At 40.2% G+C, this 52,238-nt stretch overlaps 1 protein-coding gene across 2 annotated transcripts; it reads left to right on the top strand.

Annotated features, from left to right (window-relative positions):
* Positions 1 to 3,422: 3,422 nt before the first annotated feature.
* Positions 3,423 to 51,391, top strand: GYS2 (glycogen synthase 2). Of its 2 annotated transcripts, XM_063323103.1 has the most exons (16): positions 3,423 to 3,942; positions 12,831 to 13,012; positions 18,314 to 18,505; positions 19,343 to 19,528; positions 30,582 to 30,726; positions 34,579 to 34,696; positions 35,105 to 35,225; positions 37,731 to 37,837; positions 40,817 to 40,876; positions 41,456 to 41,534; positions 42,174 to 42,287; positions 44,402 to 44,528; positions 46,343 to 46,438; positions 47,960 to 48,123; positions 49,305 to 49,385; positions 50,467 to 51,391. In XM_063323103.1, the coding sequence occupies exons 1-16, from the start codon at positions 3,822 to 3,824 to the stop codon at positions 50,686 to 50,688; spliced, it is 2,115 nt and encodes a 704-aa protein (XP_063179173.1). In that variant the 5' UTR covers positions 3,423 to 3,821; the 3' UTR covers positions 50,689 to 51,391. The 2 variants fall into 2 exon arrangements, with proteins under 2 accessions (XP_063179173.1, XP_063179182.1); XM_063323112.1 differs by lacking the exon at positions 50,467 to 51,391 and having other exon boundaries at positions 47,960 to 48,146.
* The last annotated feature ends 847 nt before the right edge of the window (positions 51,392 to 52,238 follow it).

The raw sequence follows: 52,238 nt of genomic DNA, 5'->3' as shown, positions 1-52,238 counted from the left end.
GTAGATCCTTCTCTCTCCTGGATTCAATTCTTTGCCTGTTATTGGTGTCTACTTTTCATAATGTTTAGCAAGAAGAAACAAGATTTTTTTTTTCTATTTTTGATTACCAAAACCCAAGGTTTTTAAGAGACTGGAGTCCCATGGTAATCTTCATAAAACAAGTCAAACTGGGTTATTAATTTCAGCATGATTGTTTCACAAGAGCTTATATACTTGAGGGGGAGGACAGATTTAAAAAAAATACCCCAGGGTTTTATTTCTTAATCGCTTACACTTTTGGAGTAGATATAACCATAAAATAGCCAGCACTTGCTTGGAATGCCTGGAACTGCTCCACCTAAATCTCCAGGGGACAAACAATACCAAAGCCATCTATCTTGTATCACCATGCAGAGGCCTGCAAGTCTTGTTTCATAACAAATGAAGAGACTAAGTTGGAGCAATTTAAAGGCCTTTTCTAGCTCTGCTAAAGTGCTTTGAGTTGTGGGCTAAAGCACTTTCGCAAGCAAGTAGCTTGATGTTTGTAGCTCTTTTTCAAAAGATTGTGCGAGTCCTGTCGTATTGCAAGAGAACTCCTATCCTGTGAGTCACTCAGTACCGTGTAGTTAGTGAAAGATTACGTGTGGCACACTGGTGACAGCATTATTTACTAAGGGTATCCCAGGGAGACCTTGGGAGATGTTTTATTCTCAACTGCAGGCTAAATGTCAGGCTTCTTTACTGATAGGAGAAGGAATGTTATAGTCTGCTTTTGTAACTTGTGGAGATCTTACTGGAAGCCCTTCCACACCTGTGTAGCTTAAGTTCCTGCTAATAGCTGTTCATGATCAGCTTTGCACAGTTCCTTCTTGCCTTTGTTCTTGGTTAGTGGAGTAATTCAAAATTATGTTGTGGGACATCATCTTGCAGGATGCTTGAGACTGATGTGCATGAAGAGGCATCAGTTGTCTTAGAGGACAGGGAGCAGGCCCTTTTCCCCTTTGATAGTGAATCTTGGCTTTTAAAGGTCACTCCACCTACATTGAAACTGGGTTTCTCCCTGATTGCATCAGTGTACATGCCTCACCCACTAAGTGTAGGGTCATACTTTGTTTTGTGGCCAGCAAACTGAGACTCAAAGTAGGTTGGCACATAGAATTATAGAATGATTATAGTTGGAAGGGACCTTAAAGATCACTTATTTCCAACCCTCCCTGCTCTGGGCAGGGACACCTCCCACTAGACCAGGCTGCTCAAAGTCCCATCCAGCCTGGCCTTTGAAAACTTCCAGGGATGGGGCGTCCACAGCTTCTCTAGACAGCCTGTTCCAGTGCCTCACCACCCTCACAGTAAAGAATTTTTTCCTAATATCTAACCTAAATCTACCCTCTTTCCATTTAAAACTGTTACTCCTCGTCCTATCCCTACACTCGTTCTTCCCCATCTTTCCTGTAGGCCCCCTTTAGGTACTGGAAGGCCACCATAAGGTCTCCCTGGAGCCTTCTCTTCTCCCAACTCTCTCAGCCTGTCCTCATTGCAGAGGCGCTCCAGCCCTCTCATCATCTTCGTGGCCCTCCTCTGGACTCTCTCCAACATGTCCATGTCCTTCTTATGTTGAGGGCTCCAGAGCTGGAAATAAAAGCTCATACACACCGTCCTACGCTACAAAGAAACCCGCCGACATTTCTGCCCGTGAAGTCCGACAGCGCCTCCCCCTGCCACCATGCCGGGCGGTGCGAGGGAAGGCCGCGGCCTGACATGGCGGCCGTCCGGCGGCGCCCCCTGGCGGCCGTCGGGCAGCAGAGGGGCCCGGCGGGAGGGTCGGCGGGGCGGGCAGCAGCCCCCCCGCACCGTGAGGCGGATTATGGGCTGCCCGCCACTGCTGTCCCATGTAAAACGCCTACTTTTAGGGTGTATTCGTTGGCACAGGGCTGACGGAAGGCTCTGGGATTGGGGTGGGCTCGTGGGCTGCTTTGTTCTTATCTTCTCCACCTGAGGTGGCCTTAGTGATACTGGCCATCTCCAGGTAGTGAAAGCCACAGGTGCTCCAAAAATAATGATTCTCAGCCTGGCTTTTTTTCATAAAATGGTAAATAGGGCAACTTGAACCATTGAGACAAAAGGACACCCAGCCACTGAAACCCCGAGCCAGGCTGTAACCCTGGGCAGGCTGTAATACCTTCCCGTTAACCGGGAAGGGGAAACCCCTTTCCTCCAACCCACGGCCCAGCTCCGCTGGCTGGGTGGCCAGGGCAGCATTCCCTCTCACCCTTCCCGCCTCTCCCTGTTCCCAGCCGTGCTGCTACATCCTCTCTTGCCAGGCTCTCTGCCGAGGCAGCTCTAGTTCCTAACTCAGCAAAAAAAATTTCTGCATCCTTAGGTTAGTTCAGTGGGCTGTGTCCGTCAGCTCAGGGATGGGGCTGACCACCGTGAGCGCAGAGAGGGCATGGGAAGGGTAAGTGGAAGAGCAAGTTTTTTTGGGGGGGATAGTTAGCTGTTAAAGTAAGCTCAGCTGTATTATATTATGTCCAAGAGACTTTTATGCAGATGGACTGCCTGTATTCTAAACCAATTGCCTTGGACTTGTCTTTTTTTTCAAATGAGCTCAGAGACTTTCCCTCTATGCTCCTATGTAGTCTGTGCCTGCTGGTGCAATGTTATTCTCCGCAGTACTAGAGATGCCCTGGATCTCACCTGGAGATTTGCTCACTGCTGAGCTGCGGATTTTGGGTAGGCTGTGCTCTAAGCTCAGAATCAGATTCAATTTACACAGCTGTCCCAGAAGCACTGGCTTCTCAACCAGATGCGTAAGCACATAAGCATCTTCCAAACTGGCAGCTGCTTTGTGGAGCTTTGAGGATCTTGGGTTGTGAGTTAGGGACCAACATCTCTGCAGATGTGTGTGCACCGCTTGCAGCATCCAAGCTCTGTGCTGGAGCAAGACAGGGGCATACTGTTCCCTGTCTTACTACTCACTAGTTTCCTTGGGCAGAGGACACGGGCCCAGTGGCCAGAAAAGAGCTGTGGCATAGGAACCAGGTGGAAAATCAGGGACCGGGACTGCCAAAGTGTGTGCCAAAGTTGGGATAGAGCCTTTGTAGCTCTGTTTGTAAAGGCTGCAAGGCTGCTCGAGAGCAGAATGAAGCCAAAAGATTGCACAGAGACCTGGCAACACAGCTGGAGTTAATTGTGAAGGAAGGGTTTGAGGTAAACTAGTGCTTACAGACTGATGAACTGAACAAGAATAGGTAATGGCATTTAACCTGGCAAGTAATCTAAGAGACATCGTGTAGAACGAGTCTACTAACCCAACGATAAGTGGCCAGCAGATAGAGAAGGTCCATGGTTGTTAATGGGAGGGTATATCTGAAGGGGAGGACTCAGGGGCCGGACTCAAATCAGGTGGTGAACTCAAAGCGTCCTCCCTGCTGGAGTTTGCTCAGGGCAGTGCTGAATTTACAACCGTCGAGTTTCAGTTGTCCCTGAGGTCGTAGATACTGAATGCTGTGGCTGAGGAGCTCAAAACCATTTTTTACCTCCCTCTAAGAGAAGAAAACCAAAGAGCCCTGGCCCCAAAACAGTCAAGACCTTTCTCAGGTCAGTCTTAAATTCTTACCTCTACCAGCAGCTGCTTCTCAAGCCCTGAGGATTTCACTGAGCCAATTTAATGCCGGTGGTCAGACAGTTTAAACCCATTAGCTCCCAGCTATCTGAATAGTTTTCTCCTCGGAGACCAGCACACCAGCAGATTGCTCAAACCAGAACTGGGGAGAACTGCCACGTTAACTGGACATTTGCTAACTGTTGTGGCCTGCGTGGTGAACATCCAAGGGCTGAAGAAAATGCCACTGGCTAGATCACTGTCCATGACTTCTCTTAACGGGCTTCCTCAGTGGGAGGATGAAGACCTACCAGTGGAGGATTTGTTGCTCTTTGAAGTTTCTTGGGAAGTTACCAACAAAGGTTTGTACAACACACTTAGGAGTTAGTATTGCTGTTTTCATAGGAGTGGAGGGAGGCAGGAAGGGTTTGGACAAGAAAGGCATTAAGGGGAGCTTGGGGAGAAGTGAGCTGCAGAGCTATTGTGTTAGAAAGAGCACACGTAGCATCCGTGTGTAATCGTGCGTGCTGTGTCTGGGCTGCATCTGCCTGTGCTTGTGTGGGATGAGCGTATAGTTAGGATGTCGGAGTGTCTTTACATGTTTAACCACCAGGGACAGGTTGTTTAAACAAACATCTAAGTGTTATGCCTGGGTGCACAGATGTATGGATATATAGATGTTGCTTTGTACATATTTATATTTTTACCTTACATGCAAATTCACTTGGGAATGTAGTGCATGAAAATGAGCTGTAAAATAGACATCAGATTCAGAGCAGTTCAGCTGTCTCCCTCAGCCTTCTATAGCAGTGTAGAGAAGAAGCCAAATTTGAAACAAGTATAAATAAACATAGTTGCATTGAAGCCACGGAACAAAAAACACACGTCAATGACCGGCAGTCTTTATGCCAGCTGAAATCCTTTTGGACTGTTCTTTGCAAACACAGGTGGTGCCAGACAGGGACGTCACGCTTCGTGCATGTGTACAGATTCAAAATCTGTTCACTGCACAGAGCTTGTCAGGCAAAGTGCACGCTGCTTGTTATGCAAAGATCTTTATGCCTCCATTTCTAATTCACTCATTAAATCATCCTCCTTCGCTAGGTGTAGTTCACCAGGGGGGAACAGGCCCCATTTTTGCCACAAAAGTGAGTTACTATGAGTAAATGATTGACCTCATGTGTCTTATTGTTCTGGAAGATAGATTAGTCAGGAGAGGGGATCAGTAATCTGTTAAGATTTTAACTCTAAAGGGGAAACGTGTGAGAGGAACAGACAGTGCTAGGGTTTATCCCCATGGGGAAACTGGAATTACTATTCTGTGATAGCTTCTGGTATTTAATCTGCGCTGCAGCGCAATTTTACGTTGCTCTTTTTAGGGTGGTGAGGAGTACCACTACCCAGAAGTAGTACAGAGTAGCTTTTGCACTTCAGATCCCTGTGGGCTTATTTATCAGTAGCTTCAGTCAAGCTTTTTGAGTTAATTTACTACTATCGCAACTCAGAGCATGCAGCATTTAATTTTGCAGTGTGCATGATAAGTAAAGCACTGGCAAGCAGATGGCAGCAGAAATCTAGCAAATTCAGTTGTTCTTGCTAACATCTCTGAACACCATTTATTTTCTGAGTCATCTGGACCCACTGGTTATAGATATCATACAATATGTTTTAAGAAAAAGTAAAACACAATTAGATTTATCTGTCTTTCTGTCTATGTACAAAGTGCAGTGAATCATTTAATGATCCATATAGCTCTTGTTGACTTTACTGAAGCCAAATCAACTGACACAGCTAAAATTTATTATTCTCACATTTTATGACAGAATTAATATTTATGAGAGTGAATATTTATTCAGTTAGTTTAAAAATAAGGTGCTGTTACTTACACCACTTACCAAACCCATATATTCAGACAGGGCTGACTGAACTGCTCATGGCAAACAATTTCTTCGTTAGAACTGGTTCTCTGTGCAAAGTTTGTGTTAACCAAACTTGTCCGGAAACATTTGTGCAAAAACTCTTTAATAAGCCTATTTCAGCTTATTTTTCTGGTAAATTCTTGATACTGAAGTGTTTTTTCTATGTCTTCCAGGCAATTGAATGTCTAAGTCATGTTATGAGATACTGTTCCCTGGTGACCTAAGTTTTATAACCAGTTCTTGGAAAAAGTTAGGGCACTGTGTTTGTTAGGAGAGAGAGTAGCCAACAAAATATGGGGAGAGAGATCACAGAAGATACATAGGCTTAGGAAATAATAGCTTATACTGTATTTTTCCTGCCTCTTTTATCAGAAGGAAGAACGGTTTATTTGACTAAGTAGGCTGACCCCATATAAATTTAGTACTGCTACGTGTTTAGTGTTTTAGTTTTAATGTTGCTATATGTATTCCTAATATAGAGGGAAAGATAAGCATTAGCTGGGTTTATTGTCTGACAAGCTAACTCTGAGCATTTAACATGAAGGTTTCTTTCTTCCTTTCTGGCAGTGTAAAGGTGTGTCAGCATAGTTCAGAATGAAGCTTCCTTGCACTGCTGAAGTGGTGCAAAGCGGCTGTTGCCTGCAGGAGACAGTTCAAGTCTTTGTGTTAACTTTGTGTGCATTACTAGGTGCTTTGGGTTCATTTTCTCCTTGACCCATGCTCCTTCTCAGTGGTTCCTCCAATTCTCTGTGACAGTGACAATAAAGCTGAATGTCTTCTTCCCTGTGAGGAACATACTACCAGAGCTCACAGATGCCTATCTGTTCCCACAGCTGTAAACAGTGCACTTTGCAGGTGTTGAGCTGTTTTCTGAAACTTTCAAATATATTCTCACTCAGAGATTGAGGATGATGAAGGAGTCCTGCAAATTGGAGCATGTCTGATTATGTATTGTGAGAGGATCTTCATGTTCCAGGCTGCCCACAGGGAGTGTGCGTTTACTGGGATTTCCCTGAGCAGGAGGTAGTGCTGGTTGGTACTGAGGCATGAGATGCAGCTGTAGAGAAGGACAAGTCAGTTGTATGAATGCAGTGCTCAGAGATCTGCAAGTATCCATTATTTCCAGAGTCTCATCACTTCTTTCTCAGTAGCTGACACAGTGGAGGCGTCTCTCTTTTTTTTTTTTTTTTTTTTTTTTTTTAAATCTAGATCATATTAACACATGCTCTAACTAGGCAGAGCTTTCTACTTCTTTTTATATTCTCTGTCCTGGCCACTGCCTGTGCTAAGTGGCAATCTTTGACATATATGTTGGAAAGCACTGGCAGCTCTTCTTTCTCCTTTTCTGTCTCGAGCAAGGAACACAAGGTAGTTGAAGGAAAGAATGAGAAATAAAAAAGGCTTATTTGCCAGTGACACTTTCCCTGTGAAAAGGAACTTGCCTCCTAAACCAAGCACAACATTGAAATCCTCTTGCATTGAAAGTCCCCTGCCAAAGAAACAAGAAAAATGTAGTTAGTTTTGCAAGATTTTCCTCACTTTATTTGACTCTTCACTGATGGGTAAGACATATACTGTGAAGTGGATCTACTGTGTTTCTGTGGCTGAAGGGGGAAAAAGCAGGCAGGCAAGGGTGCCAGTGCACTGCAGTACCACATGGTTTGGTGGTAATCTTGGGGAAGCTCAGTTTTTTTCACCCTTCTGCTTCTCAGCTGGCCGCCGTGCTCCAGTAAAGCCAGGACTGGTCACATCTCTCTGCGTGTCGGAAAGGAAAACTGCTTTTCTTTCACCCATATCATGAAGACTAATAAAAATGTTAAGGACAGGAGCACAAACCAAGTGGCTACAAGCTGTGTAGATCTTGTGTCTGAAGCCCCACAGGTGGAAATTGTCAACAGGGAGCAGCCAAAGGCCATTGTAGGAGTAATAGCAGCAGTCCCTTTTTCCCACTGAAAATTTATATTTAATCTGAGTGTGGAGGAAGTCTAATTCTGTACAGTTAGCTGTAGTTTAGTGTGTTTTCTGATACATTAATGAGAAGGGATGAGAATGTTCAAGATCGGGTCTGTGCTCTATAAAGATGTCTTTAAGATCATTCCAGTAATATTTAGATTAGCATCTCCTGCTGTAATGCTAACAGCTTTTAGATAGCAAATAGAAGAATGCTTGAAAATGCTGGGCAAACAGCCGGTGTGTATCATCATTCAGCTGTGAACAGATTAGCTCAAGAGTCACTGATAGATGAATCCTAAACATTTTTTCCCATCCCTATTGGAATGAAGGCTCTGCTAAAAACAAACCTTGGTTCAGTTCTCCCTGGAGCAGAGCTCTAGGTACAGTTTCTCTGGTGAAAATCTGGACTATTGGAAATTAAATCCTGAATCTACTGAAGTCAGTAGGACCAGCATTTCACCCCCTGTGCATTAAGCATCGTTCCATGATGAAAGTTTCTTGGGAGAAGGTGACACACCTGAACTAACACACTGTGGGGAGTGAGGATGTGCTGGCATAAACTTGGCATAAGCACAGCATCAAAGCCCTGTGCATTTCTAGAGTGGGGTGGTTTGTCAATGTCAAATCAATCTCAAATGCAATCTTGTGCACCGGGAGTGATGCACACAGAAATAGCTTCTGTATTGTGGACATCTGTCATAAATTTCAGTGTTTTGGTATTATTTCAGAACACGTTTGGAATGCCAGAATTTCACAGAATTCAGAGAACGTCTATCTTCTGATGAGTCCTGGCCAGAAACGTAGCCAAAAATACATGAAAAACATCTGCTGGGGCATATGAAGACCCTGGTTTTTTTTTCACCTAATGTGTTTTACAACCTTACTCTAAAAATGATCCCCAGATAGCTCAACAGGCAATCAATAAATAAAATTCCAACTAATCGTTAGGAACAAAAAAAAGTTTAAGCCCAATTTTATGACATCTCTATAGATCAGAAATACATTCTGAGGAGAAGGCGTGAAAGGATAGTTGAAGTAACTAGTAATTGTGGCAGAGAAGTCAACCTGAATCCTGAACCTGGGGTGCCATGGCTTTCTTGGATTCCATGGCAGCTCTGGTCCTCTGGAAAGCTTTAGTGATTTCAGAGTGGCCTTGTCAGGCTATAGCAAAGAAGCTGAAGAGCCTCGGGAGCACTCTGATCCTCTGTCTCTGTGTAGCAAAGGTGCGCGTGGAAGGGATCTCGCACCAATCAGTGACAGTCTACAGTTATCTCTGTCTCACTTGCATAGCCGTGCTTCCTATCACTCTCCTTCATTTTTGGTTTCTGCTGCTCCTTGCCTCTGTCCTTCTGCAATGTGGGCTGGGTGGGAGAGCAAGTAAAATGAAAGGTGGGTATCTCTGTCAGTTTTGAGAAATATGGGCAATTCAAAGCTCAAAGCGTTGCACCTCCAGAAGACATTTTTTGTCAGCCCAATTCCTGTGTAATCTTGGAAGTTGTGGACCCTTTCTCATTGGGTGACAAAAAGCATTGGAAATGCATCTTTCCATATAAGCTTGCAGAAGAAAGAGCACATCTGCATACTAGATCTTGCACAAAGGTCTTCAGTTGCACAGTTAGATCTCCGCTTCTGCCTAATGTTGTCCTCAGTAGTGATATAACATCAGGACACTGTTCTTGACTCACAGACTTTTAATTTATTTAGATAGTTCTGATGTCTATGCTGAAGGGCTCTAATTGCTGCTTGGATTTTAAATGTACAAAAGAAATAATGCACCAGGACCTGAAATAAGGAAAGAAGAAAATGACTGAAGTGATGCAGAGAACTCCTTTAGACAAATTCATAGTAGTGGTAGCATGTATGAAAACATTCAAGCTTTTAAAAATAATTCTATGAAGTTTTCTGAGAAAATATTTTGGTTTCATCTTCTATTTTTTAAAGAGGTCGCTAAAAGAAAAGTCAAACTTATGTTAAATGAACAAAACCGTTCTTTCCCAAACATTTTAGTTTCCCTTTCCAGCTTATTTTTTCCCTGGAAGAAGACGAAGAATGGAAAGGAAATAAAAGGGGGAAAAGACTTGTTGTTGATTTCCTTTTTAACTTGATTTCCTTCATTCCAGTGGAAAAGTGAAAAACACATCTTAAACAGAAATAATAGAAATATTTTTTCATCAAGGATGCTTTAAAATAATTAAAACTTAATGCTTTAATAAAATAATTAATGCTTTAAAATGCTTAAAACATTTTATGGCAATCAGAACACTAAACTAGCCCTGTATCCACATTTTACTGCTAATTCCCCATGTCTGTGATGATCCAAACCAATTCTCTGGATCTGTTCTTTCCTAATTCTGCATCTATTTTTCATTTTGTCTTTTACTGTTTGTTTTAAAACCTGTTTCAAAGTACAAAACTTCAGAGGCTGCATACAGAAACTTGCAACATCATGGGATTTTGGTACACCCCTGTTGTTTGGAAAAGTTTTCTGTTTATAATGTGACCTTAGAACATCATATTAGAGAAGAATAAGGAGGTTTACTAAATTGTTGGAAGTAATATGAGAATTCTGTTAGGCTCTAAGTGAATATATAAACGCTTACTCTGTTAGTCAGTAGGATATATAATGCATTGCTTACTAGCACAGGTATTTCCAGGGAATTCAAAGTAACTGGGCAGATATAAGCTATCTTTTAATATATAATGTGTTCCTTGAATTTGCTCTGGAAAAGTGTCATTTCAAAAGTCAATACATTATTCTAGATGTTGCTCTGTTCTTCTCAAGATGTCTTTTTTTAAGTTATGCCAAACACTTTCCACATACATAGTTTCACTTGCACATTTTCCCTCTCCTGTCAATTAAAGCTTATGCAAAGACATGCTTGGTGAATCATATTTCCATAGTAATGGAGAAGGCAAAAGCAAGTTTGGGGACAAGGTAACCCAGAGCTTTTATCGCAGCTACCTTCTGAAGAGTTTTCACAGTCCGTAAAACATACATTTTTGTTTTTATCCGAAGTACTTAGTTTCATGACTAAGATTTCTACCAAGCCCTTTATTTATCCATGTTGGATTACGGTGCTTTATGCTCGTATGACGCACTTACCACCCCATAAGAACAGACGTGTCATCATTACCGCATCACTTTATGGGTTGTACATTCTGACTTGTCTCATATAATTAAAATTATATGTTTATCTGAATGAAAGCTATTCAAGTAGTCTCTCTCAGCTTGTGAGCAGAGGAACTTGGAGGGAATATGTAGTATCACTTACCTAAGATTTCTCTAAGTCCCTGTCCAGAGCAGCCATGGAAGAATATGGTGACTGTAAGTTAGTTTCTTAGCTTTCTGGTCCTAGTGAAGTGGAGAAGAATAGTCTTGTGCATAGATTTCCGTCTGCAGTTCCATGTCTATATGATGTGAAACTCTTGAACTGTGAGCTTGATTTAGGAACATATACCTGTGAGACTCTTGTCTTCTTAGTCTTGAATTACTATGTAGGGTAATAATTTATTATAATAATTCTATTTAGCAATCTGGGAGATTAGAACAGCATTTGTTTTTCTTTGTAAAATGCCTAGCGTCCTGAGACAACTTGACATAAAAATAGTAGGGTTAGGGACCCTTCAAGCATTCAAAACAAATGGTATATTTCTTAAGAGAAGGATTTCAAGCACGTGGTTTCTTTTCTAGGAGCACAATTAAAAACATAGCTCTGTTGTTCAGTTCCTCGGGTCTGCAAGGTACCAGGCTTGGCAGGAGGCTTTCTGCAACTGTCAGGTGATACAGTTGAATTAATCTGGGAACTAATCTTCCAAAGTGCTGAGCAACATCAGCTGCTGTACAGTAAATAGTGGTCATTTGCTGCAGATTTTTAAGGAGAATCAGGTAATCTCTGAAGATTCTTGCTATGTGCAATTGCATGCAGTGCATTGGCACCTCCGGATGCCCCAGTACCTTTTAAAAAGTAAGTGTGGAGTACCTGCTATCAATCACTGGCAACTTGCAGTACTGACTTCTTATGTAATTTTGATGTCACTGCTGAAAGGCATAGCAGAGTCTTCTTGCCTGCAGCATTACCGAACTTTTTCAAATTCAGTGGAGGATGAAATTTTTAAGTAGGAACACTAATTCCCTTCCTGTTCCTTCCTTTGTTGTTTGCTTGTACCTGTTGAGCTTCATTTATCTTGCCGTGCTTTAAAATCACTGGAGCTATGCTAAACTTGTCTCTGAGGCAGCTACCTAGCTTCTGATTTTCTTTTCCCTTGCCTTCCCTTCCATTTGCTGGATTCATGCATGTTCTGTTGTTCTTCTGAATTTGTGGTGGTGGAATGCCCACTGCCTGGCTCCACAGGTCTCATGGCAAAGGGGGCTTTGCAAGGCTGCCCTGCCAATGCATGAATTATGGGGCTGGCTATGGAAAACTGTGAGGACGAGTAGCCAAGTGAATGTTGCATACCATGCACAAGACTAGCTAGATCTGTACTGACTCATCAGGGGATGTTGTTGTCGCATTCTTTTATACGTTTTATATTGTTTTTATTTTTAAAATGGACAATATTTTGGTGGAAAGTGCTGCAGACATTTATATTGGCAGTGTAGGCTATGTTCCTTCCAACTTTCACTACTCTTTAGAATGGTGATGACACCTTTTGCCTTGAGGATATTGGTTTAAATTTGTTTTTATAGTCAGTAGTCAATATCTCTCAACTTCTCTCAGTGATTTGTGTAAAACAAGCTGGAAGTGCTAGCTCAGTTCTCACCACATGTATTTCCACATCAGAAAAAATATGTTTGAAAATTATATCTGCTGCAATAAAAAAGCAGAAGGCTGTAGTTGGGATGCAGTGGAACCAAGATTAGGCATGGGAGAGGGGAAGCATGAGCCCCAGGATTTGAATCCCACAGTCTGAATGTAAAGATTTAAAGTTCCAAAAAAGTGGGGAATAAAATAATAATTAAATAATGTATTCATTGAACATTTGTGGTGTGACTTTGGCCACCTAAAATAAATTTAAAAAAATCACAGACTAGATAAAAATAAAAGTTAAGGATAGAAAGCATCCATTTGAGATTAGAGGAGAAATTGACGGAAGCCATATGCAGTCACCCGGGAGTAAGCAAAGTGTTAAATTGTCATTCAAGAATTATACATAGTCTACTATCTGTGCATACTCCTAAGTTGTATGGTGAAGCTCTGATCCCATTTATAAGACCGAACTTCTATTTGTTTGATAGACTCTGGGTTTCACTTAAAATCTGAATATGTGAACTCATTTAACTGGAGGTATATCTGATCCACCAGTGTGTTGGACTTATTTCAGATCTTTGTGGCCTGTACCCCTTTCTCCTTCTTGTTCTTTGTGATCTTCTTTTGCAGTGGGAGGCATTTACACTGTGATCCAGACAAAAGCGAAAATTACAGCAGATGAATGGGGTGAAAACTATTTTCTGGTTGGTCCCTATTTTGAGCACAATGTGAAGACTCAGGTGGAAGCATGTGAGCCTCCAAACCCCGCAGTTAAGAAGGCAATGGACACCATGAAAAGCCAAGGGTGTCAGGTAAATAAGATATGCTACTGCTTCCCAGGGCAACAAAGCTGACTCTGAGGAGATTACAGTTTTGGTTAATGCTCTTCCCGTTCCACTTGACACAGCAGTCCTGGTCAATGTCACAATAGGAAAGGCTCAGAACGCACTGTTAGAACAGTAGAGTCAATTCATTAAAGGTTCTTTTTGAGGAAGAACCAGTTTATCCAATTACAGGTTTTAACAGTCATTTACCTGCAAGTCTACTTAATTGGATTACTGACTTATTTATCCAGTCTCTAAATACAGTGAGATTTTAGTAGATATAATGTGACCTTAGTTTGACTAAACCCTTATGTTACATTTGATGTTCTTGTGCTGGAGAGAGAATTTTTCTTATATCGCATTATATTGAGTTGAAAGCCAGAAAGGGACAAACCACAGGTGGAGTCAAGAAAAGCACCCAACTGACAAAGAATCTGCTTCATCGGATCAATGCAACTAGTTGTCTTTTTCCCTAGGAAGAGAGGTTAAACCACAGCACAAGGAATGAGTTCATCTGTGTTTCCTACGCAGTTTTTAACCAGTGTTTTCTGTGTGATCCCAGTCAAACCTCATAGCCTCTCTGTGAATGTTTCTCCAACAATAAACTAGGGAAAGGAATAGAATCTGCTGTGTTGGCGGGCAAGCTACTAAGCTGCAAGCAGCTGCAACCTTGATTTTGATTACCTGAAAATGAGAGGAAAATAACACATGCTAAGTCTGACCTCCTTTCTTGAAAGTCCTCATCAGATATCTAGAACTCACCTTCACTTTGATTCAGCATTGAGTCCCTCAGAGATGCTAGCTGGCAGGAGGAAATAATGTTTGCTTGAGAGGCAGCAGCAAGAAAGCATTCTTACAAGCTTCTGTTGCTGAGGGGCATGACACACTTTAATGTAGATATTCATAAGCTTCGTGGACTGACACTAGCTGTGGCACTGGCAGTGTGTTATCTCCCTTTGTAACATCAGTTCTGCTGTTACTGGGATCCAATGTCCTATTGCATATTATGTAGAAGTGTATTGTTGCAGGTTTATGTGCCACAGTTTGGGAAAGTGTCTGTTGGGGACAATAACATTGTGTGATGCTTGCGTTGTTCAGGTTGATGTTCCAACTAAAAGGTCTAATCTAACTGCCATTTCTTATTTCTAATCAAATTTTCCTAAGTGATTGGTCAAGTTTTCTTGTTGCCTCTGTTGCTTACAAAGAGATGTCTCTGCAAGCTGTGTAACACTCTTTTGTTTGGAAAACAGCTAAAGATTTGTGGGGCAGATTAATTGCAATGCTATATCTATACACTGCTTGCTGTTCCAGCAATACTTTCAATTTAATCAGCCAACCCTGCCAGCCAAACATGTGCATTGTGCTGCTGGAGTATTCACATATAACAGCAAATCTGTCCCAGGTACGTCAAGTATGGCTTTGATCTCTAATAATGACGCTCTAGTTTCCAGGAGCTGTGCTTATCCTATTAACATTTATGTCTGGATTTTGCTTATGCATCACAATGGATCCCTGTAAACCAGGGGACCGAGGAACGCTTCCAGACTTCTCAGGTCAGGTGCATTCCTTGCCACAGCCTGACTTCATATTTAGGTGAAGTCTGGGTTCACACAAATTTCCTGCTATTTAACCTCATTTTCCTGAATAAGAAACCTGGATATCCTGAAATAAGTACATAAGGAACTGACCTCCTTCACACACCGGTCTTTGTTACACCCTGCGTTTTTTGTACAAACAGGTGTAAGAGCTTTCATCTCATTGTTTTCAAGACTTGACCTCTGTTCAGCACATTCTAGCATCAGGGCTGGGTTCAACCCCTGAGGTCCCAGGGGTTGGTGAATGAAAAGAAATTGAACAGTGTCATAAAATATTCTTCTGCATGGGGTATAAACTGCACTAGTCTCCCTGTAGTACCTTGTTCTTCATGGTCACAATGTCTCTGCTGCTTAGAATCACAGAATGGTTTAGGTTGGAAGGGACCTTAAAGATCTTCTAGTTCAAACCCCCTTGCCATGGGCAGGGACACCTCCCACTAGACCAGGCTGCTCAAAGCCCCATCCAGCCTGGCCTTGAACTCTTCCAAGGATGGGGTACCCACAACTTCCCTGGGCAACCTGTTCCAGTGTCTCACCACCCTCATAGTGAAAAATTTCTTCCTGATATCTAATCTAAATCTACCCTCTTCCAGTTTAAAACTGTTACCCCCTGTCGTATCACTACATGCCCTTGTAAAAAGTCCCTCCCCAGCTTTCTTGTAGGCCACCTTTAGGAGCTGGAAGGCCTCTATAAGCTCTCCCCAGAGCCTTCTCTTCTCCAGGCTGAACAACCCCAACTCTCTCAGCCTGTCTTTATAGGAGAGGTGCTCCAGCCCTCGGATCATCTTCATGGCCCTCCTCTGGACCCACTCCAAGAGGTCCATGTCCTTCTTGTCTGAGGGCTCCAAAGCTGGACGCAGTACTGCAGGTGGGGCCTCACCAGAGCAAAATAGAAAGTGAGAATCACCTCTCGCAACCTGCTAGCCACAGTTCTTTTGATGCAGCCCAAGATATGGTTGGCCTTCTGGGCTGCAAGCATGCATTGCTGCGTCATGTTGAGCTTCTTATCAACCAACACCCCCAAGTCCTTCTCCTCAGGGCTGCTCTCAATCCATTCTCTGCCCAACTTGTATTTGTGCTTGGGATTGCTGCCACCCAGGTGCAGGACCTTGCACTTGGCCTGGCTGAACTTCATGAGGATTGCATGGGCCCGCCTCTCAAGCCTGTCCAGGTCCCTCTGGATAGCATTCCTAAGCCTGTCCAGGTCCCTCTGGATAGCATCCCTTACCTCCAGCGTGTCAACTGTGCCACAGAGCTTGGTGTCATCAGCAAACTTGCTGAGGGTGCACTCAGTCTCAGCAATGTTGCCAACAAAGATGTTTAACAGAACCGGTCCCAGTACCAACCCCTGAGGAGCGCCACTTGTCACTGGTTTCCACTTGGACATCGAGCTGTTGACTACAACATTTTGAATGTGGCCACCTAGCCAGTTCCTTATCCACCAAGTGATCCATCCATCAAATCCATGTCTCTCCAATTTAGAGACAAGGATATCATGTGGGGCAGTGTCAAACACTTTGCACAAGTCCAGGTAGATGACATTGCTCTCCCGTTATTCACAAATGCTGTAACCCTGTCATAGAGGGTCATCAAATTTGTCAGGCATGACTTGCCCTTGGTGAAGCTATGTTGGCTGTCATGGATCAGCTCATTTTCCATATGCCTTAGCACCGTTTCCAGGAGCATCTGCTCTGTGATCTTGCCAGGCACAGAGGTGAGACTGACTGGCCTTTAGTTCCCTGGGTCTTCCTTTTTTCTCTTTTTAAAAATGGGGGTTATGTTTCCCCTTTTCCAGTCAGTGGGAACTTCATCAGACTGCCACAATTTCTCAAATATAATGGAATACGGCTTAGCAACTTCATCTGCCAGTTCCTGCAGGACCTGTAGATGGATTTCATCGGGTCACAGGGACTTGTGTACTTTCAGGTTTCTTAGATGGTCTTGTACTCAACTTTCACTTATGGTGAATGGTTCTTCATTCTCACAGCCCCTGCCTTTGCCTTCTGTGACTTGGGTGATGTGGTTAGAACCCTTGCTGGTGAAGACTGAGGCAAAAAAGTCACTGAATACCTCAGCCTTCTCCATATCCTAGATGACCAGGTCTCTTGCTTTCTTCTGGAGAGTGCCTGTATCTTCCTTAGTCCTCCTTTTATCACTGAAATACTTACAGAAGTTTTCCTTGTTGCCCTTGATGTCCCTGGCCAGATTTAATTCTATCTGGGCTTTAGCTTGCCTAACCTGGTCCCTGGCTGCTTGTACAGTTCCTCTGTATTCTTCCCAGGCTGCCTGCCCTTGCTTCCTCTCTCTGTAGGCCTCCTTTTTGCTTTTGAGTGTGTCCAGGAGCTCCTTATTCATCCATACAGGTCTCCTGGCTTTTTTGCCTGACATTCTTTGTTGGGATACATCAGTCCTGAGCTTGGAGGAGGTGATCCTTGAATACTAACCAGCTTTCTTAGCCCCCCCTCCCCTCCATTCCCTTATCCCATGGAACCCTACCAAGCAGATCCCTCAAGAGGCCAAAGTCTGCTCTCCTGAAATCCAGGATAGTGAGATTGCTGTGTACACCCCTTGCTGCCCTAAGGATCTTGAATTCTACCATTTCATGATCATGAAGCTACCCTTGAGCTTGACATTCCACACTAGCCCCTCCTTGTTCGTAAGGACAAGGTCTAGCATAGCTCCTCTCCTTGTTGGCTCCTCTACCACTTGGAGTGATGCATTGCAAGAATTTCCTGGATTGCTTGTGCTCTGCTGTGTTATCCTTCCAACAGATATCAGGGTGGTTGAAGTCCCCCATGAGGACCAGGGCCTGTGAATGCAATACCACTCCTATCTGTGTATAGAGGGCCTCATCCACTCTTTCATCCTGGTCAGGTGGCCTGTAGCAGACCCCCACTGTAATGTCACTTGCCCCTGCATTGCCTTTAATCCTGACCTATAAACTCTCTGTTGACTCTTCATCTGTCCCCAGGTGGAGCTCCATGCACTCCAGCTGTTCATTGACATAGAGGGCAACAGCCCTCCTCATCTCCCCTGCCTGTCCTTCCTAAAAAGCCTGTATCCTTCCATTCCAACACTCCAGTCATAGGAGCCATCCCACCATGTTTGCGTGATGCCTATGAGATCATAACCCTGAAGGCGTGCACACATCTCTAACACCTCTTGTTTGTTCCCCATGGCCTCTGCCAAAGGGCATCAGCTGTGCCGCTTGGAGAGAATGAGGAAATGTCACAGTAAATGCAGTTCCCAAGCACCCGTCCTACATAATCTATCTCCAGTAATCTAGCATAAATAGCGAAAGATTGGTGACAAATCTGACAGAAAGAAAGTAATAATTTTGAAATAAGAACGAAAATGGCACAGGTACTTCAATAAGAACATAAGACCTCATTATTCAACCAAGTATAGTCTTCCTAAGCTTGTTTTCATTAAAAAAAGTTAACATTGCAACAAAAATCTAAAATGAAAGTCTTAAAACCAAAATGTTCTTAAAGATTGGAGTTTCCTTTTACCCCTGCCTTTGGTCCAGTATTACTCCATGTGTTTTGCAAGGATAACCACAGATCTTGGGTATGTAGGACTATGATCACATACTCCTTATGTAAAATACTTAAGATTTGATGGATCAAGATGGTTATGCTAACTGGCCTTTACATTAACATTTCCTGCTTATATCCTTGCCTCTTTCCCATAGGTCTTTTTTGGAAGATGGCTGATAGAGGGCAGTCCATATGTCTTATTGTTTGATATAGGATCAGCAGCTTGGAATCTGGACAAGTGGAAAGGTGAATTTTGGGATGTCAGCAACATAGGCATCCCTTTTCATGACCGAGAAGCCAACGATGCTGTGATTTTTGGATCATTAACAGCATGGTTTTTAAAAGAGGTACAGTTGTTATAAAGATTTTCAAACCTCAGCCTTGTCAGCAGGACAAAAAAGCTTTGGAATGTGGTTCCTATTCTCCAGTTTGAAAACTATGATTTTAAGGATGTTGATACCTGATGTAGATCAAATTTGTATTTAAAACTTAAATCTTAAGTGGTCATTTAACTGTATTTTCTGGGAGAATGTGGGGTGGTGGTGGGATACTGACCTATGTGAAATCTGCTGTATCTTTACTGTCACTTCCCTCTCTCTTTCTTCTCAATTCTCTTGTTTATCACTGGATGCCCTTACAAGTATGATCTCAAACTCCCTTTTTCTCTCCAATGGTAGTGAATTTGTGACACTGACAAACTGTCCTTGAAGCCAGTCAAGCCGTATCTCAGCGATTAGGGTACTACCTTGCACGGGGAATGTAGGCAGACAGCAAGAATTAATGATAGCACTGTGACTTCACATGTCTCTCTACCACGGCCTACCTGAAGAGAGGAAACTTTGTTAAGCTGCAGAATCATTTGTGTCACGGGTGTTTATGGTTTTCTTATCCAAACAAGAGTTTCAACAGCAGAAGGGCAAGTTAAAAGAAACAAGGAGTGACTGTGCTTGCCAGAGCTCCCCAACACTCTAGGAAGGTTACTGTTCTGAGGCACTAGTGTGCTTCTTGTGCTAAGGATTAGGGCTGATGGCAATCAGGATGCATCACCACTTTAAATGCTGTACTGATTTGTCATATGAGAGAAAGCAAGCACACAGAACGAGGCATGAAAAAAAGAGGTTTCTGGGGCTTGGATGATGAGCAGGATAATGTGTGTTTCATATGTTCTTTCTAATTATTTTCAGCTTTCCTGTCAATTTGATGACAAGCCCAACATAGTTGCCCACTTCCATGAGTGGCAGGCAGGAGTGGGTTTAATACTGTCTCGATCTCAGAAACTTCCTGTTGCCACAATTTTTACTACCCATGCGACTCTGCTTGGGAGATACCTGTGTGCAGCCAATATAGATTTTTACAACAATCTTGACCAGGTAAGAGTCATTTTTCTCATTCCTTCTTTTTCGAGTTAATCAGCTCCTGGCTTCTTTTCTATTTACTGTCCTACGTCATATATTGTGCAATCACTTCTGTTTGACCCACAGCTGAGTCTTAGGCTGTCCGTTCCAGAGCACAGGAAATAGTATTTGTAAGACCATGTGGTGTCTGGGTATGAGTGCCTTTGTCTCTGTATCAGCCGACAGATCTTAAAGCTCAGTGGAGTCTAGAATACTTGCACTACCTTCAGTGAATTTTGATTTATCAGATTCGCCCTGGTAATTCATGCAGAGTAATGAGAGTAATTCAGTCTCTAGTCAAGTCAGTGCCTTAGTCCAATCCACTGATACATGGAGTAATATTTCAGCAGTAGGAGACTGAAAAGAAGGTTAAGAACCTCTGTTGGCAATGGTTTGGGACATTTTTCGAAAGCAAGGGGAAAGTTACAGGCCCAGACATTGCTGCAGGTCAAGCGTCCTTGAAAAGCTTTCCCTTTGTGTTCAGGAGAGGCATCAATTGCTTGAGTTGATTGCTATGGTTTGGGAATTACTGCTAGCAGCATGAGTAACCAGTGAATGTAAAACCTATTAAGCTGCACTCATCATCTGACACTTCAGGTGCTGCCTCACAGTGGTCTGTCTTAATGAAAGGCAGTAGAAAAAATAGCCAGTAGCCCTCTTCTCGCTGAAACTACCGTGGAATTCTATTATTTTGTTTCTTTCCCCAGCCTACTACTTAATTCTTCCAAATCGTAAATCCTACTGTCAAGCTTCTCAGATTAGGCTTAATTTGTAACTGGAAAATGTAGGAAGTATTTTCTGAGTTCAAAAGACCCACATCTCTTTCTTGGAATTTTTGTAAACTGTCTAGTGGTTTTGGTTTTCACTGTTCTCTTTCCGCTCAAAGCATAACACAAACCAACATTTCAAGGACACGGGTGTCTCTAGCACTGCCTTCAGCAGAGGTACATTACTTGGTCTGAGATTTCTAATACAGTTACAGACACACGGAGTTCAGGAGATTTTTGCATTCCAGCATTTACTGAGGGTAGAGGTAGTTAAAAGGCTAAAACAACTGCTTTATTCACTGTCCATGCATTTCCTTGGCTAAAATAAATGAAAAAAAAATTACTCACTTGGTAATTTTCAGTTCGGTGTTTGAAGTTTGATACTCTGTGAAGCAGCATCTTCCAAAGACAAGGCCCAAGCAGTAGTGTGCTACTGGCCTTATTCAGAAGCACAGAATAGATTGTCAGTCCATTGTACTCCATGGAAACAGTCATTCACCTTACTCTTTTTTTTTTTTTTTCCTTTCACACCAAAGGCAATTATCGAATCTACTGAACACACTAAGAGTAAAAGACACTGTCTACTCATTTACTCATACACGTAAAGGTTGCAGCATGGTGGTGTTTAGGGGGAATTCTCTCTGCCCAATATGAGATAACTAACATAGGTGGTTACTCCTCCTAGGCTCCATCTGTCATCAGTGGAATTACACTGGCCTCTTCACAATCAGTGAAAGGTAAACATCCTCAAATCACCATCTGAAAGATTTGTCTCCACCCATCACCTAGGAAAACTAGCCTCCTGCATCAGATACACTAGTTAGGCGCTTTAACGAGGCAGTGTGAATAACCCAGTCATACTGTCAGACCCACGTTTCAGGAGTCTAGACATTCCTACTCCCTCATATTATCCTTATGTGTATATATGCAAAATCTAACTTTAAAGTCACATTAAATTATTTTTCTCTGGACAGACCTAGATTGAAAGAACTAAAACCTTGCAGTTTCAGGTTTAACACTTGAGAAATTGGTGACTCTTCGGCATTCATTCAGCCTTGCATCTTACAGATAATTTGTTAGTAAGGAAGCCATAGTAAAAAAAGGAGGAGGGGGTAATACTAAAAATGAGAAATTAGAGTTTTTAAAAAAAAGAGAATGCTAATTGTTTTACAAACTGATGCTAAAATTACTATGTTAGAGCCTTGTCTTCCTTTTGTAAAGGAAATACAAAACAAATCAAATTTTTTTTTTAGACTTCTGGTTAATTTGGTCAACTACAGGTATTCTGGTAAAATAGCCTGCTTTTCTCAAAAGCAACCTTTTTTTCTCCTTCATGATAACTTTGGGGACCTCACCCTTGTCTGTGTAATCAAAAGAAAAAGTAATGATCTTACATCTTACAGATTTTAATACATTTATAATCTAGTCATGGTATTAATATAATTTTTACTGCTCACACCTGACACAGCCAACTTTATGTGATAAGGTACTGTCCATCCTTCTGCAAAGCTTCAAAAGTCCCATTGGTAACTATCAGCTGCATGATAAATACATAAATTTCTCTTCAGATTTTATTTTATGAATATATGGAATGAAACATATGTATCATTTTGAAGTATTATTATAAACTGCTGTAAATAACATTTAAGGTAGGAAACTTGTGGATTTCTGGACCTTAATGCTTTATGCCCTCCGTGGAGGGATTGATATTTAAAGGTACTAATGCCCACCTGTTATACTACTGTTTAACATGCTTATAGCATGCTAAAGCTCTCCCTGAAAAAGTTAACTTTTAGTAAGAGATCAGATATCTTAATGAGGGCTTTCTTGGCTGTAAAAAGGTCAACCTGGCCCAAAAGTCAGTTGAGAAACATGAGAGGTTGATCTGGAGTACAGTAATTAAATGATACAGATGATAGCTAAGTCTTCAGAGGCTATTCTTGTTGGTGTCTTCTAGTAGTAAACTATTAAGGCCAAACAAGCAATATGTCCAGTGGAGAAGATTATTCCAGGCTTCGTAGTGTTTAATCTTTAGATGAGGCAATATATTTTTAGGGTGTATCATCCCCTCCCACCCCAAAGTAGAGTAGCTGGTTTTCCTGTTTCAGTGCCGTTGCATAATTTTCTTCCTTTAAAGCATGATAATAATAATTTACTTTAAGTTCTCACTTTTGATCAGCGTTTCATGGTTAGAACGCAATTTCCGCCAGCTCTAAGCACCGCAGCTGCGATGTGTGGGAAAGATGCAACTGTAGTATGCGCTGTGCCACATAACACAGAAAAATACTTGCAGCACAAAAGGAAAGGCTATGGTCTAATTGTGCCTAGAGACAATCAGGTATGCACAGCTACTGCAGAGGAAAGAAGAAACTTCCTGTTCCCTTTTCTAGTCCACAACACAGTCCACAGAAAGCTGGCTCATAACTCCTGCTAGAGAGAGCTCTACTCAGCCCTCTGAAGCCAAGTGCTGTTCTGCAATGTCGAAGGATTCAACGGCGGAATCCACAGGCAAAACCGTGCTATGATTGTTTGATGACTGATAAAAGATACTAAACCTGCATCTTCACAGTCCTTTCTCTTTCTCTTTTCACAGTGCCCTGAGTGTGTGTGGCCAGTGTGTTGTTCCTCAACGTAATATTTCCTGTTAGTCCTGACACTGTAACACACTCTCAATTTGTCTTCCACTGTCCATCAGCCCTGCCTGCTCTGCGCACACAGACGTGCATGTGCATATGCCCACACAGTGCAGCACTCTTCCGCTTCGGTGTTAAACCACCCTGTAGATAAGCAGGACCTGAAGTTACAAGATGAGTTGAAAGGTCCCTTTCTAAAAATGTAAAGGATTACAGAGATTTTCTTTCTTTCTCTGGATTCCACTGTGGAAAATACCACTTTAATTCACCATCCTAGCAAGGCTCAATAGGTGCCAATTGGCACAAGTATAGCAGGTACACACGTATTCTTTGGAGTAAGCCAGTAAGGTCAGTAGCTTTAGACCGGAGAAGACTTTGGACGAAGTCCCAACCTGTTTGGAGTGAACGTCAATATCAATGATCAGGCAAAGGGCTGTGCAGTGCAGGGTGGCTGACATTTTCTCTAGCACTTCTGTGAACAAAGAGCTCAAGTCAACAGCCCCTGTCAGGTGATAAAGCTGGAAGGGGAGGCTCCATTGTGCTCTTCTGATAGCCCTCACAAACACCGATCCTGTGAAAACTTGACCTTCAGCCTTATTAGTCTTTTGGGGAAAAGCTAAGAATGACTTAGTGAAGGGTTGCCACGCTGTGATGCATGATTCTTATGGACTCCCTAAATCCTGTAGAGGCCTGAACTGTAGGCTACCAAAACTCTTTGTTTTGTGAGCTGAGGGCACATGTCAGCCTGTGAGCTGTAGGAGGACGTCTTCTGGGGAACTGAAAACCTGGTCAACCTAGTAGATTAGAACAGTAGATTCCTGGAAGATAGGAGGGTGCACTCTCGGTATAATGACTGTAATGTTGTCTTGACTCATGACCTCTTCCCGAGCCATCTGCCCTTTGCCTCAATTAGAGACAGGATCCTGGTTCTTATACAGTATTACTGTATGAGATTATATAATTCTTATATTCTTACAGTCTTAACTGAGTTCATCTGGACTGGGAGAAATTTAGCTGCCTCTGCTCCAGTGGAAACCTGGGTGTTAAACACTTAACAGTGTGCACGGGAGCAGTAACACTGTTGTGTTCTCAGCAGCGTGTAACAAACAACAGAGGGCTGTGTCTGAGCTAAGGAACCCTGAGCCGATAACCTTGTAACAGCGATTCAGTGTCCGTTTCAGTTCCTAGATTCACATTTAAATCACTCTGATTCTGGAGGAACCAAGGCAGGGAAAACAAAAAGAACAAAACAGAAGGTGACTTGCATGGTGACTGGTACACTGAGTGATATTTTTATTTACTTTTAAGCATCTGAAGAACCCATGGTAAATGGCTGGATCAGGGACTGCTAACCCTACCTACAGGTTACTGGCTTGAACTCTTCCAAAGTCAACACTTTATAATTTCAGTAACAAGCAGGGTATGTTGTGATCTTAATTCCCAACAGAGATATTATCATAGATTTAACTATGCTTAAGAAGTTTCGCAGATTTAAATAGTCCAACTGTGTCATGGTTTGGGCTGGGCTGGCCAATAAAACCAATGACAGATACTCGCTTTTACTTCTCTCCCCTTCAGAGAAGGGAAAGCATCTCCCTTCAGGGCGAGAAGGCCATTGAAGAAAGAGGGTTGATCCTTTGATGCCTCAGCTTTTATATTGAGCATGAAGCAGATGGGATGGAATACCCTGTTGGTCAGTTTTGCGTCACCTGTCCTGTCCCCTCCTCCCCACATGCGTGACCCCTCTAACCTTTTCTGCTTCTGACCCTCTAATAGGGCATGTATCAAAATTAGCTGACCTTGGTTGTTATAGCAATAAGTACAAGAAAGAGTCTCTCTGTGTACCATTCCTTGGTATACATTTATAAACAATCAGGTCTCATTGCTCTGGAAGCGGTTTACTGTCTTAAAAATTACTGAACAGAAAATTGTTTCTGTTTTACCTCAAACCAGGACAAACCAGCAATGCATTTTTTCCCATTGTCCCCATGTCCAGTGTAGCTTTTATACCACAGAAAGTAAGGTTATGTTTGTTGCTAAGATAAACTGAACCAAAATAGCTAATCCAGCAGGTAGAAAGTTCTGTAAAAAAGGTCCTGAGCCTGTGCAGCCTTTTTCTCTTTGGGAGGAACTGACTTCTCAGCTGAAGATCAAGAATGTTAATCATCTTTTATTGCTTTCTCCATTGTTTAAGGGGACTATCTGATTTAGTTGTTTGGGGTTTTTTTTGTCTGGTTGTTTGGTGGGTTTTTTGGTCTCATTTCACCCCTGTGGAGTTTTAAATAGACCACCACCTTTCATAAATTGACTGAGAGATACTGATGATCCAGGCTAGTTCAAAGGTGAATAGACAGCTGTCTCGGGAGCAGTCCTTTTTGGCAAATGATCTAACCTGTAATTTCATCTGAGAGGTGACCATATGAAATGGTTTTGTGGACCACTGGCCTGGCATAATGGAGAAATTTGTAGGCTTCAGCATCTGATGCTTCTTACTAAAAAATCACCTTGAGTTATAATGGAAAAAGTGCTCTAAAGAGAAGAAAAAGAAATCAGTCTAATTCTTCATTGCCTTTTTCCCTATATAAGATTGACCTGATAACGCGTAACACTTTTATTTAGACCTAGTAACATTTTACATTCAACTCGTACAAATGCAGATGAATCTAGTTTGCAAAGTGGTGGAGAATTCTATCCCAAAAGATCTCAAAGGAAAAGTACTAAAAATCCCAATGAAAATGAATAGTCAAGAGCTTTTATGCTGACAATATAGGAGCACAAGCTCTCATTCCACTTAGTACAGTACTGTGCCGGCTGTCACTGAGCTCGCTGTTATGCAAAGCTGATCCGCTTTGTTAGTAGAGCAGCTAATGGAAATCTGACTTAAGCCAGGAAGTGTGAATTTCATTCTTACTTGCCATGGCAGAGCTATACCAGAATGAAAATTCTAGTTGCACAAGATAAAATTCAATGGGAGTTATATTTGACGTAAACTGGATTTTAAAAAGAGTAATTCTTACATAATTCAGGCAATGGCAGCCAGTGAGATTATGCGAGAAGTGAAGATCTTTCCATTCTACCTTTTGTTTTGTTAGATTAGGAATTTGAACTTCAGGCCTATCTCTGACTGTTCCTGATTCCACTGCAGAATCACCTTGTGAACTTGAGTGTGCCACTGATTTTAAAGACCAGAAGAGATCATTTCTTTCTCTGCTTAAAATCCTCAGCTAAAAATTTGTGCATCAAACCTATACCTTTTGTTTGAGATACAAACTACATACAAAAATATTATCCACTCTTGAGGTAAGGTTCAAGTGGTGAGGGGAATCTATATTATTTATGCAAAGGTGTCACAGTTATTCATTATCAAAACTATGTATTTTAATTCCCGTTTGAATTTGTCTTGATTTAACTTCTGTTGGCTTTCCTCATACTTTATTTTTTTTCTTTTTGAAAGCATAATCTGGTATCAGTATCTATAGATTGTATGCAGACTGTGACAAATAATTTATCTGTCTTTCAGAAAAGTATTTACATAGCTGGTATAGTCTTTCCTGGTTTTCAACTCTCAAATCATTCTTCTTGCGCTTTTGTAAATTCTTTGAAATTTGTCTTTATTATTTTGAAGTAGGAATGTCTGATTTGGATTTTTTTTTTTAATTACCTCAGTGACCGCTCACTGTTTCCAAGAGAAGCATAATGACAGTATCCCATAACTGCTTGATATTCTCTCCTTTTTGCATTCAGAGATCATCTTAGATGTCTTAACCAGAATGTCATATTGGGAGGCTCAGTGGTTACTTACTGTGCCCTCTAGCATGCTAAATTTTGAGATGTGAATGAAATGTTATGCCCATCGCTTGGATCCATAGAAAGAACAGAAACGAGATGAAATTTTTCCTCAGAATTGCATTGCAACAAATGCAAGTTTTACTCCAAAGCCTGTGGAACATCTTCCTGGTTTGCTTTGAAATTAGAGTGGCCTTATAAGGCAGGCCTTTTCCCCCCTTGCCATCATGTAAATGCTAATAATCTGCTTGGTTTCTAACAGTCAGGATGGGAGGGGATCCTCACTGGGAGCAGTGGAATATTTACAGGGAAGTTGATATTGAAGTCATTAGTCTTTAAAAGTCACTGAGGGAAGAAATGGTTGAACTCAATGATCTTAAGGGTATTTTTCAACCTAAGTAATTCTATAAAGAGTTAATTCTGGCATAGACGCCTTTCTCTTGATGCAGCTTTCATTTGTGACTTTGCTAGTGTTCCCGTTTGCTGATAACAGCAAACAAACAAAAGTAAGCGTGACGCACTTCACAGGTATTTTGCTTTGCTCTTGCTGAACATGAATGCTATGGAACATAGTTCACAGATGCCTGAGCTATGGCAGACAAGCATTCAGACAGCAGAGCCAATTGCTGAGCAGAAAGCGTCGTTTGAGGGTGAAGAGCAAACTAGCTGCACTAGCGTTCCGCTTCATTTCAGCGTATTGGCTCAATACGGTGCCATGCCCCGTGTTGCCTCTAATTCTGGAGATAATACTGTCACAGCAAGCTCAGCTGTCTTTGCACAATACTGTGTGGACTAAATTTGTTTCCTGTGCTGTCTCATCAATTAAGTTCCATTTAACCTGCCCTTCAACTTGTCTAAGGCTTATTTTCTGTAGTCACTCGTCTCGCCTGCTCAGAGGTGCGCAGTGAGGTTTCTAACTCCACACTGTAAGTGAAGTCAAAGGTCAAGATCTTGCTTTACCGATCGGTGGAGGGAACTGCTGGAGAGTGAGAGCAAATGAAATGTGAGAACTCTGTGACCTCAGTTTATACTTGCTAATAGGCACGGAATTGTGTACCTTTGAAAAAGCGTGCCAAAAGTCATGCAAGCATGTGCAAAATAAAATATTTCCCATTTTCAGAAGATGAAAAAATGAATAGCAATGAAGAAATAAACAACAATATGTGTACGTGTTAAATGTTTTATATGCTTTCATGCGACCAAAGAAATAAAAGCTACCAAGAAATAAGCCATAGTGCGAGCAACCCTTTTATGAACATTTCTAGTGTTGGCGGGGGTGTTTGTTTACAGTCAGTGTATATGTCCCAAATTTACTTTTTAATTACATTTTATAAAGAACCCATTCTTGGTGAAAGAGGGAAAAGAGAGCAAAAACCTCGTAAAGTTTGGCCCGCTATTTGTTTGCTAGCAATTTTTGAATCTTTTTTAACACAAAATCAGATGTATTTGAAAAAATTTGCATAGTTTTGACTGTGCAGTGGTATCCCACCCCATTTGTGTGTTTGCCCAGCATGCTAAAGAACTGTCCTATTTTGTATCTTTGGTACATAGAATGGTTGAACAAGCATAATGATTTTGGGTTTCGTTATTGTTCAATATGCAGCTTCCTACCTTATTTACAATGTGTAATTAAGATTTCTGCTTTGAAGAACATATTTCTTAAGAGCTGTTTTGCAGCATTCATCAGTGGTATCTGAATGCTCCGGAAAATTAATTAGTTTATCACACCCATATGAGGGGAGATAGCTACATCATCCACTTTTTCTTAGGGAAGCTTTTATTTGAGTTAACAGTATGAAGTGCATTATAACCTCAGAGCATAGGTACGTTGGATTTCAGATGCAGATTTGAATGTTCAGCACTTCAGCAAATCAAACTTAAAGATACCAAGGTAGTCTCCCAGAAAAGGAGGAACACACAGTTAAGAACTGCATGTGGAAGATTTGGTTTAGGGTAAGCAAAGCATCATGCTGGAGATCTGTGGCACTCTAAGGAGGCAATTTAATTCAGCTTTATTTTTATCTTCCTCTACCCTCCTGCCCTGTGCTTTTTCTACCATTCAACTTCTGTGACAAATGAGATGTTATGTTCTGGAGAAAAGATCTTTTGTGACATGGTTGCATTTCATGCACCAAAATTCTCATGGTGAACGCGGAAAATACGATATATGACAATACAACTGAAAAAATGGTATCATAATATATAGCATGTTATGTGGTAAAGCATATTTCCTAGGTTTTCTAAAAATCTCTTTGGTAAGGTTAGAAACTCTTGACATGGAGGATCGTCAATACCAAGAGAAACCATGTAGTTTCTCTAGAACTTTTCAGCTGAAATTTTTCAAGACTCCTTTTCTTGGTCACATTAAGATGGCACTTTCAAATAATATAATGGAAGCCACTTTAGAGTGTGCCTTAGAGTTCTCGGTGGATAAAAGCACTTAAGTTTCTTAGCAAAACAGTTTTAACATATCTATATCTACATCTATACCTATCTGAGTAAAAATAAAAAAATATTTGCTTAGATCTTGTTCCCTGACATGGTTCGCATTTGGTTATTTAAGAATTATTCAATTTAAGAAATTGAAATTTCTTAAAATATCTTCTATACCAATGTTAAGCATGTACTCAGCATGAAAAGCTGTGGTCTAAATAGCTTTACTTCTAAGTTCTAAAGTTCTAAAAGCAACTAGCCGTGGCAAAGGTCATATAGTCCTAACTATAGAAAGTGCTGCCTGCCTGGCTTGTAAGAATGGTTAAATCTATTATGGTCAATGAAGTTACAGAGTCAAATGCAATCAAAATCAGACTGCACCTAGCATTAGGCAGTGATAATGACAGAGCTCATTGAGAGTCACTGTCACTCTCATGTATCTCACATAGTCTATTTGGTGCCCATGCTGTTGACCTTAGGAGGTCAACGCTTCTGTTCCCAGAAGTGAAACATCATGTAAGGCTAAGAGGATTGTAACTTAATTGTAATCATTGACACCCCATAAGCATTATTCTGTTTTAGACTACATTGTAGTGCTTTTGCAGTGGGCATTGGCGAACATTTGAACACTTAAGCGTGGGTTTAATGGGTATTGTGCATTTTCTTCCCATCAGGATAATGTAAGCTCACTAAAAAAAACGGGGTAGCTGCAAGGTTTAAAGGTGATTTAGAAATACTTTGGTGTTTGGGATGGTCTTATCTAGCAGTTTAACTTGCATCTGCCTCTAGAAATTAAAGGAATTCAAATTGAAGTAAAAGGAGCAGCAAAAAATAGTGGTGGAGTTGGAAGAAGAACATCTCTGAGTACCAGAAAGTATCTCATTTTCTGTTTTCTTTGTTCCCTCAGGATTTGTGACTGAGTTCTTACACCCTACCTCTCTACCACAATTCCATTTCTCTCCTGTCTACCCATGGTTCCCACCATTCTACCCAGTCCCCAAGTTCTCTACTCATCCCCATTCCTTTTTTCTTTTCTCTCCTCTACCCTCAGTCACCAGCGACTTCCCTGCTCTCCAAGTTTTTCAACAAGCCCAGGAAAGATGCTGTATGACATATCGCCAAGTAGCATGGTACCTTACCTTTCACAGGATCGTTAATCTAGGTCTCCCTCCAATGCAGAGCTGACATTTTTTTTTCACAAACATGCAAGAACTGAGACATCTCTTGCTCCTTCATACTCTTTGAAGTTGATAAAATAGTTCAAAAACCAGAAAGAGAAACCAACAGCATAATCACATGATTCTTATTCCATGGGGAAATCAAGCTTAACACAAGCAACTTTCTTTGTGGTAATAAGTCTGATAAGCATATCACACAGGTCTTTTTTTTGTTTGTTTTATTATTTAACAGTTTGACATTGACAAGGAAGCAGGAGAGAGACAAATTTACCATCGGTACTGTATGGAACGGGCATCTGTACATTGTGCCCATGTGTTCACCACAGTCTCACAGATAACAGCTATAGAAGCAGAACATATGCTTAAAAGAAACCCTGGTAAGACCTGAATTCTGTTCTTATTATATTTCCTCTGAGTACCAACATTTCCTCAGACTGAATGAAAACAACAGACAGGTATAAAAACATGAAGAACAAGGACACATGCATGTGTATGTCTGGCTACATTACAGAGAATAACCAATTTTCAAAAGAAAAGTGCAGATAATGTTCTTGAAACACATTCTAGTAGCATATGTAATCCAGAAGAAATCAAGTTCAGCACCACTTTCAACATTTAACTACCATTCCAGGAGAGCATTAGTTTAACTTCATGGACATTAGGCTTTCTTTGCAAGGACATCTCAGCTTCAGGAGTTTTGTCTATGGTAGTATATTCAGGTCAACTGATGAAAGCAGAAGCTGCAACCTTTGTAATTCATTTCACCATCTTTTACAGTGTGAGGTTTGTTGCTTTGCTAGAGATGATGGATATATTCTTTTAAAAATGTAGCAAAAAGTTTCATATGCAAAACAGAATGTTAGATAAGTTTTGATTTCCAGTGCTAATGCTGTTTTTCTTTACTTAGTATTGAAAGAGATGAGAAGGCAAAAAACAAACTGTAAATCATTACAGTTTATTTCCCTGTATCTCTCACGGCTAGGAATAGCAGTATGGTTGTGGCCATGATTGATCTTAGGACCTAACCGCGATAAGTTCAATAGATACAATATTTTCTTATAGACCAAGCAGTACAGTTTGAAAAAATAGTTGAGATATGTGCCCAACAGTTTGTCTGATTTCCCCCTTTGTATTAGTCTAATAAAATATGGAACTTACCAACAAACCGTGTTGTGTTCCATGCATGGAGTTTGAATAAAGTCATGATCCCCGTTTGATGTGTCCTTAAAGTTCTCTCTAAATCAGGAGAGTGCTTTATAAGGACAAGCCACAATACTCCATCTGCAGGTAAGCATCATGGGGGAAAAACTGCAAAAAATTGTCAATAGGATGATAAACTTAAGAGATTTTTCCTTTTTATTTTAAATATGACAGCCATGTTTTAAAAGTAATTTAGGTGTTCAGTCATCTAATCTGGGATATCCCTGAAAGGTCTTGGTTTTTACCAGGTGCAGAGCACATGATCTCTGAAGGTCAGGCTTTTGAAACTGTTTTATATTGGCACGAGGCTTCACCCCACAATAGCTACTCTTGAAAATCATAGTTTATGTTTTGGGATTTTAGGAGACTGAAATGAGTCTGAATCCAGTTTAATTTGGGAGAGAAAATCTGCAGACTGCTCACAGATAGAACGTCAGTTGAAGCTGAAGAGAATTCCATGCACAGAGATTCACAGGCCTGAGATTTTTTTGATTTTTCTTGAAACTTTGAAGAAACTAAGTAAATATATTTAATGTTTGGGTTAAAAATTGACATATTGTGCTTCATGTTGACGCAGCTAGAAAGAAATCCGATAGGAATTGGTACCCTGAATTCTAGGAGACAATTATAAGTGGAAAAATATGTTCTGATGGGAATAGTTTCTTTGTATCTTAGACCACAAATAAACTGTGTAGGAGTCTATTCTCATACTATTTATTCTCTCTGAAGTTGTGAAATCAGCATAGACATCGGTTGTTCAGAAAGGTCAGCAATCTTTCAGTAGATCATTAAGACTGAATTCTGCAAAGGAACGTGAATACTGAAAGAATTTGTACACTTCTCAATGTGCTTTAAAATTAAAATTTTAGAAGAGGGATGCAGAATTGGCACAATTAACTTTTGTTTGCATTTGAATTGATTGGGAGGTAAACTTTGTAACAAAGTTGTTAGCTAAAATAACTGAGGAAATGTGGTAAGTATAGCAGTCTGTTAATTCTCATTAATGTTAAACTTGGATTATAATATAAATTATAAATTTCATCACTTGGAAAAGCCCCTTTAAAATTCAGTAAACGTGATTGCATAAAGAGCTTTTGCACCAGGACAAAGGCTGATTTGCCAGTCTAAACCTGTCAGAATGACTTCTTGCATTACACTGATTTCACTTGCTGCTGCTGTTATTTGATCCATAATTTATCAAACCATATTTGTCAAAACCTTGAGTATCTAATTTTCTTGTCAGGCCCACCAAGACTCTCCTTTCTTGTCACTGAGAACTAAATCACAAGTACCTAAAAAGTAAAGATTTCTTGGTAAAGACTGGTCTTGAGTTTGAAATGTGGTATTTCAAGACAGATCCATCAAAATTTTTAATATTGCATGGTTATTAATAAAGGTTATATTTTTATGTACTGCTGTTTAACCTAAAGAGTCTCAAAACGCTTTACAAGACAAAGAGTAATCGGTGATCACTTACCTGACAGGGAAATACATATTCTGCTAAAGTAGACTGTAAATTTCAAGAAAGTAATTAAAAATGGCCATGGTATTTGCATGAAAAATGTGAAGCAAGTACACTGGACAACATATGGAGAACCGTTTGTACTTATTTTAAGATCATCTTGATATGTAATCAACCAAAGGAGCCATAGATGTTTTAAAAACGTCTCCCTAAGTCTCTCCAGAAATAAGAGACAGTTTTGTACTAGGTCAGATGCTTAATGCTAGACACACAAACCTGTGCTTTTAGGGGAAGGGACAGGAAACCCTGAATGTCAAGCATCCTTGACTGAAAGACCACAGTAGAAGTAATGTTCAAGTCCTGTATCAGTGGCAAGCAAGAGACTGTCCTCCCATCAGTGTGAGGGGGAGTTAACCATGTGCGCTGAGATCAAAGGAGATGCTGTTTTGCTTGCATGAACCATGTGTGGTAGGGAATGAGATCTTATTGAAGGTTCTTTGGGTGATGCATAGAACTTTTAAAATTACTACAGTTAATGATTGTGGTTACTAGACACCTGTTGACACTTTCCAGGAGAAAAGTATGAAATAGGCACCAGTACATCCTTTAACAATTAGCACTCCTTGCTTCTTTGAAGATTCTTTGGTATCATGAATTAGTATAAGTCTACTGATGTCAGTTGTGTTACTATGAAATACATCTGCTGAGGAACCAGCCTCCTCTTTCATTTCCATACATGGCTTTCATAAGCCAACTCAAATAAAAGAAAATCACATTCTTTTCATTTACTTCAACTAGATTTATGGCAAGCCTTTAAACATCTGCTGTGCTCTACCAGAAAGGTGAAGAGTGACTGAATTTCAGTGTTGGTTGGAATGAGCTATGCCTATCCTTATAACTCTATGGTATATCCTATAACTCTGTCTTAGAAGATACTGGAAATGAACAAATTTTAATTGTAAGATGCTTTGGAGTCTTTGAGGAGAGCAGCCATAAAAGTGTAAAGCATACTATTCTGTGGCTATTTTTAGGAGAAATCCAACAGATTCCTGAATGGTCGTCTTTTTAAAGTGTTCTTATATTGTCCCTTTTCTGGTAAATCCTCAGAAGTCTTGACAAAACAGACCTCTCTTGTGCCATGCAGTAAACAAGTCAATAGCACAGCATGGTTTCAATCTATAGTAATAAAGCAAGCAACAGTGATACCAAGAATAAAGAGGTAAAGGCCATATTGCACAAAAAGTATATGGCTAAATGGAGACATTACTTAAGTCTTGACAGGACAAAAGGGCATGGGAAGACCTCACAGGGTCTATGCTAATCTTGAGTACAGGTCAAGATGGTGCAAAGCCACTTCAATGCTATAGACAGTCGAGTGCCACATACAATAGCTTTGTAGAGTAAGCTGGTGGAGACCATTGTGTTAGACAGTGCTGTTCCCTATCCATGAGTAACAACAGTACATAAACTGTTCACATACTGACAACTGAGAGACATGCTGGTTCTTTCCTGAAAGATTTCTCTGACTCTGAAGATGTCTACCTCTGCCTTTTCTCTGCTTTTCCAGATGTTGTCACCCCAAATGGCTTGAACATTAAGAAATTTTCAGCAATGCATGAGTTTCAGAATTTGCATTCCATGTACAAGGCTAGGATCCAAGAGTTCATTCGAGGTCATTTCTATGGGTATGCTTTTACTTTTCAAAAATTAGCAATGGTTGTCCAACACTATTTAAAGCAAGAACCAAAGCAGGAAGACTAACAAGTACTTCACAGAGTAGGTGAAATGTTACCAACTTATTCTAATACTTTGGGATTTCTCAGTCAGAGGCTAAAGGAATATTAGACATCAGTTCTAACTCTGCTTAACGGATTGTGGGATCAGGCAGAAGGTCTTGATTTTTTCAGTATTTACCCAAGATGCGGTTTATCAGATTAAGATAGTCATCTTAATTTAAAGAACAGCAGAAAAGCCTCCCTTTCTTTATTTTCTTGGGATAATAAAGTCCTCAGGAGTAGAAAGCTGTTGTGTGTTTTGTTTGATTATATCTTGAGAAATACTTTGTGCTTGTCTATTTGTTTGCTTGGTTTCAGCCACCTTGACTTCAGTCTTGAGAACACCTTATTTTTCTTCATTGCTGGGAGATATGAGTTTTCCAACAAAGGAGCTGATATGTTTCTAGAAGCCTTATCAAGATTAAATTTTTTGCTGAGGGTAAGAAAGCTTCTGCAAATGTAGAGAACATAGAGCTTATGCTGAAACTTACCATACTATGGAAGTCACCTGCAAGAATTTCCATGCCATACTCTGATTTATAGGAAAATAATAATGGAATATTCAGAGTTTTCATAAAGCTCTCTCCCTGAATCATCAGAGTATATAACAATCTCAGTCTGCTTAAAAATAATCAATTACATAGTTCAAGAAATTAATCCATGGTTACCTCCCTTGTTTTTAGAGAAAAATACTGAAAATACGAGTCAAGAATTTACCCTGAAGGTTTACATATTAGATGGCAAATAAAAATAATGCTTTAATGATGCAATTTTAAAATATCTTTTTAAGCAAATTCCTTAATTCATTAGGACCTGACCATGATCTTTTAAATCTTTGAGTACTATTATCACACTGGATGGGAATCTTGCATTAAAATTCACAGTGTGGCAGTAGCCTGATGAATAAGCGTGGGGTAGCCACTCACTCCTCCATGCTTCTGTTTCCTCAAGTGAAAAATGAGTGCAATGTTTATAAATGAATTTATGGAATACTTTAATGAAGATAAGTCTTGTCATGATCAAAGAGCAGAACACTTAGTACCCACGTATGAGGTGACACTGAAAATGTCTCCAGATGTGTCCAAAAGACCAATACATTTAAAATAAAAAATCTTCAAAATGCTAATCAGTTTTCAATCATCTAGCAAGGATCAATTGGCTGTTGTCCCAGACTCTGTCTTTTGTGCTCTATCATTTAAATGATGTGGAAAATGTGGATAAAAATCTCGGCGCTATATTGTCAGCAGGGCTGAAGAAATACTAATTTTTAAAGTCCCAAGTACACTTGTTCTACTGCCACCTTCTATTAGTACACCACTAAGTCCAGTGGAATTTTTGGAAATACTGAATCCATTCACTCACACAACAGGTCACCTCACATAACTTATGTATTTCTTCTACAACTTTGACAAACAACTGACTTCAGTTGTTTGGCAATGTTGTGCAATGTCAGCTCCCTTTCCGTGGCGTTTACATAGCTATAAACTATAAACGCTGATAATGTGGAAGATCTTATGTGGTAAGAGGGAAAGAATTGCTTGAGCAATGATTACAGCAATCTCTTATTGTATCTAATGATTTATATGACATCAATGACAAGCTAGGCTGATGGAAAGTCAAAGGAAACTGAGGCTAGTTTTCCAAAGCTCTCTAGAACGGTGTGCTGGGACTTGCTTCTCCATAAGCTGAGCCTGGCTTTATTGCATTACTGTTCCAACATGCATGCTATCACCCAATTACCTGTTCAAAGAACACTTGCTCGGTAATTATTTCAAGAGGTAATTCCATTGAGAACAGCAGAATACCTGTACTACTTGTGAATGTGGGAATGATGGTGTTTCTTAAATGATTCCCAGTGGTGTGCCTGAACCTAAAAAATATATAGCATTTGATGGAATTATTTTATTTTATAGAGTCCTTTTTCTTTGCTACTTGAAAGCCTCACTAACATTTTGGAAATAAAATATGAATGTTGGAACAGATTATTGATACACTCTGAGATCATAGCATGATGGACTTTGAACCTGCCTTGAAGAGAGGGAAGAACCTTAAAACGATAGACGACTCCAATAGTTTATTTTAAACTACACATTTCCCTGTACCTCAATCTGGAAAAGGCATGCTCATAGTATGTTTGTGTGTTCAAAGTTTAAAATGGAGGCAATCCAAAAATAATTTAAGTTTTACAGCTCTGAACAGAGTTCACCCTTAGCTCTTCTTTAAATACCTGCTGACAGGAGCTACAACCTTGTTCTGCTCTGTGTGAGGTATCCCTCAGGAGGCCAGTATTCTGAATCTTGTTAGCTCACAGGGGAAACCAGCAAGTGAAACCGTCAATAAGTAAAGGGACAGATTTTACAGCCGATGTTTTTTGCCTTTGCAGTATCCAGATGCGAGAGATGAGCAAGAAGTTACTTATAGCTTTTTGTGGATCTGGCAGGTTCTTTGCCAGGGGTTCAAGTAGACAGTGGTTGCTATCGTGCATCTTTCTGCCCACACTTCTGGGGCACTATTGCTACAGAAGGTAGCTCTGCTTGCTGCTGTAGGGAATCCCTTGCCCCATGTCTGGGCATACCCCACCCTAGCTAGTAAACTAATTGCTCACTCCCTTGAGCCAATGAAGTTTGTGTCATGTGAGGGAATGTGTGTTGGATTTTTATTTTTTGCATTTTATGCGCACATCCTATGCCATGACCTCTAAACCATGAGAAGTCAGGAAGATCTCTGTTGCCCAAACTGAAACTGGGTGACATCTGTTTACCTGTATCTATCCTCAGCTATATCTCTGACTTGACAAAAACTTCATAGCTAAGGGGAGAGGTCTAAGATCAGAGCCTTCCTGGACAACCAGTCAAAGTGCATTGGCTTTTCCTGTGACTAATTCATACTGTCTGTGATACCTTGGAGTGAGATTTTTTTTTCTCTCCATCTTGTGTCCATGTAGGTTCATAAGACTAATGTTACAGTTGTTGTGTTCTTCATCATGCCAGCAAAGACAAACAATTTCAATGTGGAAACCCTGAAAGGACAAGCAGTCCGGAAGCAGCTCTGGTAATTGCCATTCTCACTGAGGGCCTTGTTCAGTGAACTGAAGAGACATGCAAAAGTTTGTGATGAAGAATAATGGTCTTTCTTTTTGCTCTGGCAAAATCAAGGATTGTGGGTAACTAGAATGTATTTAAATAAGGGCAAATACTCCTCTTTTTTTTTCTCCTAAGTTATTTTTAGTAAACCTGCCTTGCTATTCTTTGTAACAAGTTAGAAAATAGTACTTGTTTTGCAGTGCCAAAGTCAAAGGTTCTAGAAAATTTGGTGTTCTGGATGCCTTCTGACTGTTTCTAATTGGATACACCATTGACCTTCCACAAAATAAGGACCACCTGCTAATTTATCAGAGTGAGCTTCTCTGCCACCAGCGGGAAAAAGAAATTAAATACACGTCTTCCTTTATTTAGAAATATGGAAATTTGTACTGTCTACTCCAGCAGAATAACAGTTGATAAAAAATGTGTGTCATTTTCTGTATAGCCTACAATAAGCAATGGCCATATCCAGGCAGCGAAACTTAGAGTTATAAAGGGAAAATTGTCACAGCCCTTCTCAGTTTAACAGTTTTAATTTTACAACTTCCCAAACAAAAAAGCAAAGCAGGGTCAGATTTAATCTTTACGTGCTACGTGATTCTACGTAGGAAAAGGCATATGTTGTGAGGTGCTCCTAAGCTGAGAGATGTGGCAAAACTGAAGGTTGAAATTCATAAAGAAAATCAGCGATGGGTTATCAAGGATGATTTTTGTTTAAAAAAGTGAAAAATGCCATTTCACTCAATGTATTTACACATTAATTATCTAAGCAGGGAAATGGAAATGTGCACCTTATCAGGTGGCAAGAGCGGTTAAACTCTACTGCAGAAGTAAGGAACCTGGTCTTAAGGCTAAGGGACTAAAACCCACAAGACCTAGCTTCTGCTTTTATGCCTGTGTCTCACACTGTTTAACCTCTTTGTGATGCCAGTTCTATATTTAAAAAACGATAGAAATCTAAACGACTCAGAGATCTGTAGATGAAAAGTACTCTGTAAGAGAAGGATACTATTTTTGTTGTTATCTCATTAACTGCCTCCAAGCAGGTGATCTCTGGCTCAGTTTCTGGCTATCGGTAATCAAGTTGAAGTCTTTGATAAACAGATACTAAACCTGCACAAAAACAGTGACAGAAACAGTTTAACAAGGATCATTGAAATAATTTAGCTTTCGCCATATCTAGAAAAGGAGACAGATATGAGAAATCTGTCTACTCTCCAGATTATCCCTGGAGTCACCACAAGGCAACTTCTTGGGACTTAAAGGAAACATTCTACCTGGTTACCACTCTGGAAACAGGTACCACAAATGTAGAGGTTGGAATTAATTCCAAATGATGTTTCATCCTATACCACTTCAGGAATAGATAAGTGAAGGGAATCATCCTCTGAAATGGACTGTCACCCTCCGCGGATGTGTGGAGGATCTGCACAACTATCTTAAACTGTAGATGGCTAAAGCGAGGTAACATAGCCAGAGTTTTTAATGAGAACTGTGTACGCAAGAACTATAGGAAAATAATGTGAGTGCAGTTGTATCGCTGCTGTATCTCTGCTACATGGTTATTTCTCTGGCACTCAGTAATGCAGGCACAATAGTAACTGTAAAGGTAAACCTGAAGGTGTGAAATCATGCAAAAAATGCTGTTTCCAGCTATTCTTCCCACTGTGGTCTGTGAAAATCAAAAGACCCTCTGCATCATCATATGCAGCATTATCATAATCTGGAGCTCCTGGAAAAGCCACCTGATATCAATATTACATAATAGTATTAGATTATTTTAAGGATGCCACAGAAATTAAATACAAGAAGATGCTGGCACTTATAAAGGAATAGACGATGGCTGATCGGGGATATAAAATCAATTGTTTCCTCTGCTTCTGAAAAAGTGGTCTATCCTGTCTGGGTAAAGTTCTGGATATTGTTCATGGCACGAGTCTATGAAAATATGTTCGTGAGGGGACTAGCTTGCTGGGATTTGGTTTAACATTTAGTTGCTTTGCAACTCGTCCAAAGTTAACTAACCCACTGTTGTGTCTGTGTGAGCTGGGAGAGAGCAGCTAACAGGTATGTGGGATTCTCAGCCTTGTAAATTTTAGGGTTTTACTTAACAAGTTTTGTCTTAGCCCAAAGTATAGTCCTTAGAAATCAGGAAGGTAGGAAAAGTTCCATGAAGTGGGTGGTTTACTCAAATTGAGAGTGCATTTGCTGTTTTAGCAACAGCACTTCCAGCTGTACTTTCAAGTTATTTCAGCTAGGGGCAGGATAATATAGATGTGTTTAGAAGAGTTGTTCACTGGAGTTCTTTCTTAGATAAAATATAATATTTGTCTGGCACAGGCTTTATTATTAGCTTAAAACATGGCCTGAGCTTTCCAGGAAGTTTTTTGGTTTGCAAACCAATTTATGGCAAACTACCTTTTAGTCTAACACTTGTTTTCAAAAGTCTTTGAGTTAGAAAATAGGGCAGAAAGTGATGGGAGAAGCTTGCTTTAAAATCCCTATCTGTTTAACTCTTTTAACTTAGATCTTTCTACTAGGTTGGCTTAAATTGGAGACCTTTCAGTCTTGATTAGCGTCAATGTTAATAAGCATGTTTCTCTGTGCAGAGTCATATATGTGCTCTCTTTTGCATAGCTTAGATGAAAGCTTGGTCTACTGATCAGAGCGAAATATTAGAAGTAATCACTGGTGAGGTCTGCTCCTGGTTTTCACAGTGCCTTCATCTTTGGATGCAGGTCAAATCCTCAGTTGTCCTGAAATCCATCAGTATGGCTGCTGTCTGGATAAAAGAGCTTTGAGAACCAGACCTTTGTCTGCTGCTGCATTCTTGATTCCATCAGCACACGTGAAAGCACAATTTAATTTCCAACAGCAGGAATTTCTTTTATTCTGTCTTTGTCCTGGATTCTCCTGTTTTTATACATTTATTTATTTATTTTCCTAGGGACACTGCGCAATCTGTGAAAGAAAAGTTTGGAAAGAAACTCTACAATGCCCTGCTAAAGTGAGTCTATATGTTACTTTGCTCTGCCTTGCAGAGCCACACATTCAGTTGGCTTTCCTGTGGTGTTTTTGTGCTTCTACTCTTTGTGTAAGAAATTTTGACATGCATCGTAAGGGCAAAGGAGAAGGATATGGGACTCTCAAGGTTACATGTTCAGTAGGCAAATCACAGAGAAAAAAAACCACAAAGGCTTAGTCACTGTCAAAAATTAGCTACCTCAGCTTAAAAAAGCACCAGAGACAAAGTAATATTTATTAGTGGCTTAATTATATCCTTTCAAAAGACAGTTGGAAGTGAAGGACCCAAAGCATAGAGGAGAGGACTGGAACGTCAGCAAAAACAATGGGTGTCTAGAAAACAGAAAAAATAATTCTTTCGCTTTTTTGGAAGATAATTGGAAGGTCAGCGAGTTCATGGGAGAACAAAATGTAGGGAATATAGAAGGGCCATGAAAACAAAGGAAAGATTCATGTTGACATCAGCAGACTTCAGATCAGACCTTGTTTGACATTTCTTCATTTTCTTTATACAACTGATAATAAGGCATTTGTTAAAATAGGCTCTGTGTTGCCTCTGCAGAGGAGAAATTCCAGACTTGAACAAGATTCTCGACCGAGATGATATAACCATTATGAAAAGAGCCATCTTTTCAACTCAGGTCAGAAAATGTATTATTTACACAAACATCTAGTATAAATGATAAACCTGACTGTGTACAAGGATTGTGTATGACATAGTGATATGCATGTATTGAAAAAGTTTTCAGGAAATATACTTCTCCGCAGTAACATTTAAAGATTAGCTGTGATTGTTTTTAATGGCCCAAACTAATTCTTTTGGGGAATTCATGGATATTCCCCCAGTCACACGCAGGACCCCAAAATTCCTAATTCTTTTCTTCTGCACTAAATGTGAACTTGGCATTGTTCCTGAAGCCCAGATTCTGCCATTTTTATTAAATATGTAAAATCAGTCTCTTAACAAGACATAACATATTGACTAAAAACCTTTAAAATTAAATGGTAGGCCTTTCTAAAAGTTAGTACAAATACCTTTATATTGAGGTAAATGAAACAAGTCCTGTGACAGATTTTATGGTCTCATTTGTGGCCTTAGTTATATAGAAGACAACATTATATGAACATAGCTTTCCTTTCTTACCTTAAAATGCAAGGGTAAAAACTTGTCCACATCGATGACAAAATCTTCCACTGTCTTCCACTAACCTTAGAAAATGGTAGCAGGACTCTTTGCCAACAGTTCTGTCTGGCTTATGAATTGCCTTTTCTCTCTTTAGAGACACTGTCTGCCTCCAGTGACCACCCACAACATGATTGATGATGGCAATGATCCAATCCTCAATACCATCCGACGCATTGGCCTTTTCAATAACCGGACAGATAGAGTAAAGGTACATTCTGTCATTTTCATTTTAGATATAAAATGGAATTTGTTTAAACAGTTTCAGTCTGGATCATTAGCATGGGGAGTGTAGTCAAATTCTTGATAGGCGGTATTATACTAATAGAGTACTTCTTCCCTCTTCCTCCCTTTCCAGGAATAACAACTAGTCACTTCACAGATATCTTCAGTTGCTGTTTAACCAAGCTATTTTCAAGTTAGAAATCTGATGTTAGGGTATTGTTCTCATTGCTGCCTCCTGTACTGAGTGAGAAGCTACTCCAGAAATCCAGAAAGTTCCACAGGTCATTTGCACCCAGATGTAAAACTCTATAATAGGTTCATTTGCTTAAAACTGGAGGTCCAGAGTTGGAGCACAGATGTTTCTGGAGTATTGGTTCATTTCTTAAGAACAGCACCCTGACACTCGGCATTTGCAGTAAAAGGTAACCAGGGCTTTGATCCTGAGCAGAAATGCTTCCTGTTCATACTGTGCTTATGTTACATCAACCGTTGAAGCTAAATGCATGTAAATAATTCCTTTCCTTACTTCCACGTCTGTCTTGCCCGAACACAGAAATTATCAGCTCCCACTTTCATAGGTCTCCCAAAATTTTTTTTTGGTCTGGCAATCTCTTGCATTCTCTCTGTTAATTATGACTATCTCATCATCTCTCTATTCAAAGTAGAACCTAAAATTGCGAATACTTCCTCTTCCAAACCTTCTTTTTAAAGTCAGATTCATAGTATCTCTGGCAATGACATATCACTTCTTCTCAGTGTTTTGGCTTTTAAACCCATGACAATAACTAAGTAAACATTCTCCTCATCCTAGTTACTTCTTCCTGGCTTAACGTATTCTCTGCTAAGCATGTGTCTCCAATGGGCTCTGAGAGCATAATATGGTAATATACTAGATGTAACACAAGCAGGGTGGAAGGATGCCTTATATATAAGTGTAATAAAAAATTCCTCGAAACTAAGTCATTAGAAAGCAGATAGAATATAACACCGCAGACACCTCTTGCTGCTTTTCAGCATACTTGGTTGTCTAGCTGTGTCAAGTTTGTACAAAACTATCATTACCACTGGAAAATTACCTGCTGCATGAACTGGCGTAATACTTAATGAGCTGAACGTCAGGGGCAAAAATTCCATAAACTTCAAATGGAAAGTCATTTTGAGAGATGTATGTCATATCCATGCAGACACAGTTGGTACGTGAAAAATAGCCTCAGCAATGCCAAAGGAAAATCTTATTTGAATCACTGGGATCAAATAAGCTTGCATAATGAGTTTACAGCCCGTTTACTCATTGAGTAGCATGACTATATTATTAAGAAAGGATAAAAGCATATCCTTGACATGGGAAAATGGATGCAGTATGTTTGTATGGGGAAAAAAGCCTAGGAAAGGTTAAACCCTTCTCTCACATTTCTTCCTCACAAAGCTGACTGGACAGCATACGCAAGGCACTTCTCTACTTAGCAGTGGAATATGGGGCAGTGATTGCAAGCCCTGCAGAGTCATGCAGATAAATTAGCTTGGGTCCTGAAGGCAGACATTAGCCAAAGTTAATAAGCTTTGTCTTTCAGCAAGATTAGTTAGCCTAGGGACAGGATTGTGATGAAGCAGCTATAATATGTCTGGTTTCAAAATTCTCTCAGTTCTTGAGAGATCTACTGAGTGCTGTAAGCATTCCTGTATTTCAGTTGGTTACTGTGAAGCTCAGAAGTGCTGTATCCTCTTGAGGCCTCCTCTGGCACAAGACATCTCAATACTCTGTACCTTGGTACAACAGACTAAGAGAACAAATTTAGTATTGCTAAGTGCTACAGCCTTAGGCGTAATTCTCAATGCACATGTTCTTCATTGATCAACAAGGATAAAACTGCAGACCTGTCCAGAAAAAGCGTTCATTATCGGTACTATTTCCAGGACAATCCTGTACACAGGCAGGACACATTTTAGTGTGGGAAGTGAGTTAGGTAACAGATGGGCAAAGGAAGTGTTGTCCATATACTTAGGAAAGACCAGAGTGAAGAAATTGCTTAAGCTTATTGATAGTTAAAATGTGTTGATGATGGTTTTCTTTCACCTCTAATGTAAGTTTTGAATATCCAGGTGATCCTACATCCAGAGTTTCTTTCTTCGACAAGCCCATTGCTGCCCTTGGACTATGAGGAGTTTGTTAGAGGCTGCCACCTTGGTGTATTTCCATCATACTATGAACCCTGGGGTTATACTCCAGGTAGGCAATTTTTACACTTAACTAGTATCGAAAGATGACTACCCATTCTGTTGATGCAGAATAGCTTTGTACCAAGTTTCTACTGGAGTGCTGAAAACTCTTTTGGCTCTGCTGCTTCTGCAGTGCAAAGGTCTTACTGCTGACAAAAACTGGGGGCTAGGTGGTATAAAATGGCATCTACTGCCTGACAACTACACACATATGTCCCTGCGCTGGATGCTTTCCCATACTAACATGTAATCTTTTGATTTTCTGTGGCCTTAGAACAAAAAATCATTTTTTAAACTCAATTCTGAACTTGATTCAAGGATTTAAAAAGATTTAGAGGAACGTACATATGGAAAAAAGTAGGGCAAGAAATCTGATGCTGCCAGCCAACATACTTCAGTGGATTTAATTAAAGATAACAATGAAGTTTGATAGAATTATGTAACACCATATCTAAGATATTTACCACAAATACATGCAGTGGTAGAGAATCTCACAGAATTAAATGGAAATTTCTAAAGATACAGAGAGCATATAGTCTCTGACTTGAAAAAATTGCCCCAGATTTACAAAAGGCACTTAAGACCTGATGAAATTAGGCAAACTATGAACTTGAATACCTATGAAGATCAAAGCCTAGGTGCCTGGGGTTTTTATGTCCTGCAAAATACCTCCTGTAGAATACACATCTGAAAGGTGGGGTGCCCCTCTGAAGAGCATTTGTTGTAAGCCAATGAATCAGAATAGAAATTTTGCAAATTTAGTCATTCTCCAGTTCTCTCCAAGTAAGAGAGCTATTCAATTCCAAGTAAGACAACTGTTGTGCATTCCATCAATTCTCTTCCTGTTCTAATGTCGGCTAAGTTATAAAGAAAGTGTGACAGCCAGGGATGATTTTGAAGTGAACATTAAAGTAAACCTGGACAGAAAAGTTAGACTGGTATTTAGCAGTTTTGAGGAAAGCTGTGATTTACACTAGCTAAAAGGGTAGTTTCTCTTTCTATTACTAGTGCAAAAGTGATTCTCTTTGTTGATACCCATTTAATTCTCCCAGAAATAAAAAGTGATTTTTTTTAAGGTAGATTTATAGCTCTATTTTATAGGCACCATTTTTATTGTCATATTAATGAAGGCCATGTAGATGGCTTTCAGCATTTCAGAGACTAGAGTAAATCTTTATCTGCATGCTTAGTTTAGGCTTAAGTTCATTGGCAAAAAACTCTTAGCCTGAGTAAACAGTTATACTTACAGCAATGATAGAAATAATATGAAATAGTTTGAAATGCATGCATTTTCTAATTTTGTAAAACTAGCTCCGCATCTACTTTGAATGCAGTCCTGAGTTAACCATGGGATTTGTTGGGGTTTTTTTCTTGCTATAGGGACCAGTTTACAAACAATATCAAAATACAAAGCTTAACATGCTCCTGCACTTAAGAGATTCAGTTTTGTAAACAGCTGTGAACAACTAATGAACATATGTGTACAACAAGCTTCAGTTTAAAATGCAAACAAACAGTATGGACCATATATTGCAGTTCTGTTTCAACACTGGACTCCCAGAAAGTTTTCAGTTTAGCTGCTGGGAAACACAAAGATGTTCACAAAGAGTGTGAAATTTTCTTTTTAAAATTTCTTTTTCTTTCTTTCTTTTTTCTTTTTCTTCAAATCCACAACAAAGCATAATAGTTTTCACTTGACCTTTTCAGAGCAGCTCTAGTGTTATGGAACCTTCTGTCTGCCTCCCTCTTTTTCTTTTTTCTCTCAAGGTGAACCCATTCAAAGCATATTTCCCTGAAACGCTTTTTGTCTGTTTCTTTCGGCAGCTGAATGTACTGTGATGGGCATTCCCAGTGTAACCACAAACCTTTCTGGATTTGGCTGTTTTATGCAGGAACATGTTGCTGACCCAGCGGCTTATGGTAAAATATTTAACACCATCTCAAAATACCACCTCTCAGTTAGGAAAGAAAAAGCACAGCAACAATTCTGTTACTCCTCAATTTCGTGCTTTCACTAGTGCAGTGGGGTTCATTGGGGGAATATATTCTGAGCTCTGAACATCTCGTTATGTTGAACAAGCCCTTCAAGCTTTCATATTTATCCAAGCCCTTCCCAGGTTCTCTCTCTTTTGTCTCCCTTTAACCTTTTGTCTGTTTTATCCTTCCTAACTCAGCACTCCTCATACCTGCTCTGGAGTCTTCCAGCCCAACCTTGTAATGCTTCTGGTTACAGTGTAACCCTTTAGGCCCTTCAAAAGCAGCAGTGAAAAACTGCTTCTCTTTGAAAAGTCCGAGAATTATGTGCTGGGACCTCGAGGCCAGGAAAACGTACCCCCACCAAACAAAGAGTAAATTATCATGTAGGCTAAAAAGTAAACCTGTGAAAATAAAAGCAACCTACTTACAAATTAGAATCTGCTCATAAGGGTTTAGAAATGGTTCACGGATGGAGTGTGGTAAAGGAGGAGGGTAGCCATCTCCTGGTGTGTCAAGACAATATTGGCACTGTGCGCAAACCGGGGCCTCTTTCTAAGTACCTTGGCTTGTCTGCACAATCAGGCAATGACAGCTCCGCACTAGTACCAACTATGCCCTGACCTAGAGGCAGGTGTAGAGCCAGTTGCGAAATATAGCTATGCCTGCCTGGGTAGCTGTGTCTTCGAGAGCCTTCAGAAAGGTCACAGACCAAGAGCACAGGTCACTTGCTTTTCTCTGCCAAAACATAGATGCGAGTGTTGACATAACTTACTGTACATTCCTAGGGGACACCGGGCACTTCAGCTAAGGTAGTTGTGCATCTGTCTTGTCCATTAAGATACCTGAGGTCTAGTACCCTCTTCTAGTGTACTAGAAGGTGGCACGAATAAAGTATTGATCTTGACAAACTATGTAGCAGCAAAATTTACCTGGGCTGTCTCTCTGCCAGAATTGTATATTGGCTAACGTATGTGAGTTAGCTATCTCTATGGAAACACTTGTATTTCTACAGAAAACACAACCTCTCTCCTACAGGCTGATTCTGACAATCCACACTTCTAAATTCTACTGCAAACTAGGGAAGCAGTAGTTTGGTTTTTTTTTTATTTCAGCAGTCAGTATTTTAAAAATTATGGGAGATAAAAATGCCTTTATCCAGGAAGTCTGGAATCCTTTTGGACATACTTACACAAGAATAACAACAAAGTCTCTGAGTTTTGAATAATTTACTGAATTTCAGCCTGACAGGTAAAGAAAATTAAAATAAGTATACATATTTCTCTGAAGCTTTCCATTCCATCAGAATGGTAACAATGTTGCAGTTATAGCTACCTTTTCACATGAAAAAGAACATATAATACGTGTAATGTTTGTAAGATTATGTGACAAAAGGTAGAATGGAAATGTGAGAGGTTAGATCCCATTTTCAGTTCCACTTATCTTCACCTTTTTTGTGTCCTTCAGGCATCTACATAGTTGACAGGAGGTTCCGCTCACCTGATGAATCATGCAACCAGCTGACTCAGTTCCTGTATGGATTTTGTCAGCAGTCCCGTCGCCAGAGGATCATCCAAAGAAACCGAACTGAGAGGCTCTCAGATCTGTTGGACTGGAGATACCTAGGCAGGGTGTGTGAAATTATGTCATAGAGGTATTAAAAATTCCAAACACATAGGTCTGACTATCAGTCTTCATCATCATGCTACATTTCAAAACATCCCTGTTCTGAAAAACACCTCTCAAAGGTGCTGAAGGCAAAGTCTGCCTTTACACTTCAGTGTAATGCTTCCATTCGCCACTCGTAAGGACAGTCATGACTTAAGGTTAGAGAGAAAGACAGTCACACTGAGGTCTTTGTATTCCTCATGCTGAAGACAATGGAAAAAGCTTGTGTCTCTGACAACGCTGGCAACCCTACACTAAGTAGGATTTGTGCTCCAAAGTCATCTGGGCTTTCTCAAAAAACCTACCTGTTCTTCCTAAACTGTTTCTGGGTCTTGTGGCTCTCAACGCTCCTAAACTATCTGTTGTGCCTTAAAGGTAAAATAGTGGGTTTAATTTGACGTAGGAAACACTGCAGTACTACCTACTAAGAAGACTGTAGCAAAGCAGTATTCTCAAGTCCATAGGAGTAAAGAAGTGGATGTGCATATATCAGTTTTGTAACTATTTTGGACCTTGTCCTGCCCTGATATCTGTGTGAGAACCTTTCTGTTTGTATGGTTCCCAACAGAGCATAAGACCCTGACACAACAAACTATTTTTTCAGCACATGTGATGGAGACTCGTGAGTATAGTGGATCCATAAATACTTTTGCCAGATTCTTAAACACCAGCTCTGAATAAACTCATAAATGTTACTTCTCTGTAACTGTTACACATGCTTCCTATGCAAGGATGAGTCCAAAATTTAGGTGTATACACATGCACACTTAAAGATATAAATTTTCCTGGTTAAAAAAGAACCAGTTCTGTCTTGAGGAACAAAGAATACCTGTCACTCAATAAGAACTACACTGCCTGGGGCAAGTGCTGGGTTCTGTCTTGATACATCTTAGTCTTACAGAAACCTTCTTCAGCTTCTGTTCCAGATTCTACTTTGGTGTGAATCTAACATGAATGGCTCACTATTTCACACCAATGTGTTCATTACAAGCAGTGATATCAGTTAGATTCTTCTTAACTGAAACATTTTTAGCCTTTGTTCAGCATCATCTTTTAGAAGATACTCATTTTATATTCCTTTTTTTCCTGCTTAAATCTACCCATGACTTCCTTGACTTGTAATGGCTTCTCTTTTATGTTGCAGTATTACATGCATGCCAGACATTTGGCTCTCAGCAGAACATTCCCAGATAAATTTGAGATGGAACCAAGTGCTCCACCAAAGGTAAAGTCTGCTTTTGGAGATGCGTTCATCCCCATTTTAGCTACATTACAAAGAGAGAGAGAAAGAATGTGTGTTTGTGTGTGTGTGAGACAGGAAGAGAGAGAAGAGAGTTAGCAAGTTTTGTTTTAACTGAAGGGGAATAGGAACTCATAGTTAAAAGCTCAACAAGTTATTGACCCAAACTTCAGTCAGGAGTTTTAATGGTATCAAATGGAAACACTAGGGGTAGCAGGTGCAATAGAGGAACTGTTCTTTAGGTGATTTAGGGTGACCTGGATGGTACTATGCCACTTTAGATGAGCTGAGGACCTGGCCCTTGAAATTACTATTAGAAGAGTGGCAGCTTCTAATTTTTCTTCTCATAAATGCCAATGAGATGTTCTGCACAAACCAAATAGAAGGGAAGATGGGAAACGACGTCCTAGGGAAAATGAGGCAAAGTATCGCCTTCATCTAAACATGGTATGTGAGGAGGAAGCTGAGGCTGGAACTACAAGGGGTCAGTTTAAAGGCACACCTTTGAACAGTTCTTGCGTAGTGCATATTAGCACTAATTTGAGAAGGGCGGCTGCTCAGATCCAATGCAAGAACCATCTTATTTGAAACCTCCAGAGAGCAACTCATTTGTTTAAATAAGAAGAAGGGAGGCTCAGGCCAAAACTCCTTGCTTGGTTCTGATTTTGCAGATATTGACATTATATTGAGAAAACTGTTTTAAAACTTCTGACTGTATTCTGAATTTCAATAAGCATATTTAACTACGGAGTACAGAAGGATTTTGTATTGTGTTGACAGTTTTAAGGCTCAATAGAGATAGTGATATTTTGCAAAAAGCAGTGCTGGAAGCGTAGCGTATTTTTTATGGCACAGGCTAAAGATCACTGCCATACAAGGATGTACTTAGTGGCAGAGAAGGACTGAGGGATCTGGGTTCAAGGGAGATTAAATTTAGAGTGCAGAGCAGGTCTAGCTTCCATCCCACCATTGGTTTCCTTTGAAGTGTTGATAGCCTTAAATTGCCGTATACAACCAATTGAGGAACACTGTGATAACATATACAACTTGCTTCTCTCTCTGCCAGACGGAAGGTTTCAGGTATCCCAGGCCTTCATCAGTGCCACCATCACCTTCTGTCTCTCAGCATTCCAGCCCTCACCAGAGTGAAGGCGAAGATGAAGAAGAGGATGAAAGATATGATGAGGATGAGGAAGCTGAAAGGGATAGGCAAAATATCAAGTCTCCCTTTTCACTTGGAGTATTGCCGCAAGGAAAAAAGAAGCAGCATGGAGAATACAGGAACTGAATTTGTTGCTCTTGCCCTGGCAGGGTCTCTCCACCCATTCAACAGTTTCTCCTGTAGGCTTGGCAAGCTTTGTATTAAGGACAGTGTGATATAATTAGGTGAATCTTAAATGTTACTTGAGCTACACTGTTGTAAAGCCTAGTATTATTTCACCTTGAAAGTAGTTTAAATGACAATTCTTCTGTGCCCCTTTGAGGTAGAAGAGATTTCTCAAGCTTAATAAACCTAGAGAATGCGACAATCCCCTTAGAAGCTTATACAAACTGCAGATCATACCTTTGTCTACATAATCATCTATATTAATCATAGTCTATGCTGATAGCTCCGTTATGACTGTCCCAAATGTATTCCTGCTTCATTTATGTTCCCCCTTTTCCCCTCCTAAACTAACATGAACTTGAAGACAGAGCTCAACAAATTTAGAGAAAAAAAGTGTTACACTGGGGAAACCTTGGCAGGGTTAAAAAAGATACACTGAAAAGAAAATGGTCTTTCTTTTTCCTGATGCTGTTTATTGTAAGCTTACATCATTTAAAACATTTTTTTACAGCACACAGAAGTGTCTTGATCCAGTGGTAAAACATATTTCCTGTGGAGCAATATAAAGTCTTCTGCAGTGGGTGTTTTAATTTGAGAGACAACTGAAGTCATCTTTCTGAAGTCATTTAGACCCACAATAAACAGCAGACCGTTTATTTTCTGATTCCTCTGGTATGTCTCTTTTATTGTTCTCATCTTGTCTTAGAGTCTAAGTTTGTTAACAAACTAATTTGGGAAGAAATTAATGTGGCTTGGCTACAGAGAATGACAGCAGTTCCTTAAGTAAGACCTTCTCCTGCAGACAAACCTACATGCCGTAGAGCAATGTGACAACAGTCAAAGGTGAGTAACTCTAGTTCTTCCAATCACCCCATTAATCCATGGTCTATTTCCCTTCTTCTAGAACATACCTAATCACAACAAATAATGCTAAAAGAATTCCAGGAACACATCTCCCCCACAGACGTAATTTTGAAAAATACCTGAAATTTAAAAGTGTTTGGGGAATAACCGAGCCTCACAAGGAGAACTAGACGTTTCATTTGCCTTACAGAAAGCTTTCAAAAGTATTTCAATTCCTAGAGATGCAGTGAGGGCCAGAACATGCTCTTCAGAAGTACATCTTGACATGAAGACATTAGGAAGGAACTTCACCTTTTATTTTAGAAGTTTGTGCATCAAGAATTTCTCATGCTGTTCAAGAAAAGACATTTCCAGGAATTGATTCAGCCTATTCTTCAGCAGGCAGAACGATGTAACCTTTCGGGGTTATTTACCTTCATTGTCAATCCCACGGGGAAGCAAGATGTGCAACTTTGATTAGACACCTACCTTTCAAACACTTAACCAAAGTTAGATGACATGGTTCTTACTATAGACCATATAGAATAAAAGAGATTAGGTGCCTATTTGTATTTTTGGCCACCTAAAATCTGTTTTAAAATTGGACTTTCATTCTTAAGCTGATTTGGATACCTGAAAGAATAACTATTCTCAGAAGATAGGTTCAG

Source organism: Chroicocephalus ridibundus, chromosome 1 (assembly GCF_963924245.1).
Source record: "Chroicocephalus ridibundus chromosome 1, bChrRid1.1, whole genome shotgun sequence".
Taxonomy (NCBI): domain Eukaryota; kingdom Metazoa; phylum Chordata; class Aves; order Charadriiformes; family Laridae; genus Chroicocephalus; species Chroicocephalus ridibundus.
The sequence above is the reverse complement of the archived record's forward strand: the minus strand, read 5'-3'. Positions and strand labels throughout refer to the sequence as shown.

What these genes read in the sequence shown, in the direction of transcription:
- GYS2 (XM_063323103.1), top strand. Translation starts at nt 3,822, where the DNA reads ATGCCACTGGCTAGATCACTGTCCATGACTTCTCTTAACGGGCTTCCT. An exon ending in TGAAAAGCCAAGGGTGTCAG is followed by an intron (nt 13,013 to 18,313) that starts GTAAATAAGATA and finishes TCTTTCCCATAG; the next exon opens with GTCTTTTTTGGAAGATGGCT. An exon ending in GCAGTCCGGAAGCAGCTCTG is followed by an intron (nt 37,838 to 40,816) that starts GTAATTGCCATT and finishes TTATTTTCCTAG; the next exon opens with GGACACTGCGCAATCTGTGA.